Source organism: Carcharhinus amblyrhynchos, unplaced genomic scaffold (genome assembly GCF_965287045.1).
Source record: "Carcharhinus amblyrhynchos unplaced genomic scaffold, sCarAmb.v2.hapA chromosome_295, whole genome shotgun sequence".
Lineage (NCBI taxonomy): Eukaryota > Metazoa > Chordata > Chondrichthyes > Carcharhiniformes > Carcharhinidae > Carcharhinus > Carcharhinus amblyrhynchos.
Genome location: NW_027650035.1, coordinates 2,969 through 74,911, shown reverse-complemented (window position 1 = coordinate 74,911; position 71,943 = coordinate 2,969). Strand labels below are relative to the sequence as shown.

Below are 71,943 nucleotides of genomic sequence, written 5' to 3'. Positions count from 1 at the left end.
TATCTTGACGTTACCTGCAATATGTTTTCTTTGAAGATAGCCACTATCTTTTCTGCCAATATGTAACAACACTAGACTCAAATCCTTTCTCATCCCATCAAAGTTGTTTTTTTTTTCCCCAATTAGTTATCCCTGCTCTGGATTGTACTTGTTCTTTTCCAAGGCCAACTTCATAAGAACATAAGAAATAGGAGCAGGAGTAGGCCATCTAGCCCTTCGAGCCTGCCCTGCCATTCAATAAGATCATGGCTGATCTGTCGTGGCTCAGTTCCACATTCCTGCCCTCTCCCCATAACCCTTAATCCCCTTGCTTATCAAAAACCCATCCACCCGCGTCTTAAAAATATTTAGCGAGGTAGCCTCCACCACTTCAACGGGCAGAGAATTCCAGAGATTCACCACCCTTTGAGTGAAGAAGTTCCTCCTCAACTCCGTTCTAAACTGCCCCCCCCCTTATCTTGAGGCTGTGCCCCCTAGTCCTACTGTCCTTTCTGAGCGGGAAGAGTCTCTCCACCTCTATCCTATCCATTCCATTCATCATCTTATACGTCTCAATGAGATCTCCCCTCATTCTTCTAAACTCTAACGAGTACAAGCCTAGTTTATTCAGCCTCTCCTCATAGCTCAACCCCCTCAACTCCGGCATCAGCCTAGTAAACCTCCTCTGCACTCCCTCCAAGGCCAAAATATCCTTGCGTAAGTGCGGCGACCAAAACTGCACACAGTACTCCAGCTGCGGCCTCACCAATGCCCTATGCAGCCACAGCAAGACCTCCCTACTTTTATATTCAATCCCCCTCGCTATGAAGGCCAGCATCCCATTCGCCTTCCTGACCACCTGTTGCACCTGCAAGCTGGGTTTTTGCGACTCATGCACAAGGACCCCGAGGTCCCTCTGCACTGTCGCCTGCTGCAGTTTTTCGCCACCTAAGAAATAGTCCTTCCTACCATTATTCCTACCGAAGTGGACCACCTCGCACTTGCCAACATTAAATTCCATTTGCCAGTTCCTGGCCCATTCGCCCAGCCTATCTAGATCCTTCTGCAGACTCGCCACACCCTCCGCGCAATTTGCCATTCCCCCAATCTTTATAATACAATGGTCGCAGTTGCCTAAATGCTCTCCACTGATACTTGATCCACTCCAGAACCAGGTCCAACAGTGTCTGCCCTCTCGTTAGATCAGTAACATACTCCTGCAGAAAATGATCTTGAACATGTTCTAGAAACTCTCACCCCTCTTGTCCCTTTGCAGTATTCCTATCCCAGTTGACGTTTGGATAATTGAAGGCCCCTATTATAGTTACTCTATAATTCTTCCACCTTTGTAACTTCTTTGCAAATTTGTTTCTCTACATCCCTTCCACTAGTTGGTGGTCTGTACACTACACCGAGCATTATTATTGGGGGTGACATGATGGCACAGTTGGCAGCACTGCTGTCTCACAGCACCAGGGACTTGGGTTCGATTCCAGCCTCGGGTCACTGTCTGTGTGGAGTTTGCACATTCTCCCTGTGTCTGCTTGGGTTTCCTCTGAGTGTTCTGATTTTCTCCCACAGTCCAAAGATGTGCTGGTTAGTGGATTGGCCATGGTAAATACTCCCTTAGTGTCAGAGAGATTAGCAGGATATATACATGGAGTTACAGGGACGGGACGTGGCTTGGTTGGTGCAGGCCCGAATGGTGGTCTCCGGCACTGTAGGGATTCTATAATTGCATCTTTTTTCATTCCTTCCTCTAGCCAGAGAGATTCCATCCTTGACCCCTCTGGAACATCCCCACTCTCCAGTACTGTAATGCCATTTGTAGTTAATACTGCTGCTTGCTCTCTCCCAGCCCCAATTTCCTTTCCTGGCTCTCCTAAACCCTTGTGCCTAGGAGCATTTAATGCCCAGGTCTGTCCTCCTTTAAGCCAGGCCTCTGTTGTAGCAGTAATATCATAATTCCATTTGGTAACCTGTGCCTATAGTTCAACAGTCTTATTGATCACACTCTATGCATTCACATACAGGCACATTAACCTAGATTAAGGCTTTTTTACTTGCTCCCTCACACTGACTCATCTAATGACTTACTATTGCCTACTTAATTTTATGGAACTCTCCCAGTGTTCTATTTATTCTCTGACATATCCTCCTTCTCAGTTAATACCTACTTCCCACTGCCAGGTTTTCCCCTCTCCTCTCTGAATTTCCCCTCGAGTTTCCATCCCCCGGTAACCTAATTTTAAATCCTCCCCAATAGCTCCAGCAAACTTCCCCACGAGGGCATTCGTCCCAGTCTTGTTAAGGTGTAACCTATCCTTCTGTACAGTTCCCACCTGCCTCAGAATTGGTCTTAATGTCTCGGAAATCTAAAGCCTTCCCCCGTTCCATTTCTCCAGCATTTTCCTATTCTTCTGCTCCTCGGCACATGGCACTCACTGGGAGTAATCCTGAGATTACTGTTGTTGATGCCTGCTTTTTAATTCCCTTCCCATCTCCCTAAAATTTGCTTTCAGGACCTTATCCATTTTTCTATGGTTGTCATTGATCACAATGTGGACCACAACCTCTGGCTGTTCCCCTCCAAAAGAATGTGCTGCAGCTACTTTGACGTCCTTGACCCTGGCACCAGGAAGGCAATATGCTATCTTGGAGTTGCCTACAGCTGCAGAAGCACCTGTCTGCTCCTCGAGCTATGGATTCCCCAACAACTATGGCACTTCCACTGTTCTTCCTCCTTGCCTGAGCAACTGAAGCACTCATGGTGACACAAACTTGACCCTTGTTACGGTCCTCTGAGGAACCATCTTGCTCACCGTTATCCAAAATGGAAAAGCGATTTGAGAGCAAAATGGCCACCTGCCTGTTTCTCTCTCAATTATTCCTTTTCTGCCTGTGTATGACTTAGTGGCATGACCACCTCTATAAACCTGCTATCCACATAATGCTCAACATTGTGGAGGCACCTGAGTGAATCCAACCACCGCTTGAGTTCCAAAACCTGGAGTTGCAGTTTCTCCAACTGATGACACTCCTGCAGATATAGTCATCAGGGCATTCTACAGGACCCAGTTACACTGACAAAATTTAAAGTTTATAGAAATTGTTTACTATAGGTTGCTATAATAACCCACCCAGCACACTCAAATCATCTTCCTCCCCTCGAGGCCAGCGGTCCTCTCCCCACCCTGCCCCAGGGCTGAGGTCAGTAGTCTGCTGGAGAATCCAGAACAGGGTACGTTTTAGTTTGATTTTCAGGAGTGATGCCAGGAATTACTCCTTGTACGCAAAGGGTAGTTGAAATCTGGAGCTCTTTCTCTACTTCCACATTACTGCTTCATCCATCAAAAATCTATTGAGATTGAAGGTCTTTATTTCAAAACTAAGATTCATAGCTTCTGTTGGTTGGTGCATAAGAGTGGGAACCATGATGGGCCAAAGGTGTTAAGATGCAGATCAGCCATGATCTAATTGAATAGTGGAACTAACTTGAAACTGTGTGGCCTAATCCTGTTCCTATTGTAGTAATATTCACTTCTGATTTGGTTTGGATCTTGTGGTAAGTAATTTAGGAATCAGTGTGCTGAATTGAACGAACACAACGCAAAGCTTTTCATGTTTTCTATTGTGAACTTTTTATTATTAGTTCACATCATTCATTTTTCCCTTGTGCATTCAGGATGGTGAGACCGAGGCTAACCATTTATGTTTGTCAGGAGTTGCAGCAAGTTCGAGAGCAGCAACAGCAGAAACATGAAAATGGTGATTCTGTCAGTAGTTCTTTTTATGGTAAGTAAATCCATGTCCTTCACTGAAATTGGTTTCATTTGCTGTGCTGTCTTATCCAGCAGTTTGTTAGAAATGAGAAGAATTCATCCTTTTACCTTAACGTGCATGTACGATATGTATGATTATACACTAAGAAGCTGTAGAAAAGATCGCAAAATTTGCAAAACGCCAAATGTTATTCCCTGACATCTTAAAATTTACTGCTGCCATTTCATAAGTCACCAGTTAGGGGAAAGGAGAATTGATTGCTGTTGTTTACCTTGCCCTTGCTCTTTCACTCACTTGCCCTGCCTCTCGCTGGCGTACCCTGTTTCTGACTGGCAGTGACCCATATTATAATCCAGGTGTGTTATGAAGTCAGCCCAGACCATCCGTTTTGCGTGTTGATTTTGGCACAAGTGAGCATACGATGTTCGCTCCAGACTCCAGGTATGATTCAAGTGACCTTGTGATTCGAGGAGCTTTTATCAAACAAAGTTTATTTAAGAACACGGTTAACATATCAGAAAAATCAGCAATAATGTTTACCAATTTCAAAAACCCAACTTTAACATTATATAAATCATAACAGCCATGTTTACTGTTCCAAGCTAAACATCCACAAACATACACCCCATTCTGGCTTTGCACAGAAAGCAAATATGCTGACGTGATACTAGACCATGCAGTTTTCCAACCCCTGCTGAGGATTATTCCTTTGAGCGTTGAATTGAAAACATTAAGGCCTTCTCAGTCCTGGAACTTTTTGCCCACCTTGAGAGACACAGCGATACTGCGTGCCTATAGCTTCTCATTGCATCTCACAGACAGCAGAATTCCCAACACCAGAGAGAGACAAAAAAAAACACTTTTTAGCCTGCAGTCCAAACAGCTTCTGCCAAACTGAAACTAAAACCTTTGGATTTCTCCTATGGGGGAGAAGAAACTGTCCCAAGGTACCACCTGACCTATCATTCTTCACCCAACAATCCTAAAAGGGTGATAAAACTCCAGGACACGACATTAGGCCCGGATTAAGAATAAACAAGATGTCCATTATATTGCTTCAGCAACAATTAAAGAACACCGGCTCAGACAGTTTGGCAATAATACAAAAATAACCAGGCCTGCTGAAAAAACCTGCAGAGAAACATGATTAAAATACATTTCTAAAAGGCACAGTATTGTCATACCTAGAACACAATTCTTGAGTATTTCAGCTTTTTCTTGACGCTGTAAAAGATTCCATGTCAGCCATCTCAAACTGTTAGTGTGGGTAAACCCAACAACACAATCTAAAAGCTGACTGAGAGACTGAAGGTGGCAGAGGCAGGGCAGTTAGTACCACGTGAGGCCAATGTTGTTGCTCCCCTACCCAGTCTCTCAGAGGTGGTGATTTGCTGGCATTAGACAAGGCATGTTCTATTAATTTGACACACCACAAACACCAAGCGCTTGTGTTTAAAGCGAATGTATTGTTGTTTCACTTGGCAACAGTCTTGATCATGGGTGAGAATATTGTGTGTTAATGATGCAGTTCAGAATTAAGCACAGTTTTGGGCTGACACTCCAGTACAACATAGGAGTTTGCAACATTGCTGTGGTAATGTTGTTCCAATAAACTGAGGCCCCGTCTGCCTTTGCAAGCGGATGCTCAATATCCTATGACACTGATCTAAGATCTGCAAGTTCTCTCCACGCCATTGCCGACTTTCCTTTGTTTATCCGGACTAGTAGTCCAGAGGTCCAGGCTAATGCTGTAGGAACATGGGCTCAGATCCCACCATGGCAGCTGGTGGAATCAATAAATCTGGAATAAAAAGCTGCTGTCAGTAACCATGACCATGATCAATTCCATTTCTGAGCATGTCCCCCTTCAATAGGCAAATTAGGAATGTCACCATTGGTAATGGGGCCAGTGACTAAGTCACGTTGTAAATTAACCTAGTACAAGGGAGCGGATAAGTAACCTTCATCAATACCCTGCACTAACACTTTAGTAAGCAGGCAAATCAATTCAGCAAACTATCTAGAGAGAAATTTGTTCATCTGCACACTCATTGCTATCTTTTTTTAATTCATTCATGGGACATGGGCATCACTGGCTGGCCAAGGGCAGCCAACCACATTGCTGTAGGTCTGGAGCCACATGTAGGCCAGACTGGGTAAGGACAGCTGATTTCCTTCCCTAAAGGACATTGGTGAATCAGATGGGTTTTTCCGACAATGGTTTCATCAGTAGATTCTTAATTCCAGATTTGTTTTTTATTGAATACAAATTCCACTATCTGCAGTGGCAGAATTCGAACCCGGGTCCCCAGAAAATTAGCTGAGTTTCTGGATTAATATTCTAGTGATAATACTAGGCCCCTACGTAAACATATGTAGTTTGCAATGCGTACAATTGTACCACATTGTGGGCCGACCATCTTTAGTTGGAATCAAACTGCCTGGTTTAAATTTTACCATCAACTGGTGCCTTCTCCATGGCAGTGCCCCTACCAATCAGAGTCCACTTGCCTACCAACCAGCCCTTTCTTCTCCTATACTTAAAAGTTGTTGTTTCCCCTGACATTAATAGTCTTGTGATTGTCCTGATGAGTGCAAGATAAAAAAACTTCAACATGCAGTACTCAAGTTCCAAACATTCTATTAATTTTCCTAATGTCTTTATGTGCCTACAGCACTTGGAAGAAGTGCTGAGGGTGACAAGGGTACAGGATGTGCTCTGGATGGAGGCTTCAGTATCAAGAGTGGCTTGGTAGCTGGCTGGGTCCCCTAGGGCATCGCTGTAGCAGCTGGTGCGGGAACCTAGGAGGGAAAAACATGACCATCTACCAGTTCAATTGAATCTGTCCAAGAATGTATTAGTAGCAGTGACCACCGCACAGTCCTTGTGGAGTAGAAGTCCCAACTTCACGTTGGGGATGTTGTGTAGCGTTACCATCGTGCTAAATGGAATAGTTTTCAACAGATGTAGCCACTCAAAATGAGGCATCCATGAGGTTCTGTGGGCCACCTGCAGTAGCAGAATTGTACTCAACCTCAATCTGTAATCTCATGGCCCAACATATCCCCCACTCTACCCTTACCATCAACCCTGCTTCAATGGAGAGTGCAGGAGGGCATGTCAGGAGCAGCACCAGGCACACCTAAAAATGAGGTGTCAACCTGGTGAAGCTACAACACAGGACTACCTGTGTGTCAAACAGCGTAAGGACAAGTAACAGAACTCAGCAATCTCATAATCAGCGGATCAGATCTAACTCTGCAGTCCTGCCACATCCAGTCGTGAATGGTGGCGGATAATTAAACAACTCACTGAAGGAGGAGGCTCTGCAAATATCACCATCCGGAATGATGGAGGAGCCCAGCTCATCAGTGCAAAAAATAAGGCTGAAGTATTCACAACAATCTTCAGCCAGAAAGGCCGAGTGGATAAGATGCCAGTCTCCAGTCAATTTGATTCACTCCATGCAAGATCAAGAAACGGCTAAAGACACAATACTGCAAAGGCAATGGGCCCTCATAACATTCTGCCAATTGACAACTTCTTGCATGTGCAGAGGCAGTGCCTCCACCCCCTCCCCCCCATTCCTCTTCCCCCCCTGCCTTCAGGCCCCAAAGAAGCAGGGCTACAAGCAATGCAGAAAATTGCCCAGAAGCTCAGCACCATCCAAGACAGAGCAGCCTGCTTTATTGGCATGCCATCCACCACCTTCAGCATCCACTTTTCCACCATCAGTAGCAGCAGTGTGTACCATCTACAAGATGCACTGCAGCAACTCTTCAATACTACTTAGACAGCACCCTCTAAACATGGCCACTAGCATCTAGAAGGACAAGGGTAGTGAGCACATGAGGTCACCAACCCCTGGAAGTTTCCCTCCACCCTGAAGGACCTGATGGGATGAAGAGCAGGTGTTATAGTGCTATTTCATTATCAAGTGGATCATGCTGTAGTAAATGTTACAGCCCTGGCAGACCTACCTAGAAGAATAACCTGAAGGAAGAGGTGAAGTAACCTGACCTTTGTACCGTGGCCTTTAAACGTAGCTCCTTTTGGTAATGGATGAAAGTACAAATGCATTCAGTGTTGCTGCAGACACATTTATTGTCCCCTCAGGAACTCCTATTCCCCTCTGTAAATCTTGTAGCCTATTTGGAGTAGCCATCCTTGACACTTGTGTACACGTAATTGCCAGGAGCAATGGGCAATGTAATCATTGGAACCCCACAGTGCAGAAAGAGGCCATTTGGCCCATCGAGTCTATACCACCCACAATCCCACCCAGGCCCTACCCCCATATTCCTACATATTTTGTCCGCTAATCCTCTAACCTATGCATCTCGAGACACTAAGGGGCAATTTTAGCATGGTCAATCAACCTAACCCGCACATCTTTGGAGTGTGGGAGGAAACCGGAGCACCCCGAGGAAACCCACGCAGACACGAGGAGAATGTGCAAACTCCACACAGGCAGTGACCCGAGCTGGGAATCAAACCCAGGTCCCTGGAGCTGTGAGACAGCAGTGCTAACCACTGTGCTACTGTGCCACCCCAATATTGGCAAGAAAAAAAGTCCTAACCAGCCAATTATCCAACCAAAGCCAATAACAGATGAAGCAAAACGTAATTTGAAATGGGAAGATCTGCAGACTTGTACCATTAGCAGAAAACACACAGTCAGGCGGCTGATTGGCAGTGACTCGCGGAATTATTTATTTTGTATGGGAATGGTTTTACCATGGTGCAGTCCGAATCTGCCCAGTCACAGAAGTACTGCAGCCCCTGTTTTCTTGCTGCAATTTACCCAAAATCAGGCTTGAGGTCATTTTTGGCCTGCGCCCTTAATAGAGTCTTGGACTCTATTCAGATCGTCTGACCCCATCCCTTAATCTCGTAGCCGTTTATCAGCTGCCTTTCTCAACTCTCCACAGCCTTGAAAGCAACGCTTCAGTGAAGATATTTTACAGTAAATGGAATCATGCGATATGTTAATATTTTGTTTCAATCATGTCTTTTAGGTATTAGAAATTGAAGCTGGTGGGTAGGATGGATATTCTGGATTTGTTGTTGTAATAATTGTCATTGTTTTGCAGTTTTATAGCTACATTCTGAATTTTAGTTACGATGTGTCGGATTTTAATTCTGGTCGTTCAAAATGGCTGCTTAGTTCTGGAAAGCTGTAGTGGGTTGACTGGGGAAGAAATGAATTACGCAGGTGTCGGAGGGTGGGGATTGAATGCAGTTTTACAATATTTCTATTCTGTGAAGTCTCAAACTGGTAAGTAGGGGTTTACTGCAAGGAGCAGCTGAGAAACTGGAGATAAATTCACGAATATTGTGCATCGAGGCTGTACAACCCAAGGGAGTTTGGCCCACAGATGGGTTATAACATTGCAGGGCCGATGGGAAGTAGTCAGTGTTGTCTTTATTGATTTTAATTCATTTGCTGTTTATGGTGTGGTTAAGTGTAAATAAAAGATGAATATTGAAGTATTTTAGTAGCAAAAAGTTCATTTAAAACTGCAACTCTTGACTAGTGCATTCCTCTGTTCCAGTGTACCACGCCATTTATTTTGAAGAATTAACAGCAATTGAAATGACTGAGAAGATTGCTCAACTTTTCAATATTTCTCCTCGTCAAATCCATCAGATCTACAAACAGGGACCTACGGGTATTCATGTGCTTGTAAGCGATGAGGTAAGTACCTAATGGAATTGTGATGAAAATAATCTTGGTACCCACCGAGTGCTTAATCCTTCACGTACCATAAGAGTTTCACTTGAGCTGGATTTTAATCATGGGAAGCCATGTGCTTGAAGATGTGCTAACATTGAGAAGTCGAAGGAAATCAATTTGGGGACGATCAAGCTCATCTACCCAGCCAATCTCAGGATGGGTATTACCAAGAATGCTGAGGAACCAGCATGTGACCAGTATCATACATCAACTATTAGGCTGGATTTCCCACACAGGAAGAGACTGGAATCTAGGCAGCTACACGACAGGATAATCTAACCTTTCAACCAAAGATGGTAAAATCAATGCATGTAAAGCATTGATAGACAGTAACATACTGGTATACAGACAGTACTCCCCTAGCCTGTGTTAACAAGAAAGAGGATACTCGCTGGAGAAGCTTTGAGGGGATTCACTCTAGCCCTAATGCTCTATGCTCAACAGTTAGTTGGGATAGTCCCACAATTCACCCTCAGGAATGGAAAATCCATCATAAATAATTGAAGCAGTGCTCTGCGTATGTACGTACCAGGGGATGGACCTATTGGCTTCTCAAATTGAGCATCTGTTCACATTCTTTCTCAAGACTAGAGAATCCTTCTGGCAAGGGTATGAAGATTTATTGGCAAGTTTTCTTGTAGTTATCAAGAAAAATTGTACACTCAATCGGAGCAACAATGATGCTGGTAGGCCTGCTTTGTTGGCTTCACAAATGGCAGTTCCCTGATAGGATAATGGGGGAAGGGGTTCCAGTATCTGCCAGAAAAAGTTTCCTTATGGTTGAGAGAGCACTGGTGCGTTCGAAGCATTCGATTTGATGACCAAATTATGGAATGGCAATTGTTAGTTTGTGATCTCCTTCCCTGCTGGGAGATAATTTGATTGGTTCCTGCAGGGCATTAAACACTTTCAAAGTACTTCATTGGCTGAAAAGAGTTTGAGACATTTGGTCATGAAAGGTACAGTCTATTTGAGTCTTTTTTAATAGTTGTCCAGTCAGTTGGTCCTAACCTTTGCTGTCCTCTGTCGCAGAATGTCTCCAGCTTTTCTGACGTTCATTCTATTAAGGTTCAGGTTTACGTGATTTCATTATTCCATGAGCTAATTAAATAGGCTATCTGAGGATCGTAAGCTGGTGTCCTCCATTGTGTAAGCTATCTGTTCCATTATTCAAGCAAAGTAAATTTCTTCACATACCACACCTCTACTTTCAAAGCATTTTAATTGAATATTTATGCTGAAAAGAAATTTAGAATCTGAGCTTCTGAAAAAATTATTTACCCTTTCCTGTCTTGTTCTTTTCCTCAAACTCTACTTTGGCTTCCCGTCTGGCTTTGTGGTTCAAAGCAAGATCCCTAAAAACATCCTTGTTCACAATGGCCTTATCCAAGGGAATGTCAAGAGAGTATGTCTGGGATGCATGGGGTTCTTGATTTTGCTGGCTGCTTTTCCGAGGCAGCAGGAAGTGTCAGTGGATAGGAGGTTGATTTGAGTGATGGACTGGGCTACGTTTACGACCCTTGTAGTTTCTTGTGGTCTTGGTCAGAGCAGGAGCACACTCAGCTGTGATACATCTGGAACTTTGTGCATCTATAAAAGTTGTAATGGACGTGTTCTTGGAATGCTGCTGGGATAGTTTCCTTGAACAGTGTGTGTTGGAGCCGACGAGGGAGCGAGCTATCTTGGATCTGGTGCTATGTAATGAGGCGGGTAGAATTAGGGACCTTGTGGTGAAGGATCCTCTTGGGGAGAGTGATCATTGTATGGTGGAGTTTCTGGTGCAGATGGAGGAGGAGAAAGTGGGTTCTCGGACACGCGTCCTTTGTTTGAACAGAGGGGAGTACGGTAGGATGAGAGAAGAATTGGCGAATGTTGACTGGGGGAGCGCGTTGGAAGGTAGGTCTGCTGAGGAGCAGTGGAGGATCTTTAAGGAGATCTTGCTTGGTGCTCAGCAGAAATTTATTCCGATGGTCAAAAAGGACCGTAGGAGGAGAGGTAATAAGCCGTGGATAACGAAGGAGGTGAAGGAAAGTGTTAAATTAAAAGCGGAGGTGTTTAGAGTAGCTAAGAGTAGTGGGCGGGAAGAGGATTGGGAGAGGTTTAAATGTTGACAAAGAAGTTCATAAGGGTAGGAGAAACTATGAAGCTGGGCTAGCGCTTAATATAAAAAAGGATAGCAAGAGTTTTTACAAATATATAAAAAGGAAGAGGCTGGCTAGGGTGAACGTTGGACCCTTAGAGGATGAGAGGGGGGACTTAGTGGTAGGGGATGGGGAAATGGCTGAGGTCTTGAATAACTTTTTTGTTTCGGTCTTCACGGAGGAGGACGTGAATGATTTGCCGGGTGTTAGCGATGGAAAGGTGGTAGGACTGGAGGGTCTCAATGACATTATTGTTACTAGAGAGGCAGTGCTTGACAGACTGGAGGGACTGACTGTGGACAAGTCCCCAGGACCGGATGGAATGCATCTGAGGGTTCTGAAAGAAATGGCGGAGGTGATAGTGGATGCCTTGGTGGTTATTTTCCAAATGTCGCTGGATTCCGGGGAAGTGCCGGAAGATTGGAAAACGGCTAATGTTGTTTAAGAAGGATGGCAGGCAAAAGGCAGGGAATTATAGGCCAGTTAGTTTAACGTCTGTTGTTGGTAAAATGTTAGAATCCGTCATCAAGGAGGAAATAGCGAGTCACCTTGAGGGGAATTGCTTGATAGAGCAGACGCAGCACGGTTTCGTTAAGGGGAAGTCGTGTCTGACGAATTTATTGGCGTTCTATGAGGATGTGTCGAGGGCGGTGGCTGTGGTCTGTCTTGATTTTCAGAAGGCATTTGACAAGGTACCTCACAAGAGGTTATTGCAGAAGGTAAAGGGGGTAGGTTGTTAGCGTGGATAGAGGATTGGTTGTCAAATAGGAGGCAGAGAGTGGGCGTTAATGGGTGCTATTCGGATTGGCGGTTGGTGACTAGTGGAGTGCCCCAGGGGTCAGTGCTGGGGCCTCAGCTATTTACCATTTGTATAGACGATCTGGAGGAGGGAACCGAGTGTATGGTGTCGAAATTTGCTGATGACACCAAGATTGGTGGAACGGCAAATTGCGCGGAGAGTGTGGAGAGTCTACAGAAGGATCTAGATAGGCTGGGCGAATGGGCCAGGGACTGGCAAATGGAACTTAATGTTGGCAAGTGCGAGGTGGTCCACTTTGGTAGGAAGAGTGGTAGGAAGGACTATTACTTACGTGGTGAAAAACTGCAGCAGGCGACGGTGCAGAGGGACCTGGGGGTCCTTGTGCATGAGTCGCAAAAACCCAGCCTGCAGGTGCAGCAGGTGGTCAGGAAGGTGAATGGGATGCTGGCCTTCATAGCGAGGGGGATTGAATATAAAAGTAGGGAGGTCTTGCTGCGGCTGCATAGGGCATTGGTGAGGCCGCAGCTGGAGGACAGTGTGCGGTTTTGGTCGCCGCACTTGCGCAAGGATATTTTGGCCTTGGAGGGAGTGCAGAGGAGGTTTACTAGGCTGATACTGGAGTTGAGGGGGTTGAGCTATGAGGAGAGGCTGAATAAACTAGGCTTGTACTCGTTAGAGTTTAGAAGAATGAGGGGAGATCTCATTGAGACGTATAAGATGATGAATGGAATGGATAGGATAGAGGTGGAGAGACTCTTCCCGCTCAGAAAGGACAGTAGGACTAGGGGGCACAGCCTCAAGATAAAAGGGGGGGGGGGGGGGGGGGCAGTTTAGAACGGAGTTGAGGAGGAACTTCTTCACTCAAAGGGTGGTGAATCTCTGGAATTCTCTGCCCGTTGAAGTGGTGGAGGCTACCTCGCTAAATATTTTTAAGACGCGGGTGGATGGGCTTTTGATAAGAGAGGGGATTAAGGGTTATGGGGAGAGGGCGGGAATGTGGAACTGAGCCACGACAGATCAGCTATGATCTTATTGAATGGCAGGGCAGGCTCGAAGGGCTAGATGGCCTACTCCTGCTCCTATTTCTTATGTTCTTGTGTTATGCCAAGTTTCGTTAGCCTCCTGAGAAAGTAGAGGCGTTGGTAGCCTTTTTTAACAATAGTGTCGGCATGAGGGGACCTGTTCAGGTTGTTGGTGATCTGGACACCTAGAAACTTGAAGCTCTCGACCATTTGCACTTCGTCCCTGCTGATGTAGACAGGGACATATCCTCCTCTACGCTTCCTGAAGTTGATGACAATCTCCTTTGTTTTGTTGACATTGAGGGAGAGATTATTGTCATCGTACCAGTTCACCAAATTCTCTACATCATTCCTGTACTCTGTCTCCGTTGATGTTTATTGCGAGAGGAATGGAATATAAAAGTAGTGAGGCTTTACTGTAGATGTACAGGCTGTCAGTGAGACCACGTATAGTATATTGTGACAGTTTTGGTCCCTATTGAAAAAAGATATGTTTGCATTGGAAGCAGCTCAGAAGTTTCACTCGACCCATTCCTGGGATGAAGAGGTTGCCTTGTGAAGAAAGGTTGGAACATTTAAGAACCTGAGGGGACTTGATGAGGTGTTTTCCTGTTTTTGGTGTAACTAAAACTAGGGCTTAAAAATAAGAGTACTCCTCTTTGACAGAGAGATGAGCAGAAACGTTGGGGGCAATCTTACCAGCTCGTCACACTGGTCGATCGACGCGGTGAGCCGGTAAGATCGGGCGAGAGGCGCAAAATCAATGTTTCTTGCCTCTTGTGATGTTATTGGCCCCATTCTGCTAGTGAAACTGGTGCTAGGCTGATTTAAATATTCATTAATTAATTGAAATGTAATTAGTGAGTCCCAGATGCAATTGCCTATCTCCACCCACTCCCCCTGCTAGCGAGTATCACATTACCTCATTTTATTTTTCTGTATGATTGCCTCTGGGAGCTCGACCAAAAAATGGGTGCAATTCTCTCATTTTCACCCTCGTGGTACTTGGAATGTTTTTGGTAAGATCACTCCTGTTGTCTCCCAGAGGGTCATTGGTGTGTGGACTGCTCTTCTCCAGGGAGCAGTGGAGGCTGAATTTCTTCATGGTGGAATTGGATACATTTTTGAGAGAAAAGGGAGTTGAAAGTTATGGGGGAGAGATAGGGAAAGTGCAGTTAAGGCTGCAGAGAGATCAGCCATGATCTTACTGAATGGTGAAGTATGCTCAAGGGGCCGAGTGGCCTACTCCTCTGTTCACATGACTAGCTTTAGGTCACAATGAATTTGTGTGGTGATGATTCTCATCATGTGTGCATCAAGCTAGGCTATAGTAAAGGATTAGGAAAATGCAATTCATTCAGTTATGGGCATTCTTCCTATCACGTAGGAAATCTCTCATTGCTCATGTTATCTGTTAACTTGTTTTGTTTTTCAGATGATCCAAAATTTCCAGGATGAATCTTGTTTTGTGTTAGACACATTAAAAGGTAGGTAACCTCAGCACTGAAGATCTTTTCTAGTTCAACTCGTTCAGCACTCCTGAGCTTTATGGGATGGTGCAAAATAGTTGATCATTAAATCAAGAGCCAACTCTCTCGAACACATTGTGGGGTTGCTTGCCTGAACTGCTTCACTCACCTTGGAGTAAAATTATTTTTACTGATGTCCATACTCTCTTGAATAAGAAAATAATTGTAGCCAGTGTATATTGGTATTTTCCAATCATGGGTTGTGGAGCATCTCTCTCTTGTCAAGCCAGGAGATTCACCAGCCCTAATTTCCCTTAAGAAGGTGTTTGTGAGTTGCTTTCTTGAATACAGCTGAGTCATAGAGGTTTACAGCATGGAAACGGGCCCTTCGGCCCAACTTGTCCATGCCACCCACTTTTTAACCCCTAAGCTAGTTCCAATTGCCCACATTTGGCCCATATCCCTCTATACCCATCTTACCCATGTAACTGTCTAAATGCTTTTTAAAAGACAAAATTGTACCTGCCGCTATTACTACCTCTGGCAGCTTGTTCCAGACACACTCCACCTCCTGTGTGGAAAAATTGTCCCTCTGGACACTTTTGTATCTCTCCCCTCTCAGCTTAAACCTATGCCCTCTAGTTTTAGATTCCCCGATCTTTGGGAAAAGATATTGACTATCTAGCTGATCTCTGCCCTTCATTATTTTATAGACCTCTATAAGATCACCCCTCAGCCTCCTACGCGCCAGAGAAAAAAGACCCAGTCTATCCAGCCTCTCCTTACAAAGAACAAAGAAAATTACAGCATAGGAACAGGCCCTTCGGCCCTCCAGGCCTGCACCAATCATGCTGCCCAACTGAAGTAAAACCCCCTACCCTTCCGGGGACTATATCCCTCTATTCCCTTCCTAGTTATGTATTTGACAAGATGCCCCTTAAGTCACTACAGTATCTGCTTCCACCACCTCCCCCGGCAACGAGTTCTAGGCACCCACTACTCTATAAAAAATCTGCCATGTACATCTCCTTTAAACCTTGCCCCTTAAACCTGTGCCCCCTAGTAATTGACTCTTCCACCCTGGGAAAAAGCTTCTGACTATTCACTGTGTCCATGCCTCTCATAATCTTATTCCCCTCATAACCTTGTAGATTTCTATCAGGTCGCCCTTCAACCTCCGTCGTTCCAGTGAGAACAAACTAAGTTTCTCCAACCTCTCATAGCTAATGCCCTCCATGTCAGGTAACGCCCTGGTAAATTTTTTCTGTACCCCCTCCAAAGCCTCCATATCCCCCTGGTAGTGTGGCGACCAGAATTGAACACTATATTCCAAGTTGGGCCTAAATAAGATTTTATAAAGCTGCAACATGACTTGCCAGTTTTTAAACTCAGTGCCCCGGCCGATGAAGGCAAGCATGCCGTGTGCCTTCTTGACTGCCTTCTCCACCTGCATTGCCACTTTTCAGTGATCTGTGTACATCCAGATCCCGCTGCCTATCAATACTCTTAAGGGTTCTGCCATTTACTGTATATTTCCTATCTGTATTAGACCTTCCAAAATGCATTACTTCACATTCGTCCAGATTAAATTCCATCTGCCATTTCTCCAACCAATCTGTATCCTGCTGTATCCTCTGATGGTCCTCATCACTTCCTGCAAATTCACCAATCTTCGTGTCATCTGCAAACTTACTAATCAAGCCAGTTACATTTTCCTCCAAATCACTTGTATTTATATATTGCAAATAGCAAAGGTCGCAGTACTGATCCCTGAGGAACGCCACTTGTCACCGCCCTCCATTCAGAAACGCATCCTTCCGCTGCTACCCTCTGTCTTCCTTGACCGAGCCAGTTTTGTATCCACCCTGCCAGCTCACCTCTGATCCCATGCGACTTCATCTTCTTTACCAGTCTGCATGAGGGACCTTGTCAAAAGCCTTAAAGTCCATGTAGACAACATCCACTGCCCTACCCTCATCATTCATCTTCATCACTTCCTCGAAAAACTCTTATCAAGTTTGTGAGACACGACCTCCCCTTCACAAAACCATGTTGCCTCTCACTAATGCATCCACTTATTTCCAAGTGGGAATAAATCCTCTCCAATTGATTTCCTTATAACTCAAACCATGAAGTCCCTGTAGCATCCTAGTAAATCTTTTCTGCACTCTTTTTAGTTTAATAATATCCTTGCAATAATGGGGTGACCAGAACTGTACACAGTATTCCAAGTGTGCCTTTATCACACTTTTTAGTGGTTTGTGAGGGCCAGATTGCTATGGGTTTGGAGTTGCAACAGGTTAAACTAGGTCAAAATAGCAGATTTCCTTCCCTGAAGGGCATTAGTGAACTAGTTGGGCTTTTATGACAATCCAGTAGCTTGATCATTTCCGAGAATGGCTTTGCATTGCACAACAGTTGAATTTAAATCACCTAACTCCTGTGGTAGGATTTGAACTTGTATCTCCAGACCTCTGTGCTACTCATCCAGACATAACTGTTAAGCTACCATACAGAAGTTGTCGGCTATTCGAAAATACCAACATTTTTACCCACCTTTTAATTTCTTCAATAACAAAATCATATAAATCCAAATATGTAGCAAGATAACTTGGCTAATTGTTTGGTAGTTCCAATAGTTTCCCTCAGTGACTTGGCCTCTTCCTTCAGACAGCTCAGAAACTGGCACAGTCTTTATCCTGCTTATTTCTGTTGTTCCCCATTTCCCTCAGACGTTCAGTCGTGCCCAGTGTATTCTTTTTATTCATTTGTGGGACGTGGGCATCGCTCGCTGGCTGGCCAGCATTTATTGCCCATCCCTAGTTGCCCTTGGACAGCAGTTGAGAGTCAACCACATTGCTGTGACTCTGGAGTCGCACGTAGGCCAGACCGGGTAAGGACAGCAGATTTCCTTCCCTAAAGGACATTAGTGAACCAGATGGGTTTTTCTGACGATGGTCGTCAGTTGATTCTTAATTCCAAGTTTTTTTTTATTGAATTCAAATTCCACCACCTGCCGTGGCGGGATTCGAACACGAGTCCCCAGAACATTAGCTGAGTTTCTGGATTAATAGTCTACCGATAATACCACTAGGCTACCCCCTAATATATGTATGAATTGTGTATACTGATGTTTTTGATGCATCCAATTTGACAAGTAAAATAGCTTTATGACCACATCGCACTTTCATATTGTTTCTTGTTCGTCTGAAAATGGTTTACATAAGAACATAAGAAATAGGAGCAGGAGTAGGCCATCCAGCCCTTCGAGCCTGCCCCGCCATTCAATAAGATCATGGCTGATCTGTCGTGGCTCAGTTCCACATTCCCGCCCTCTCCCCATAACCCTTAATCCCCTTGCTTATCAAAAACCCATCAACCCGCGTCTTAAAAATATTTAGCGAGGCAGCCTCCACCACTTCAACGGGCAGAGAATTCCAGAGATTCACCACCCTTTGAGTGAAGAAGTTCCTCCTCAACTCCGTTCTAAATCGCCCCCCCTTTATCTTGAGGCTGTGCCCCCCAGTCCTACTGTCCTTTCTGAGCAGGAAGAGTCTCTCCACCTCTATCCTATCCATCCCATTCATCATCTTATACGTCTCAATGAGATCTCCCCTCATTCTTCTAAACTCTAACGAGTACAAGCCTAGTTTATTCAGCCTCTCCTCATAGCTCAACCCCCTCAACTCCGGAATCAGCCTAGTAAACCTCCTCTGCACTCCCTCCAAGGCCAAAATATCCTTGCGTAAGTGCGGCGACCAAAACTGCACACTGTACTCCAGCTGCGGCCTCACCAGTGCCCGATACAGCCGCAGCAAGACCTCCCTACTTTTATATTCAATCCCCCTTGCTATGAAGGCCAGCATCCCATTTGCCTTCCTGACCACCTGCTGCACCTGCAGGCTGGGTTTTTGCGACTCATGCACAAGGACCCCGAGGTCCCTCTGCACCGTCGCCTGCTGCAGTTTTTCGCCACGTAAGTAATAGTCCTTCCTACCATTCTTCCTACCAAAGTGGACCACCTCACACTTGCCAACATTAAATTCCATTTGCCAGTTCCTGGCCCATTCGCCCAGCCTATCTAGATCCTTCTGCAGACTCTCCACACCCTCCGCGCAATTTGCCGTTCCACCAATCTTGGTGTCATCAGTTTCCCTTAGAAAAAAAAGAATGATAAACCTAGTGTTTTGGGAGAGGAATGGATTGAGCTAATTTTGTTCTAATGTCTGTTTTCTTTCCCCTCCCCATTCCTTTCCTACAGCTGAGGGCAGTGACAGTTACCACATAATCCTCAAGTGAATTTCCACAGTGTCTTCAGCGAATGACTTTACCCCTAAGTTGTGGTTCCTACTCTCGGGAGAACGATGCTTACAGCCCCTTTAAAAACACACAGCAAGGACGTTGCTGCTTATCTTGGTCGGGCAGGAAGAACCACAGTGGGATTATATACATGTTCAACAGCCTGACACAAGTAACTGAAGTTTGTTGAAGCAGATTCTCGCTGGCAATCAGGGGCAAGGGAGTGATTGGGGGGTGGGGGGGGGGGGGGGGGGCGGCAGAGGGAGAGAAGAGAATATGCGAGCATGTTTCTGTGAGAAATTGAATTTTCTGTTGAGCTGTGCTAGAAAATTCTCCCTGTGACCATGTGTTAAAAGTGATTGGAGGTTTGAATGGACTGTTCAGAGCTTAACAAATCTACTGGTTATTCTTCATTCTTGATTTTACATCTTTTCTTCTTCAGGTACTTATTCGTACAGTCATGTACTGCACATTTTGGATCATCCTCAAACTTTCAGTCCATAGTTAGTGATCTGGCCCAAGCCTTTTCTACAATCCTGCTCTGAAATCCTTGTTGGGTACATTGCTTTCACTGAAATAGCTGACTAGGATCATAACTTATTTATCTTTCTTGGGTGGAGGTTGTGTGTCTCCAGCCATTTGCGGTGCATTTTCACCAAGTCTGTGAAAGGTCTGGCCTGTCTTGTAATATATGTGGCTGTAGTTGATCAGTCTTGCTCCATAAATGGTGATCACCTGAGATGCCATTGTTTTATATAATCCTCCCCTGCCAAGTGAAAATTGAAGAATAATGAGAATGCAATAAGCTAGTGAAACAGTTAAAATGACTTTTAAGGTATGTAAAATCTGACAGGTTTTCAATGATGCCAGTGATATTGAAACTTGCATATCAATGTACTTTTTAAATTTTAACACTTCAATATAGTTTGTCCATAAATTAGGTGCTCCTGTCAGTTAAGTGTTATCCTGTATCCTATCTTGCACATGGTTGCAAAAGTGTAGAAACTTGTGTCAGATGCACAGACCTAATGTATCCAGTGAAGCATTTACAGTGGAAAATCTGCTATCTTCGGGAGGACTTTGCCAGAGGTGGAAACCTTTTTACTCTACTTTTCCAACGATGTAAAGACTTGGAATGTTTTGGTCTCCTCTAAGGTCCACACTGATGATATAATTGGATGAGTGCTGAATTTTGCGTGTAGCAACTCAAGAGGAGCCATGCTAACAAGTACCTCAAATGGCCCAGTGAAACACTTGCAGAGAGCCTACAAATGTGAGAGCCCAGTATATCAAAAAGAGTGGCGATCAACAGTGGAACCATCTTCAGGAAAAGAATGTTTGATATTCCTTGCCCCTAAGAGCTGCCCAACTGCTAGATCAGCTCTAAGCTGTCTTATAAAGTAGATTTTTGATGACAAGTGACCACTCGGGCGTAGTGCCGTTTAGGATTGGGGAATATTGGGTGCAAACATCTGATGAGACGTATGTTAATGTTGTTCTGAAAACTTTGAAGTAATTTAAGGAAATAGATCAGAAAGGCAAATGCTAAGGGGCCCTAAAGGATTGCGTTGATGTTTCTTATTAACCTAAACTCCCCACTCGTGGAGTCAAACTCATGCAAAAACTTGCTGTTGCAGGGAGTGGCTAATGAGGGAACCCGTTTAATTCAGTAGCGATAGACTGCCTCCAGTTCCACACTTCAATTCATTTGCAGGTGTATTCTTTTTATTTAATCAAACCTTCAAAATGTTGATGTGTTTTTCCAAAATGATAGTTTTACCTCTGGCTGTGTGGAGTGTGGCAGGTTGTCTCAATATCATTGCTTATGTTGTGGATTGAACTTGAGAGGATCTTGTAGACCAGTTACAACAATGTAAAATTAATGCTTTGAAACAATGCCTTTCAGTAGTACCTACTGTACAGCAGCTTGTTTGGGCTGGCAGATTTAATTGGAGCTCTTTAACATGTAAAAAATTCCAGAGAGAATTGGGGAAGAAAGCAGTCTGGTGATGGCTAACGTCTTTTTTTATTAATGTGACATTTCATGTAATAATGTCACAGTAAAAATATATGTTGTGACAATTTTTAAAAATATTTTTCCTATGCAAATGGATTACAAAAAGTGCAAGAAAAGCTGAATGGAAGAAAACATTGGCGAGCTTGTTTATGTATTGTACAACTTAATGTTGTGATATGGTGATGTGTTGCCCATCACTACCTGTAACATCTTTTTTAAATATGTATAATCCACAAAATGTACAATTCAAAAGATGCTGAGCTAATAGTAAATGGTGATTTTAATTTTCTAGTTATCTCTGGTTTGTTACTGGTGGGGTTTGGTTTGGAGTTTGAGTAAATGAGGACAAAATTTTAATTCCCTTTAAACTGTTTAATTTGTACCATAATTCAAGAGTCTTGTAATCTGGGTCTGGTGTAAAGTTTTGTGTAGTCCATGCCCTATGCAAAGATAAAATTCAAGGATGTTCTTTTTTATTTGATTTCTAAAAATGAAACTTTTGAGATTGTTTTAAAACAAGGACAAGGAGTGAAAGATCAGCTGTGTATGGTAGTGTATTAGAATATTAGCAACCTCTGGGCAGATGGATCACAGTTTATTCATTTTAACTTGCTGAAGTTTTGATGTGAGTAATGTGTTCTGGTGCCCTTTGTGTGTGGACAGGGAACTTAGATGCATCATTCAGCTTCAGTTCAAGCACAGACTGGGTCTTTACATTTATTTGCAATACATCAATGCTGTCTTTCAACAGCTTGCATTCTCATTTTTTAAAAAAAGTGCATCTGAGAGTTCTATTTGAGCTGTAAGCTGTGCCCTTGCACACTACATATTGCCCACCATCAAAATAATACCAAACCAAAGCAAGAGTCCAATGCCCAACATCAGCATTTTGGACCCATCGTACAGCTAAAGTTGTCACTTGTTGGTTGTATCTGACCATGGGAATATACTGCCCTACTCAAAACATTCTGCTTTTCCTGTTGGGATGTAATGACCATTTTTACAGAGAAGTTGCAGCACAGTTTGTGGGTGCAATTGATGTATAATTTTTGGCCCAGCAATTTTTGTAAAGAAGATCTGAAGTAGCTCACTGATCACCCGGCATGGTGGCACAGTGGTTAGCAGTGCTGCCCCTCAGCGCCAGGGATCTGGGTTCAATTCCTGGCTTGGGTCACTGTCTGTGTGGAATTTGCACATTCTCCCCATGTCTGCGTGGGTTTCCTCCGGGTGCTCCAGTTTCTTCCCACAGACCGAAAGATGTGCAGGTTAGGTTGATTGGCCATGCTAAATTGACCCAGCGATTATCAGGGTAAATGAGGGTTGCAGGATTACGGCTTGGGTGGCATTGTTGTTGATACAGACTTGATGGGCCAAATGGCCTCCTGTACTGTAGGGATTCTATAATGCTATGACCCCCAGCTCAAATACCAGCAGCCTGAGGAGATACATTTGTGTGCACCAAGCCAACTTAAATTAAGATCATGGCCTGTCATGGGCAGTTGCTTCTGCCCACCCCTTGTCTAACCAGTGGAATTCAGGTTTGGATGAGGTTGAACTGAATACAGTGTGGATGTCTGCTCCTTTCTCTCTCTCTGAAATGGTATACAGAAATATCTGTCTCTCTCCAGGAGGGGATTTTTTAAAATTCCCTTTATCCACTGAAGCACCTTGTCCTTTCACTCACTGTAAGGAATACACTGGAGTTTCTTTAGTACCTGAAATATATGCAGATTAGACTGAGGAAGGTACCTGTCAATCAAGAGATGAAATCAGTTTATTGGAGGAGATTCATCTTGGAGTGGAAATCTTTTTAGTGAAGATGATGCAAATATGGAACCTGAGTGCTGCACTTGTATGCAAATGGAGAGGATGAACCCATCCTTAGGGAGAAACTGAAGCTGTTACACATTAATAACAGAGCCAATATTGTGATGGTGAATCATTTTTGAGCTGTAAAAGTGCATTGACATTTTATGAAGCTATAACGTATTTTTTTAATCTAATCTTTCACAGGATCTGGGTGTCATTGGTTAGACCAGCATTTATTGCCCATCCCTAATTGCCCCTTGAGAAGGTGGTGATGAGCTGCCACCTTGAACCTCTGCAATCCATGTCAGAGTCAGAGGTTTACAGCATGGAAACAGGTCCTTTGGCCCAACTTGTCCATGCTGTCCTTTTTTTAAAACCCCTAAGCTAGTCCCAAATGCTTGCATTTGGCCCATACCCATTGTACCCATGTAACTGTCTAAATGCTTTTTAAAAGACGAAATTGTACCCGCCTCTACTACTACCTCTGGCAGCTTGTTCTAGGCACTCTCCACCCTCTGTGTGGAAAAAATTTCCCCTCTGGACACTTCTGTATCTCTCCCCTCTCACCTTAAACCTATGCCCTCTAGTTTAAGACTCCCCTACCTTTGGGAAAAGATATTGACTTTCTCGCTGATCTATGCCCTCATTATTTGTCGTGTAGGTACACCCACAGTGCTGTTAGGGAGGGAGTTCCAGGATTATAAGAACATTAGAACTAGGAGCAGGAGTAGGCCATTTGGCTCCTGAAGCCTGCTCCGCCATTCAATAAGATCATGGCTCCACTTACCCACCCGCTCACCATAACCCTTAATTCCTTTACTGTTTAAAAATTTATCTATCCTTGCCTTAAAAACATTCAATGAGGGAGCCTCAACTGCTTCACTGCAGGGAATTCCACAGATTCACAAGCCATTGTGTGAAGAAGTTCCTCCTCAACTCAGTCCTAAATCTGCTCCCCCTTATTTTGAGGCCATGCCCCCTAGTTCTAGTTTCACCCGCCAGTGTAAACAACTTCCCTGCTTCTATCTTATCTATTCCCTTCACTATCTTAGATGTTTCATTCTTCTGAATTCCAATGAGTATATTCCCAGTCTACTCAGTCTCTCATCATAAGCCAACCCTCTCAACTCCAGAATCAGCCTAGTGAATCTTCTCTGCACCCCCTCCAGTGCCTGTATATCCTTTCTCAAGTAAGGAGACCAAAACTGTACACAGTACCCCAGGTGTGGCCTCACCAGCACCCTATACAGCTGCAACGTAACCTCGCTGTTTTTAAACTCCATCCCTGCAGAAATGAAGGACAAAATTCCATTTGCCTCCTTAATTACCTGCTGCACCTGCAAACCAACTCCTTGAGATTCCTGCACAAGGACACCCAGATCCCTCTGCACAGCAGCATACTGCAATTTTTTACCATTTAAATAATAGTCCATTTTGCTGTTATTCCTCCCAAAATGGATGACCTCACATTGACCAACATTGTACTCCATTTGCCAGACCCTCACCCACTCACTTAGACTATATCCCTTTGCAGACTTTCAGCATCCTCTGCATACTTTGTCTGACACTCATCTTAGTATCATCTGCAAATTTTGACACACTACACGTGATCCCCAACTCCAAACCATCTATGTAAATCATAAACAATTGCAGTCCCAACACTGACCCCTGAGGCACACCATTCGTCACTGATCGCCAACAAGAAAAACACCCATTTACCCCCACTCTTTGCTTTCTCTTAGTTAACCAATCTCTATCCATGCTAATACATTACCTGTAACACTGTGCACCTTTATCTTATGCAACAGTCTTTGGCGCAGTACCTTGTCAAATGCCTTCAGAAAATCCAGATACACCACATCCACAGGTTCCCCATTGTCCACTGCACATGTAATATCGTCAGAGAATTCCACCAAATTAGGCAAACATGACCTGCCCTTCATGAACCCATGCTGCGTCTTACCAATGGGACAATTTTTATCCAGACGTTTCGCTATTTCTTCCTTGATAGATTCAAGCATTTTCCCTACTACAGAAGTTGAGCTAACCAGCCTATAGTTACCTGCCTTTTGTCTACCTCCTTAAACAGTGGCGTCACATTTGTTGTTTTCCAATCTGCAGGAACCACAGAACAAAATCAGCCCGGGAAACAGGCCCTTCGGCCCAACGAGCCCGCGCCGCCACACCACCAGTCCCCCTCTCCCCCCACGACCCCTGTCTAATGTTTTATGGCCATCCGGATTGAGGGAAACTGATTTAGGGACAATTTATTCCCTAGAGTCCAGTGAATTTTGGCAAATTACCACTCATGCATTTTGCTGTTTTCCCCGCCATCTCTTTTAGTACCCTGGGATGCATTGCATCAGGGCCAGGAAGCTTGTCTACCTTTTGCCCCATTAACTTGCCTAACACTACCTCTTTCGTGATAGTAGTTTCTAGGTTCTTAACTGCCATAGCTTTCCTGTCATCAATTTTTGGCATATTATTTGTGTCTTCCACTGTGAAGACTGACACAAAATACCTGTTTGATGCCTCAGCCATTTTCTCATTTCTCATTATTACATTCCCCTTCTCGACCTCTAAAGCACCTTAGCCATGCCTCCCTCATCCCTTTGTAGTCTCCTTCGTTTAAGCACAAGACACTAGTATTGGATTTTACCACCTTGTGCTCCATCTATTTTAAATTCAACCATACTGTGATCGCTTCTTCCAAGAGGATCCCTGACTGCAAGATCATTAATTATTCCTGTCTCATTACACAGGATCAGATCTAGGATAGCTTGCTCCCTCGTAGGTTTCATTACATTCTATTCAAGGAAGCTATTGCGGATACGTTTTCTGAACTTCTCAAAGCTGCCTTGACCAACCTGGATTGTTATTGGACGTCAGTCAGTCCATGTGGTGTAGGTGCATCCACAGTGCTGTTAGGGAGGGAGTTCCAGGATTGTGATTGGACATCAGTCAGTCCACGTGGTGGAAGCATACCCATAGATACATAGACATAGAGCAGTACAGCACAGAACAGGCTCTTTGGCCCTTGATGTTGTGCCGAGCTTTGTCCAAAACCAAGATCAAGCTATCCCACTCCCTATCATTCTGGTGTGCTCCATGCGCCAATCCAATAACCGCTTGAAAGTGTCCGACTCCACTATCACAGCAGGCAGTCCATTCCACACCCCAACCACTCTCTGAGTAAAGAATCTACCTCGGACATCCCTCCTATATCTCCCACCATGAACCTTATAGTTATGCCCCCTAGTAACAGCTACATCCACCTGAGGAAATAGTCTCTGAACGTCCACTCTATCTATCCCCTTCATTATCTCATAAACCTCTATTAAGTCACCTCTCATCCTCCTCCGCTCTAAAGAGAAAAGCCAGGGCTCCCTCAACCTTTCCTCATAAGACCTACCCTCCAAACCAGGCAGCATCCTGGTAAATCTCCTCTGCACTCTCTCCAATGCTTCCACATCCTCCTTATAGTGAGGTCACCAGAACTGCACACAATATTCCAAATGTGGTCTCAGCATGGTCTGGTATAGTTGCAGCATAACCCCACAGCTCTTAAACTCAAACCCCCTGTTAATAAACGCTAACACACTATAAGCCTTCTTCATGGCTCTGTCCACTTGAGGGGCAAAAGTGCTGTGTTCGGGAGTTCCAGGATCTTGATCCAGCGACTGTGACGGAATGGCAATATATTTCCAAGTCAGGATGGTGAATGATTGGGAGGGGAACCTCCAGGTGGTGGTGTTCCCAGGTATCTGCTGCCCTTGTCCTTCTAGATCGTAGCAGTCATTGGGTTTGGAAGGTGCTGTCTAAGGAACCTTAGTGAGTTCCTGCATAGAATGTACAACTTCTGACCTGCTTTTGTCATATGAATTTATATTGCTAGGTCACATTCAGTTTGCATTCAGTGGGGACCCCCCCCCCCCCCCCCAGCAATGCAGGATGTTAATAGTGGGGGATTCAGCAATGGCAATGTCATTGAATATCAAGGGGTGATGGTTAGATTCTCTCTTGTTCGAGACAGTCATTGCCTGGCATTCGTGTGGTGTGAATGTTACTTGTTACTTGTCACTTGTCAGCCCAAGCCTGGATAGTGTCCAGGTCTTGCTGCATTTGGACATGGACTGCTTCAGTATCTGAGTCGTCGCTAATGGTGCTGAACATTGTGCAATCATCAGCGAACATTCCCACTTCTGACCTTATGGAGGGAAGGTCATTGGGAAGCAGTTGAAGATGGACGGTGAGGAACTCCTGCTGTGATGTCCTGGCACTGACCTCCAATCACCACAACCATCTCCCTTTGTGCCAAGTATACAAACAAATGAAACAGGAGCAGAAGTGGACCATTTTGCCCCTTGAGTCTGCCTCACCACGTGATAAGATCTTGGCCAATCTGTCCTACATTGTCACCTTCCTCCAATAACCATATATTTTCAGGTAAGGGAAATGATCTACCTCCACCTTAAAATTATTCACCACCTTCTGAGAGTTCCAAAGTTGCACAACTCCGAAGCAATTTCTTCTGTGACAATATTATGTCTTTAAGAAATGTATTTTAATGTTTCTCTAAATTTTTCAAGTAGCTCCTAGCATTTTATTGGTGCAATTGTTGTCTAACCGGTGTCCTCTTATTGTTACTGAGGCAGTATAATTGACATCATGCTGATTTTAATCTGGACTAATGCAGTGTTCTGTGGTTTAATGGTTCTTTGGGGATTGCTGAGTGGATCTTGATTTGCGGATGATTGTCAGGTCAGACGATATGACGAGACAGTTTTTTCTACAGAAAAGTCTAAATTTTAATTTGGGTTCAGTTGCTGTTAGAAGCTGGTGGAAAAAGGCAGTCTCTGTCTGTCTCTCTCTCTCTGCGCAGAAGCTTGTTGAATGTTCCAGGACTGGGAAGCCACAGAGATTTGATCCAACATTCAAAGGTGTAAAGAAGCTGCAAATCCAGCATCACGTGAGGCATACTTGCTTTCTGTGCCAAGTCTGAAGAAGGGTGTCAGTCTGTGGGATGGTGTTTGACTTGGAACAGAGGGGATTATAATCTGTTAAGGTTTAAACTGTCATGTATGAACCTTGTAATTGGTAAAAGTTATGCTAAATCTTATTCTGTGTTCTTAAATACACTTTGATAAAAGCTTCCTAGTGGGTCACTTGAATCATGTCCAGAGTGAAACACCTTCTGCTCACCCTAATGCCAAAAATCAAATATAAAATTTAGGGTCTAGGCTAACTTCACAAAACACCTTGCAGTTTCTGACCTGGGTCTTAACACCTTGCCTCCGTCAAGGGCAGCCCCTAATTTTAGAACAGTGCCCTTGGTTCTGGGCTCACCCACAAAAGAAAGGTCATCACCCACTTCTTATAGGGTGACTTTTACACCCTGTCCCATACAAACATATCTTCCCAGAGTTATGTACAATGCTTGGAGATTGTCACTATAACCCAGCTAGGGTGACATTAAGTTATTTTCTATAGAATCCCTACAATGCAGGAGGTGGCCATTTGGCCCATCAAGTACTAGTGGGATGGGTCTATCACTGTATAACACTGGGATATGGTACTGCTGGGGAGGGGTATTTCGCTGTATGACGCTGGGGTACGGTACCCGTGGGGACGGGTCTGTCACAGTATGATGCTGGGGTACAGTACTGGTGGGGACGGGTCTGTTGCTGTATGACGCTGGGGTACAGTACAGTACTAGGGATGGGTCTGTCGCTGTGCAACGCTGGAGTATGGTGCCGCTGGGGACAGGTCTGTCACTGTGGCACCTCCATTTTGAGCTTACCATGGCTGACAGTGTATTGAGAGAAGATTAAATTCTTTTGGCTAATATAACATTTTTTCTGCAGTTTGGTACAGAGTGTTAGATAATGCTGTGACAGTGCTGGCAAATTGTTTGCATAACATCACTTTTGTGTGAATAAACCTTGCAAGCAAATCACAAAGTGATGTAACCCCTGACAATCTTGCGTAAATGTGACAGTCTGTAAGGTAAACAGCATCTTCTTTTGTGTTTTTCTGACAACGGGGTTTACAAGCAACGCTTCGCTGTTTGAGAGGAAATGGCTTGCAGCACTTTGCTGAGCTCTCATTGCGTTCTGATGGTTGGACTGAAGTGTCCGCCTTCTGGAATCCAGGACTTGTTACCTGGAGACCATTAAATAGTCCCCTTACTGACCGCTGCCCAGTCACCTCATTCATTCTGCTTCTGAAGTTGATTTTTAAACATCTGGCTTTTTGAAAAACAGATCTTTGTTTTTACCAAAAAAAGCTGGTAAAAATAAACCCCTTTGTCTCATTTCTGTGGGATCTGGAAATGTATTTCTTCCGTGATCTCGTGCCCCCCCAGTCGCCTCAGTTGAGCTTTATTCTGGTGTGACTCCTGGTTTGGGCAAGGAGAGGGTTCGAGTGCTCTGCAATGCTACCTGTTTGATTGGTGTTCTAATGGCCATCTCACTCTGGTATTGCTTTGAGAAAGTTGCTTTTCCCATGCCACTGTTGTTAAGGTGGAATCCTTGTCTCCTATTGCCATATTGGACATTCCTGTTTGCAATGTGAGGGGATTGTCGGGAGCAAGAACAACACCGGATGTTTGGGGAGTGTTCGAGACAAGATTTGGTACCAAAGGTGGATGCTCTTCGTCATCCAGAATTTCTTGAAAAGTGATTTCAGTTTGTTCAAGATCCAAAGAGTTGATGGAATGAGACATGTGATCGGTTGCTGGGTAAATGGTTGAGTCTAGCTTCATGGGATCCATGCAAGGCAGCAGTTGGTGAATTGCACCATGCGCTTGTGGTCGATCTGTGGTTTTGTTCACCTGCTTTCTGCATTTCCACATTCCTTGTGTTTGGCCAGAGAAAAACAAGCCTCCATCATCTTGGTGGCATGGCATTGTTGGGGGATGTGTTGGCCCCTCTGGTTTATAATGGGGGCTGCTGTGGCAGGGCCCTAAGGTGTACTCTTGGTGAGGTGCCAAGCTGGTGTGTCTGTTCGGCAGCTTTATAGTTGGAGGAGGGTGAGGCATGATCCTGGGACTGAAAGATTGACCACCTGAACTTGGTGAAGTCTTTGGCTGGATTTGACCTTCCTGAGAAGGTGAAGTTGATATATTTGCTGAACTTTGGCAGTTCATACAACTTGGAGGCATGTATGGCAGACTTTGGGTTCTGAAGCTGTTCAGAGAGGAGCTGTGTGTGGCTCTGGATAGACTGCTCTCTCTGCTGTCGGTGTTAATTGCCATTGATGTTTCATTCTTTTGTGCTTGACTGCACATGAGGGCCTGCTGAGACTGGATATAGTTCCTCACCATCATCTCCTTGACTTGCATCATTGGCATAAGGTCTCCAGTCCACCTATCTCCGCCCAGTGGGGGCCTGAGCACATTGGAGTCCATGCTTGCATTGCTGGAGTGCTGCAAGCTGTCTGTGTTATCCCAGGAGTCACAGCTCTGGCCATAGTGCCCAGTCCACATGTGTTTGGATTGGTTGAAATGTTGCTGGGCTGTCATTGGGTGCCTCGTGTTGTGGAATGGTGCTGATTGGTAGAACTGATGCTGAGATTTGCTTTGCTTCTGCAGATTGGCTCCAGGCCTCTGGTCGCTGCTGGAGAACGTGTTCTCTTGACCCATCTTCTCCTGATGGCTGAAGCCCAGTGGCTGATGGGAGGGCTGCAGGCTCTGGGGGAGCTGTTTCAGGCACTGCCTTAGCTGAGATGGGCTTTGCTGGGTGGGAATCTCAATGGGAGGAACATTCATGCTTCTGAAACTTGCTTCATTCCACTGAGTGGGAATATTGTCTGCATCGGTGTATAGCTGGCTTTGGAATGGAATCGTATGAGAGATGTTGCAGTGTTGTCTAATATTGCTGTCCTGTTGGATAGTGTTGATCTGTGGGGGTCCCAGATTTGTACTGGCATTGCCATAGAGATTCTGATGGTGTATGTCCATGTAACCGTGCACCCCTTGTATTTGCTTGTTGCATGCTTGAGTATTTAAAGTTTCCTGATGGTCGGTGTACAATGGGAGCTCTTCAGCCAGGCCCGTACTGGCTTGATTGGATGTTTCCATGGCCACAGTCTCCATGAGGACATTGCCAGTAATGATTGGTGGTTGTGGAGAGTAGATGCACGTGGAGAGGTTAGATTCAGGAGTTGCAGCTTGCTGCAGCTTTCTGTTCCTCACGGACATTGTGGCAGCATAGATGCTGCTGATACTCTTAAACTGCTGCGTTTCAGGGACTGATCGGGTGCCTGTACATACAGGGTCACTAGCCCTTCTTGTGTTCGGAACAGGGATGTGTTGGACTTGGGAGACATGGGTCCCACGTGGTGACAGACCGTGAGGTGGGAAAGCATGACTGGGCCTGACATTGCTGCCCATCCGCTCCATGTTTGCGAACAGCATTGTGGGTGCTCCTTCTGTGGCTTTCAATCGCTGATGTTGTGCTGGAGAGAGGTCGGGTAGACATGGAGCACGCTGGCCCATCTGACTGCATTGCTGCAATAGGCCAGGAGAGGCAGCCTTGGATGCTGCGGCCAGACTGTCTTCACTCGGGCCAGTGACAAATACTGTTTCACTGGATAGCTGACTAGTCGGGTGAAAGCAACTGCTGAGTGAGCTTGCGCTCAAAGCGTAGGCTGAGCTGCTGCACTGTTCCATCGGAAACCTCATCACTGTGCCTTTTCTGCTTAATTCCTGGAGTTTCTGCCCACGTGGAACTGACATTCCAGAACTGCTAAATTCTCCGAGAGAACCTACAATCAAAGGGGAAGATATTTAAAATGTTTCCTTCAGTAATCACGATGACACACATTACCCACAGGATAACTGCAAATGCCACTGATTATCATTTGCTGCAACCTCACTCATTCAAATTGAAATGGTCTTTTCCTCCTCATTTCTTTCTCCCGAATGGAAGAAGGGGCAAGTTGCTCTACAATTCCCGTAAACAAGCCTGGTCAGGACTGCTTAAAGGGCAAAAACATGCAGTAACAGCAAGGTTAACAGACTGTGTGTGTCACTCACTGGCATGTGGTTGAGGCAGATTGGGAATGGAAGTGCTGTTTGCAGGTGTTTCCAGGGCTCTGAATGAATGGAGAGGGAGTTGCACTGAGGGGAATGTTGTGGTCAGAATTTTCCCTGGAGCAGTTGTTTGATTTGGATTTATTTTGCCTGTTGGTTTCAGTGGGTGGGAAGTTTTCATTGGTTAGTACAGAAGTGAAACATACCAAACCAGCTGTCTACTGGGTGTACGAATCAAAGGTGGTTTTACCGAATGGATTCCATTGGCCCAGTGCCACTACGGTACACTTACTCACCATGGCCTTGTATGGAAGGAAGTTTCAGCATTTGTGATGGTGGTGTGGCCTTTCTGATTTTCAAGCTATTCACTCGCTGGAGAACTGGCACATTCTGCCATTGTCCAACATCCGCTCTCCCTGAACGAGCTGTCGAATCTACAGAGGCAATGTCTTCAAAGCTGCACCCACCATTTGTCTTCTCCACCCCACTATCATTGTTGTTAGTGTTTCCCTGGAGTGAACCTTCACTACTGCTGGCTGAGTCACCTCGGGGACTGCTCTGCAACTTCTAAAATAACAACAGAAAGAAGATAGTGCTTTATTTCTCCAAATCCTCCATCTCATCATCTCTGTAAAGTTGACATGGCCACAACCACTCAATGTAGCAAAGACCTTATCAATCTACATTACTCAATGGCTGCTGTGCCTCAACCAGCACAAACCCCTCTCAGCTACAGTGGGAGAGTGTGACCCAGGATGCCACCCTGTCCACCTGGCAGCTCCCTCAGACATTATAATACTGTCTGAGAGTGTGGTGGGAACAGATTCACACAGCGAGTGGTTAGAACCTGGAATGTACTGTCTGTTCCCAATGCTGAGTTGCCACCTAGTGGTTTTGTCATGTTCCTCCCTTGCAGTGGAGACAGGAACTGTGAATCAGCATGGACAATTGGCTAGATTAATCATGTACGACTGATGTCATTCCTCAGTGGCTACTTCAAGGCAATAGTGCTGTTAGCGGTAGGTATGCCTGGATCAGGTGAGTTGCTCTCAACTCAACTCAACCCAACCCAATCCCTCTGCAGTAACTGGACCCAACAGAAACCAGCGTTGGCATTTGTGTGGTCCTGAGGGAGTGTTATATCAGCTGTCAGATTCCACATGCAGCTAGGGCCCTGTCTGTCCACTCATGGCCATTCCACCTAACCTGCACAGGGCAATGCTAAATTACCCCTTAGTGTCCAAAGATGTGTAGGTTAGGTGGATTGGCTATGCTAAATTGCCTAGTGGTCTCTCGCCACTGGTCAGCTTGTGTTGAAACCTGAGCTTAGAGAGCAGTGATAGAAATGAATCAACCAGTTTCCTTACCCTGCTTGTGTTGGGCTCCATCAACCTGCCCTGCATGAAGTATTCCATTTTTGTATTAGCCGTGTTGCCCCCTTCCTCATGGTGAATGTCTCCAACTGGTCCTGTCACTGACCTCACTCCGTCTTGTGTTGAGGAAGCCCTCACACTGCGTTGCTTTTTGGTTATGTGTGCCTCAGGACCATGGACAGTCTTCACATGTTTCCTTAACGAGCTGGGATCAGTGTATCGTTTTGTGCAGCACGGAATCTTACAAAGATAGGGTTTCTGTCGATGAACGAACAATGTGATTAGCGTTCAATCAGGAGAAGGTCAAGGATCCAGAGAATCCCCATCTTGTAAACATTTGCCATTTTAGGGAAGCTATTTTGCCCCATCAATCTATTCCCTTTGAGAAGCAGCTGCCATTAAGGTTTACAGAGGGGAAACAGGCCCTTCAGCCCAACTTGTCCATATCACCCTTTTTTTTTTTAAATGCCAACTGCCTGCATTTGGCCCCTATCCCTCTCTACCCATTGTACCCACCTCTACTACCACCTCTGGCAGCTTGTTCCAGACACTCACCACCCTCTGTGAAAGAAATGTCCCCCTGGACAATTTTGTATCTCTCCCCTCTCACCTTAAACCTACACCCTCTAGTTTTAGACTCCCCTACCTTTGGGAAAAGATATTGACTATCTAGCTGATCTGTGCCCCTCATTATTTTATAGACCTCTATAAGTTCACCCCTAAGCTCCTACCCACCAGAGAAAAAAGTTCCAGTCTACCCAGCCTCTCCTTATAACTTAAACCATCAAGTCCCAGTCGCATCCTAGTAAATCTTTTCTGCACTCTTTGTATTCTGCCATGTGTCAGCCCACTGGCCCAATTGATCAAGATCCTATTGCAATCCTAGATACACTTCACTATCTACTATGCAGATGACACCAATCTTGGTGGCAAACTTACTAAGCATGCTTCCAAAAATTCTTATCCAAATCATTGATATAAATGACAACTAACAGTGGTCCCAGCACTGATCCCTGAGGCACACTACTGGTGACAGGCCTCCAGTTTTAAAACCAACCCTCCACAACCATCCTCCGGCTTCTGTTATAGAACATAGAACATTACAGCGCAGAACAGGCCCTTCGGCCCACGATGTTGCGCCGACCAGTTTTTTTTTAAAAAAAACACTGACCCACTAATCTAAACCAATCCCTTTTCGTCCATAAACCTATCCACAGATCTCTTAAACGCCCCCAAACTAGGCGCATTTACAACCGCAGCAGGCAGGGCATTCCAATCCCTCACCACCCTCTGGGTAAAGAACCTACCCCTGACATCCGTCCTATAACTACCACCCCTTAATTTAAAGCCATGCCCCCTCGTGCTAGCTTTCTCCATCCGAGGAAAAAGGCTATCACTATCCACCCTATCTAAACCTCTAATCATCTTATATGTTTCAATAAGATCCCCTCTTAGCCTCCTTCTTTCCAGCGAAAACAACCCCAAATCCCTCAGTCTCTCCTCATATGACCTCCCCTCCATACCAGGCAACATCCTGGTAAACCTCCTCTGCACCCTCTCCAAAGCCTCCACGTCCTTCCTGTAATGTGGGGACCAGAACTGCACACAGTACTCCAAGTGCGGCCGCACCAGAGTTGTGTACAGTTGCAACATGACGCTGCGACTCCTAAATTCAATCCCCCTACCAATAAACGCCAAGACACCGTATGCCTTCTTAACAACCCTATCTACTTGATTCCCAACTTTCAGGGATCTATGTACACATACACCTAGATCCCTCTGCTCCTCCACACTATTCAAAGTCCTCCCGTTAGCCCTATACTCAACACATCTGTTACTCCTACCGAAATGAATTACCTCACACTTCTCCGCATTAAACTCCATCCGCCACCTCGTGGCCCAGCTCTGCAACCTGTCTAAGTCACCCTGCAAACTATGACACCCTTCCTCACAATCTACCACACCACCGACTTTGGTGTTATCAGCAAACTTACTAATCCACCCAACTATACCCTCATCCAGATCATTAATAAAAATTACAAACAGCAGTGGCCCCAAAACAGATCCCTGAGGCACACCACTCGTAACCGAACTCCATGACAAATATTTACCATCAACCACCACCCTCTGTCTCCTATCTGCTAGCCAATTCCTGATCCAAGTACCTAGATTACCCCCAATCCCATACATCTGCATTTTCTGCAGAAGCCCACCATGGTGAACCTTATCAAATGCCTCACTAAAATCCATATATACCACGTCAACTGCCTTACCCCCATCCACCTCTTTGGTCACTTTCTCAAAGTTATCATCAATTTTGTATCCGTTTACCTACCTCACCCTGGATCCCTTGAGATTTGATGTTATGAAACAACTTACCATGTGGTACCTTGACAAAGGCCTTGCTAAAGTCTATGTAGAGAACATCAACTGCACTGTCCTCACTACCTTCTTGGTTACCCCTTCAAAAAACTCAATCAAGTTTGTGAGACATGATTTTCCACACTCAAAGCCAGTTAGAAGGCTTTTCAATGAGCTGTTGTCAGCAGCAAAGCAACCTGTTTTTTATGCTCTATCCTGTTCCATGTTGGATGCCTCTGTACTGCCCCATGCCACCCTTTTCACGGGCTATGCTACCTTTGACCCTGTCCCATTCTATCCACTGCCATCTACCCTGCAAAATGCTACCCTGTGCAACCTATTGCCTGACCTGATGCCACCCTCTTCCTACTAGATGGTATCCCCGTCTGCCCTTAGTAACTCCATTTTACCAATGCTACATCTACCTGATTAGCACTGGCCACAAGGCAAGGAACAGAAATACTTGTATGTTTATAGGTAAATGACTAACTGTGGGGCCTGTACCTCATTGGAATGGGTCCTGTTCTGGTGTTTTGCTCTGTCTGAAGCGTTGGAGAATGCCTTGTTGCAGCCTTCGTAGTCACAGATGTACGGTTTCTCTCCTGTGTGAGATCGCAAGTGCGTTTTCAGATTCTCCAGCCTGGAATAAGCTTTATTGCAAGTTTCAAACTGGAAATGTACATACAAACACCAAGATTTTCAATGCACGCTTCCTAAATGAACTTGGAATTAAACTAATCTGTCTCTACCATGTGGCACTTACTGTACACTTGTGTGGCTTCTGCCCAGTATGTCGTCTCATATGGACCACCAGCATGTACTGGGCCTTAAACGCACGCAGTTCCCTTGAACACTCTCTCCAATGGCACACAAACTCCTTCTTCTCACCGTGAATGTGCTCATTATTAATATGCTGCAAACGGGAGAAAGTCAAAGAGAAACACACACTCAAAGCCCAACCCATCACTAATTGAGGTCTGACAGAGGTTCAAAGTATACAATATTTTTCACGCAGTTGTTATTGTTTCTGTTCTTCACTGCCTTGGAAATGGTTCCCCAGGATCTGAGGGCACCTCTGAATGCCTAGTGGTCCATCCTTAATGTTGAAACTTTTAACAGTGAGTGGCTGCAGCATATTCAACTGTGGGAACTCTCACAGCTCTATGCTGGAGTCACTGGCTGGTTCTGTTTGTGCTCAGCACAAATATACACAATCAGTGAATTCAATACACCACAGTTCAGAGTTGAACTCAAAGCTGACAATCTTTGGTATCACTTCACACAGTTCAGTTCAACCACCATCGCAGTTTGAAAATTAAAAGGTTTCTAAACACCAACTAAGATGGTCCTTACTGATCCCAGTGGACATATTTGAATCCTGCATGGAATTGGTTAGCGTATGCTTTCTTCCTTAGCAACATATTCATGAGCAATATGCTCTTTGTAGGAACATTGGAATTAGGAACAGAAGTCAGCAAATTCAGCCCTTTGAGCCTGCTCCGCCACTCAATCAGATCATGGCTGATCTCTACCTCCACCTCCCTACCTATTCATATCCCTTTCCTCCTCCTCGAAACCATTCAACGATTCAGATTCCACCGTGCTATGGAGCAGCGAGTTCCACAAATTCACCACTCTCTGCGAGAAGTAGTTCCTCCTTAGCTCAGTATTAAATCTACCGCCTCTCACCTGTACCTGTGATCTCTTGTTCAAGATTGCCCCACAGAGGAAACATTTGGTCCACATTTATTTCACCGATCCCATATCCCTCAATCAGATCCCCCTCTCACCCTTCTAAATTCCAGCGAGGACAAGCCCCAAACTATTTAATCTCTCCTCAAACACCAATCCTTTCATCCCCGGAAACAATCTGGTGAACCTCCTCTGAACTGCCTCCAATCCCACCACATCCTTCCTCAACTAAGGAGACCAAAACTGGACACAACACTCCAGCTGTGGGCTCACCAATACCCTGTACAATTGTAACATCGAGTTTGTCATTATCAGAGTGAAGGACACTGTTTTTTTTTCCCCCCCATTTTCCAATATTTTGATGACAAATAAAGCAAAAATGTTCAAAGGAAATTGAAAAACAGAATGGCTTGCAGAATGGCACTGCGATTTTCAGTATCTGGAGAACCTTTACAGCCTGGAGATTTCAGAATACATGGTAACTTACATCCTACACAGAAATTCAAAAATCCGTTGCCATTTCAATGAGGCCACGATATCATTCCCCAGTTACTCACTTGCACAAGTTGATCTTGCGTATCAAACTCTTTACTGCAGCCTTCCCAGTGACAGTTAGTCTCATAGATGCACTCCGGTTCCTGTCTTCCGTCATCCTTATCTCCGTCACTTCTTCCATTCATCATTCCCAGTAAATGATCCTGTTCCAAATGATGGCTGAATGAGTATGGAGGGATTGGTGGGTAAATACATGGGGTTACAGGATAAGCCTGAATAAGAGGTGATGTAGATGCGATGGACCAAATCGTCATCTCCTACACGGTTGGGATTTCTATAAGATCTGTTGTGGTTTGACACACCAGCAGCTTCTTTCCACCACCACCCTCGCCTTGTTTGGACCTTGAGCCCTAATGGTCGAGAGTTTCAGGTTTCCAGGTGTCCAGATCACCAACAACCTGTCCTGGTCCTTCCATGCCTCTACTTTCTTAGGACACTAAGGAAATTTGGCATGTCTGCTATGGCTCTCACCAACTTTTACAGATACATCATAGAAAGCATTCTTTCTGATTGTATCACAGCTTGGTATGGGCTCCTGCTCTGCCCAAGACTGCAAAAAACTACAAAGGGTTGTGAATGAAGCCTAATCCATCACACAAACCAACCTCCCATCCATTGACTGTCTACACTCCCATGCTTCGGAAAAGCAGCCAACATAATTAAGGACCCCACGCACCCCGGACATTCTCTCTTCCACCTTCCGTCAGTGAAAAAAAGTACAAAAGTCTGAGGTCACATACCAACTGACTCAAGAACAGCTTCTTCTCTGTTGCCATCAGACTTATGAATGGTCCTATCACAAGCTGATCTTTCTCTACATCCTAGTTAAGACTAATACTACATTCTGCACCCTCCTTTCCTTCTCCCCTATGTACTTTATGAATGGTATGCTTTGTCTGTATAGTATGCAAGAAACAATACTTTTCACTGTATCCCAAAACATGAGACAATAATAAATCAAACCATAAAGCCATGAGTGAATGAGCACAATGTAAATAGGATCAGAGAGTTGACTGCGTGTCTCCAGGACTGGTTTGGGAGAAATTGGGTTTCAATCCATGGGATACTGACATCAGCACTGGGGAAAGAGGGAGCTGTTCTACTGGGTCCATTTCACCTGAACCATTCTGGGACCAACGTCCTGCTGAATTGTACAACTTGAGTTGTAGACACGGCTTCAAACTCAATAATGGAGGGTAGAGATCAAGTGAGGGAAGATAATGATAAACTTAATAGAGAAGACAATGTAGGAATAAGGGAAATGCTGATCAGAGTGCACAAATCTAAGAATGCACCAGAAAATATGGCTAGAAGTTACAAAAAAAGTAAAAAGACACAATTAAAAGGTCCTGTTTCTGAATGTATGTCACATACATAACAAAGCAGAGGAACTGTCAGCACAAAGAGAAAGGAATATGCGTGATCTGAGAGCCATTACAGAGTAAGAAGTCTGACAACACCAGGTTTAAGTCCAACCGATTTATTTGATAGTAAACTCACAAGCTTTCAAGGTTTACCTTTTCATCAGGTGATGAAGAGGTAAACCTTGAAAGCTTGAGAGTTTACTATCAAATAAATCGGTTGGACTTAAACCTGGTGTTGTCAAACTTCTTACTGTGTTTACCCCAGTCCAACGCCGGCACATCCACATCATAGCCATTACAGAGACATGGGTGTAGGACTGCGACCTGATTATTGGAGGGTACATGATATTTAGGAAGGACAGGAAGCTGGGGAAAAGGTAGAAGGGTCACTCTGCTAATTTCGGATGACATTGGTACAATAGAGAGACGATCTTAGTTCTGTAGATCAAGATAGAATCAGTTTAGATAGAGATGAGAAATAGTAAAGTAAGAAGTCACTTGTGGGAGTGGTTTATAAACCCACTAACAGTAACCATGTCAACGTACTACTAATCACAGTGTATGGCAATTACCTTGATGAAAGAATTGCTAATTACCCATGTGACACTGATAGCCTGGAGGCCCGTGACCAGTGGTGTGCCTGAGGGATCAGTGCTGGGTCCACTGTTATTTGTCATTTATATTAATGATTTGGATGAGAATATAGGAGGCATGGTTAGTAAGTATGCAGATGACACCAAGATTGGTGGCATAATTGGTGGACAGTGAAGAAGGTTATCTAGGATTGCAACAGGATCTTGATCAATTGGGCCAGTGGGCTGATCAATGGCATTTGGAGTTTAATTTAGATAAGTGCAAGGTGATGCATTTTGGTCAATTGAACCAGGGCAGGACTTGCTCAGTTAATGGTAGGGTGTTGGGTGGAGTTACAGAACAAAGAGATCTAGGGGTACAAGTTCATAGCTCCTTGAAAGTGGAGTCACAGGTGGACAGAGTGGTGAAGAAGGCATTCAGCATGCTTGGTTTCATTGGTCAGAACATTGAATACAGGAGTTGGGACGTCTTATTGAAGTTGTACAAGACATTGGAATATTGTGTACAGTTCTGGTCACTCTATTATAGAAAAGGATATTATTAAACAAGAAAGAATGCAGAACAGATTTACTAGGATGCTACCGGGACTTGATGGTTTGAGTTATGAGAGGCTGGATAGACTGGGAATTTTTTCTCTGGAGCGTAGGAGGCTGAGGGCTGACCTTATAGAGGTCTATAAAATAATGAGGGGCACAGATCAGCTAGATAGTCAATATCTTTTTCTAAAGGTAGGGGAGTCTAAAACTAGAGGACATAGGTTTAAGGTGAGAGGGGAGAGATACAAGTGTCCAGAGGGGCAATTTTTTCACAGAGTGGTGAGTGTCTGGAATGAGCTGCCAGAGGTAGTAATAGAGGCAGGTACAATTCTGTCCTTTAAAAAACATTTAGACAGTTACATGGGTAAGATGGCAATAGAGGGATATGGGCCAAATGCGGGCAATTGGAATTAGATTAGGGGTTAAAAAAAAAGGACGGCATGGACAAGTTGGGCCGAAGAGCCTGTTTCCATGCTGTAAACCTCTGATTCTATGACTCTATATTGAAGGTGTCTCTTAGTAGCAGTGAGCATAGCATGAATGAATTTTACATTCAGTTTGAGGAAGAGAAGAGTTGGTCTAAGACTAATGTTTTAACTTAAATAAGGGCAATCACAAGGACTTGAAGACAATTGGCTGACTAGTGAACTGTGATGAGTGAAAGTGAATTGGCAAATTTGTGTAAGGGTTGGGAGGTGCAACGGCAGACATTTAAGGAGATATTTCCAAATACTCCATTATTCTCTCACTGGAATGTATCTTTTCAAAAAGGATACACTAGCTGTAGCTAACTAAGGAAGTTAAAGTTAGCATTGATTTAAAAGAAAATGTGTATAATTCTACAAAAATTAGTGGCAGGTCATAATAAATATGAAAAAGCAGCAAAGTAACAAAGAACAATCAGGAGGGAGAAATTGGAGCTAGCTAGAAATATAAAAACAGATGGCAAGAGTTTCTCAGGTATTTATAAAGGAAAAGAGTAAGCTGAGCTAGGGTCCTCTAGATGGACAAATAAGGAAATGGTGGATGAACTAAGCAGATATTTTACTGAGGAAATAAGTGTGAATCAAAAGGTGAAAGGGAGGGAGGAACGTGAAATAAATGACATTCTGAAAAGGTCCCATCAAATGGAAAATAGCGAATGTGACTTATCAAGAAAGGACTGAGACAGAAATCAGGAAACTACAGGCCAATTAGCTTCACATCTGTTGTAGGGCAGCAAGGTGGCACAGTGGTTAACACTGCTGCCTCACCACGCCTGGGACCCAGGGTTGATTCCCAGTTTGGGTGACTGTGTGTGGAGTCTGCACATTCTCCCTGTGTCTGTGTGGGTTTCCTTCAGGTGCTCTAGTTTCCTTCGACAGTCCGGAAGACGTGCTGGCTAGATAGATTGGCCGTGCTAAATTCTCCCTCAGCGTATCCAAACAGGAGTGTGGCGACTGGGGGATTTTCACAGTAACTTCATTGCTGTGTTAATGTAAGCCCACTTGTGACACTAATACTTCAACTTAAAATGCTGGTACCTATTATTAAGGAGGTTATGGCAGGATAATTAGAAAATTTCATTGTAATCAGGCAGAGTCAACATGGTTTTGTGACTGGGAATTAGTTTGACTAATTTGTTCCTCGAGAAAGTAACTAGCAACGTGGATAAGGGAGAACCTGTAGATGTACATCTTGGATGGAGACAGTGCCCAGAAGGTTTTTGAGAAAATGCCACAAGTGTTTACTACACTGCTCATGGTGCAGTGGGAAACACATTCACTAGCTAACAGCAAAGCGAGTAAGCATAAATGGGTCATTTTGGGTTGGCATGATGCCACCGGTGGAGCAGTGCTGGGGCCTCAACTATTTACAATCTATATCAATGATTTGGGTGCAGGGATCCAGTATCTATTGTTTCATTTGCTGATGATGCAAAGATAGGTAGGAAAGTCAGTTATGAAGAGGACATAGGGACTTACAAAAGGTTATAGGTAGGTAAGTGAGTTAGCAGAGGGAGTGTAATGTGAATTGTCCACTTTGCAGGAATAACAGAAAAGCAGCATGTTATTTAAATAGAGATTGCAGAGCTCCAAGATGCAGTGGGATCTGGGCTTCCTGGTATGCAAATCACAAAAGGTTAGCATGCAGGTACAGCGAGTGATTAGGAAGGCAAATGGAATGTTGGTGTTTATTGCAAGGACAATGGAATATAAAAGTAGAGAAGTTTTACTGCAGCTATACAGGGTGTCAGTGAGATCACCTCTGGAGTAGTTACTTAAGAAAGAATATAAATGCATTGGAAACCAGTTTAGAGAAGATTCACTCAACTGATACCTGAGACAAGTTATCTTCTGAGGAAAGATTGAACAGTTTGGGCTGATACCCATTGGGGTTTAGAAGAATGAGAGGTGATCTTATCAAAACATATCAGATTCTGAGAGAGCTTGACAGGGTGGGTGTTCCCCCTCGCGTGGAGGGATGTGGAACTAGGAGATAACGTTTAAAAACAAAGGGGTCTCCCATTAAAGATGAAGATGGGGAGAAATTTCTTCTGAGCGTTCTGGGTTTTTGGAACTCTTCCTCAGAGAGCAGTAGTGGTCAAGGAATATTTTGAAGGCAGAGGTGCGTAGATTCTTGACTAACAAGGGGGTGAAAGGTTATCAGGGGTTGGCCAGAATGTTGGGTTGGGGTTACAATCGGCCTAATGGAATGGTGGAGCAGGTTCGAGGGGCCGAATGGCCTACTTCTATTTGGATGTTCAACTAAGGGTGACAGAATAGTGTAAAGTAACCCTATTTGGTAAGGTCAGTTATTGGGTTATCAGTAAACCTTTTCCAGCAATAGGTATGTGTTCAGTTTGCGTCCGCACTGCCCTTCAAGTCACACCTTTGCCTGCTCTGCTGTAACTATGTGGTGGTGTGGGATGGCGGTCAGTGCAGTGTGGAATTTGACACTGGGCATAGCATGGGCTGAGGTGGAAATGCTGCAGTGAACAATCACATCTTTCGGTTGGCTATAGAATCTTGGGCAGCAATTTCTTTACCCAATGATATCCAACTCTGGGGAAACGCAAGGGTATTTACTCAATAAGATGAATCTTCTGGGAGACACCAGCTTCGAACCCCACCCTACTGTTGGTCAGTATGTTGGAGAGCTAAGCGAATGAGAAGAAGACATAAGCAGTGGTTTACCTGAGTGCCTGCACTGGGCATGTCTCCCTCTGATCTCTCTCCCAGACACTTGCCATAGAGTGGATCCAGTGACCTGCTGCTCAATGATTCCGTTTTCATCTGTATTCAAGCATTGAAATAAGATGTCAGAGCCAGTGTTCGATATATAAAGTGTCAATATTCTACCTGCTGGGTGACCATCACATTAAGCTTTCCAAAGACATCAGATTTGCAATGGCTGAGCATTAACAGGCCAACTAGAGTGCTGAAGGTGGAGAGAATCAAAGATTTCAAAAGGAAACTGGATTGGCACTGTAAGGAAATGAACTAGCAGGGTTAAGGGGAGATAGAGCAGGGAAACGGAACTGAGTGGATTAGTCTACAGGGAGCCAGCATGGACTCAATGGGCTGAATAGCCTCCTAGTGTGCTAGAAATGACTTGAGGGATGGAATTGTCCACTCTGCCAACAGCGGACATCATGGCGGGCATGAGGCCAAAACTCAGTTGCCCAAAGACGTAAATACATTTACTTCCTTCTTAAGGAGACCAAATCTATACACAGTATTCAAGATGTGGTCTCACCAATGCCCAGTATAACTGAAGCATAACCTCCTTATGGTTAAGATAGCATTCCATTAACCGTCTCAGTTACCTGCTGTACCTGCAGAGTGACATTTTTGTGACCTATGCACGAGAATGCCCAGATCCCTCTGCACCTCGGAATTCTGCAGCCATTCTCCATTTAAGTAATGCTCTAGTTTTTAATTCTTGCTAAAGTGGTGAACTTCACATTTTCTTACATTATTCTCCATCTGCCAGATTCTTGCCCGCTCACTCTATCTCTCGATATCTGTCTGCAACCTCCTTATGTCCTCGACACAGCAGACTTTCCCACCTATCACTGTGTCCTCCGCAAATTTAGCTGCCATCCCTTCATCTAAGTCATTGACGGCAACTGTTAAAAGTTGAGGCCTCAGCACCGACCCCCACGGGACTCATCACAGCCTGTCAATCAGAAAAAGACCCTTTAATGCATACTCTATTTGTTACAAGCCAGCCAACCTCAACTCCAGGCTAACACAATGAACCTCTGGAAATCCAAGGACAGTACATCTACAAGCTCCCCTTTATCCACAGTTCATGTGACCCCTTCAAAGAACTCTAATAAATTGGTTAGACATGATTTCCCTTTCTGACTCTTACTTCAGTAATGGTCATTCATTATCTCCCTATACTGCTCAGCAGACTTTTACTGGACCTGGTGGGCCTTAACCACCCGGGGCCTCTCCCTCCTCCACCATGGGGCCACCTCTGCCTCCACCTCCTCCATCCCAGAGCCACCTCCTCCTCCTCCACCCCAGGGCCTCCTTCCTCCTCCTCTGAGTGGCCTGGAGGAGAGTCTCGAGTGGAGGGATATTGCTGAAGCATTGGGCTAGAGGTTGCTGTTGTTTCCGGGGCTAGTCTGGAGTGCCGGAGCTGGCCAGTGAACGGCTGTCCAGAGGTTACTGCTATCGCCGCGCCTGGCATCCCCACCTATTGGGATGCAGGATGGAGACAAGCAATATGCTGATTGGTTCTCCCGTCCTCTCAGCTCGTTTACATACCTGGAAAGATTTGGCGCTCTCGTGCACTTGGCAATGAGCCAGTGGCTGGCTTCGACAGGGCTGCTGCTGCCAGGAGCTCGTGGGCAGTGAGGGGTGACTGAGGGGCTGGCTGTGTCCAGATGCAGTGGTCAGGCCACACGGCTGATCAGGGAAGTGTTGATGTTTGGCAGAGGTTGTTGTTGATGTTGAACTGGAATTAGAAATCAGTGACAGTTAACCCAGCACACACTGCACCTCCAACACTTGATGCAGCAATCACTCTCTCTGACTGGATAGGACAATGTCCACCCAGACATCGAGTCAGTCTAACCCCTCACACACACAAACACTCTCTCTCTCTCTCCCCCCATTCCCTCTCACACACACACTCCTCCTCCACCCTCCACCCTCCACCTCCACCCCCCCCCCCCCCCCCCCAGCAGTGCCGGTTTGTGCCCCCTACCACTGCCCAAGTGGCACCTTGGCACTGCACACCAGGCATCAGCCAGTGTCAAGGGGGCGCAATCAGCAGGGATAGACAATTGGGGCAGGCCTGCCTGCCTCCCTCCCATGTGGGAGGAGCGGGGGGGGGGCTGGAAATTGCGGTCTTCCAGGACGGAACAGGGGTGTCAGAGCTGGCCCTGGAATTGTTATGGGGGCCGCAGTCGGGCCACGGGAGGGGTTGGAGGGGCAGTACTGCAGGGGTCCCAAGCTGGCCAGCAAATGGGGAGACTGACAGATCAGGGCCACTGCATATGCACAGAGTTGCAGAACTGTCAAACTCCGATGTGAATAGGCCCCCACCCCCAATGGGTTTTTAATGACATTCATGATTGTGACCTCTGCAGTGCACAGAGTGCGGAGATTCAGGTGAGAAGCTGAACTGACAAAACAGTCAGGCTCTCAAAACAGTTTTCTCATTAATTATGGATTTAGAATTTTTTTGAGAGAGATTTGGGTCCACACACACTTTCTCACACACTCTCTCCCTCACGTAAACAGATAAACGTGCACTGTGTGTTTGATGTGAATGTGAGGGTGTGTGCGAGAGGTGTGCGTGTGTGTATTCTGTCCAGTGAGTCAGACTGACAGTGCAACTGTACTGGACTAGGTGTCCCTGTCAATCACAGCTGCATGGGGAAATGTACCAACATCAGCACTTCCGTCCAAAGCAAAGGCTTCAGAAAGTTCAACTCCCCTTTGGCAAGAGGGGAGTTGAAGATGTGGCTAAAGCTTTGTGCTTTATGATAGGGATTGACAAAGCTGATATCGGAAAATATGTCCTTGTAATCAAAGATTGCTATCCAAGTTCAGCACTTGGTGCTTTCTGTTTCTGCAGAGATTGGATTGGAGAGGCTGGATGAGTCGGGGTTGAGATGATTTCAATCTAATGCACATGTTGCCCTTTCCCCATTCTGGAAGATTGGAACATTTCGGTCTAGTGTGGTGGTGGAGGATTTATTTTTAATTTGAAGGCCTGACCTGATGCCCATGATGGAGAGATGTCCGTATGAGCCACTTGTCAATGAGCCACAGTGGGAGCTGTTGCTGAAGGCAGGCAGTGAATTTGGCGACGTTCTTATCATGGTCTGTAGGTTGACACTGGTGTCAGAGAGCGCAGAGCCGGACGTGCTGCATTTCTGAATTCTCTCTGTCGTGCTCCCAGGGGTCATGAATCGGGAACTGAAACCTGGAGGCAGAAAAGAAATCCAAAGGTGATCACAGCAATCACGAAATGGCCGCACTCCAGACTCAAACATCACAGAATTGTTACAGCATTGAATGAGGCCATTTAGCCTATTGTGTATGCACCAGAGGGGTTACAGAGATAGGGAGGAGGTGTAGGGGGCTGGGGGAGGTTACAGAGATAGGGAGGTGGTGTAGGGGATTGGATTTGATTTAGTATTGTCACGTGTATTAGTATGCAGTGAAAAGTATTGTTTCTTGCACGCTATATAAAGCATACTGTTCACAGAGAAGGAAAGAAGAAAGTACAGAATGTAGTGTTACGGTCATAGCTAGGGTGTAGAGAAAGATCAACTTAATGCAAGGCAAGCCCATTCAAAAGTTTGATAGCAGCAGGGAAGAAGCTGTTCTTGAGTTGGTTGGTATGTGTTTTCAGACTTTTGTATCATTTCCTGACGGAAGAAGGTGGAAGAGAGAATGTCCAGGGTGCGTGGGGTCCTTAATTATGTTGGCTGCTTTTCCAAGGCAGTGGAAAGTGTAGACAGAGTCAATGGATTGGGAGGCTGGTTTGTGTGATGGATTGGGCTATGTTCACCACCCTTTTGTAGTTCTTGCAGTCTTGGTCAGAGCAGGAGCCCATACCAAGCTGTGATACAACCAGAATGTTTTCTATGGTGCATCTGGAGAGAGTCGTAGCTGACATACCAAATTTTCTTTGTCTCCTGAGAAAGTAGAAGCTTTGGTGGGCTTTATTAACTACAGTATCGGCATAGAGAGCCCAGGACAGGTTGTTGGTGATCTGGACAACTAGAAATTTGAAGCCCTTGACCATTTCTACTTCGTCCCCGTTGATGTAGACAGGGGCACGTTCTCATTTCTGCTTCCTAAAGTTGATGACAATCTCCTTTGTTTTGTTGCCATTGAGGGAGAGATATTTTGGCCTTGGAGGGAGTGCAGAGGAGGTTTACTAGGCTGATACCGGAGTTGAGGGGGTTGAGCTATGAGGAGAGGCTGAATAAACTGGGCTTGTACTCGTTAGAGTTTAGAAGAATGAGAGGAGATCTCATTGAGACGTATAAGATGATGAATGGGATGGATAGGATAGAGGTGGAGAGGCTCTTCCCGCTCAGAAAGGACAGTAGGACTAGGGGGCACAGCCTCAAGATAAAAGGGGGGCGGTTTAGAACGGAGTTGAGGAGGAACTTCTTCACTCAAAGGGTGGTGAATCTCTGGAATTCTCTGCCCGTTGAAGTGGTGGAGGCTGCCTCGCTAAATATTTTTAAGACGCGGGTTGATGGGTTTTTGATAAGCGAGGGGATTAAGGGTTATGGGGAGAGGGCGGGAATGTGGAACTGAGACACGACAGATCAGCCATGATCTTATTGAATGGCGGGGCAGGCTCGAAGGGCTAGATGGCCTACTCCTGCTCCTATTTCTTATGTTCTTATGAGAGATTATTGTTGCCACACCAGTTCACCAGATTCTCTATCTCATTCCTGTACTCTATTGCGTCATTATTTGAGATCCAACCCACGACAGTGGTGTTGTCAGCAAACCTGAAAATCACAGAGATAGGGAGGTTGTGGGGTTGGGGAAGTTTACAGAAATAGGTGGGTTTTAGGGGTTGCAGTAGGTTACGGAGATAGGGAGGCATAAAGGGGCTGGAGGAGGTTACAGAAACAGAGGGGTGTAGGGGCTGCGGGGGCGGGGGGGGGGGGGAGGGGGGGAGTGAAAATTTTAAAATCAAGATGATGGTGAATTTAACAAATCACTCACCATCCTGACTTGGAAATATATCATTGTTCCTTCACTGTCACTGAGTCAAAATCCTAGAACTCCCTCCTTAACAGCACTGTGGGTGTACCTACACCACATGGACTGACTGATGTCCAATAACAATCCTGGAACTCCCTCCCTAACAGCACTGTGGGTGTACCTACACCACATGGACTGACTGATGGCCAATAACAATCCTGGAACTCCCTCCCTAACAGCACTGTGGGTGTACCTACACCACATGGACTGACTGATGTCCAATAACAATCCTGGAACTCCCTCCCTAACAGCACTGTGGGTGTACCTACACCACACGGACTGACTGATGTCCAATAACAATCCTGGAACTCCCTCCCTAACAGCACTGTGGGTGTACCTACACCACACGGACTGACTGATGTTCAATAACAATCCCGGAACTCCCCCCCCCCTAACAGCACTGTGGGTGTACCTACAGCACACGGATTGCAGCGGGGTTGAGAAGGCCGCTCACCACCACCTTCTGAAGGGTCAATTAGGGATGGGCAATAAATACTGGGCTTGCCAGCGAATAAAAGGAAATCAAGGCAATGTTGTCATAAACACACAAGAACAAAAGAACAGAAGCAGGAGAGGGCCATTTGGCCCTTCAAGCCTGCCCCGTCATTCAATACGATCGTGGTTGATCTACGCCGGTCTCAGCTCCCTTTCTGTGCCATTTCCCCATCGTCCTCTATTCCTCGATCTATCAAATATTCATCCAACTCCAATTTAAATACTCCGAATGATCCAGCCTCCACCACCCTTTGGGGCAGAAAATTCCAGAGATTCACCACCCTCTGTAAGAAGACATTTCTACAGAGATCAGTTATAAATGACTGGCTCTTTATCATGTAGCTGTGATCCCTTGTTCCAGACTCTACCGCTAGTGAAAATATCTCTCCATCTACCCTGTTAAACCCCCTTAGAATCTTATATGTTTGAATAAGGCCATCCCGCCACTCTGCTAAATTCCAGGAATGTAGAATCACCATATCCTCATCACAACCTGTCCTTCCACCTATCTTTGTATCATCGGCAAATTTGGAAACCTTACTTTGTTCCTTCCTCCAGCTCATTAATATAAATGGTGAACAATTGCGGCCAAGAACTGATCCCTGTGCTACTCCACTAGTTACATCTTTCCACTCTGAAAAGGCCCCATTTATTCCAACACTCTGTTTTCTATGTGACAGCCAGTTTTCAATCCATGCTAACACATTTCCTCCAATTCCACAGGCTTTTACTTTATGCACCAGCCTCTTTTGCAGCACCTTGTCAAATACCTTTTAGAAATCCAAATACATTACATTTACAGATTTCCCTCTATATTCTCACTGTTACATCCTCAAAGAATTTGAGCAAATTTGTCAATGATTTATTTTTCATAAAATCATGTTGAAGGTTTAATTATATTCAGCTTTCCTCAATGATTAACTATTTCCTCCAGCATCTTACCAGTAATAATGTTAAACTAACTGGCCTATAGTTCCCTGCCTTCTGTCTTTCTCCCTTTATGAACAAGAGCGTCATATTGGCTGTTTTCCAATCTTCTGGTACCCTCCTGAAATTAAGTGATTTACGAAAAATTTCAACCAATGGGTTCCCCATCTCTGCATGCACTTGCATTAAAACCCTAGCATGCAGTTCATCAGGTCCTGGTGACATTTCCCCTTTAGCACTTTGAGTTTCTCTAATACTCTTTGTGATTGGGAGTTTTTGAAGTTCTACGCTGTGATTTGAATTCGCCCATCTTTCAATATCTTGAAGACAATGCAAAAAATTGATTGAGCATTTCTGCCATTTCTTTGTATTTATCTCTGCTTCCTATTGATATAACCACAGAAACTGTGACAACTTGTTTTTATGCTGCATGTAAAATTTCCTTCAAAATTCATTTTCTTCCTCATGAGCTTTTTCTCCCCTTTTTGTTGCTGGATCCTGAAAGCTTCTCAGTCTCTGGTTTACCACCATCCCTTGCCATTTTGTATATCCTGCTTTTCAATTTAACATTATCCTTGACCTCCTGTGTTAACCATGGATTCTGTCTCTTTCTCCTAGAATCCCTCTTTTTGATTGGGATAAAATCCTGCTGAGCATTTTGGACCAGCTGTTTCAATATCGGCCACTGCTCATCTACCGATCTGTATCTTAGTTTGTTTACCCAGTTCACCTTAGACAACTCCTCCCTCATACCATTAGAACTGCCCTTATTTAAGCTGAAGGCATTGGATGTGGGCCTATGGCATTCATCCTGAAACTGTAGGAATTCTATCATATTGTGGTCACTACCCTCGGGAGGTCTGCAGATAACTGTTCAGATACACTGAGGGAGAATTTAGCACAGCCGACGCATCTAACCTGCACATCTTTTGGACTTTGGGAGGAAACTGGAGCATCCAGAGGAAACCCACGCAGACACGGGGAGAATGTGCAGACTCCGCATGGACAGTGACCCAAGCTGGGAATCAAACCCGGATCCCTGATGCAGCAATGCTAACCACTGTGCTACCACGTAGCTCAAAGATGCTGTCAGACCTGCTGAGATTTTCCAGTAATTTCTGTTTTAGTTTCCAATTCCAGCATCCGCAGTATTTTGCTTTTATGGAAATATTGCAACATCAGAGTGCTGTTCATTACTCCTCCAACAGATGGCAGTAATCTCCAAAAGAAGAGCTACATTCTCAGTGTAAAACAACCCCTTTTTATTTCCATCATTGGGTTGACATGTCTTTTGGTTTGGCTATTAATTCCCAGAGGCTGATGGATATTCTTTGTCAAGCTTCCAATTGGGAAGAGGAATGGCATCCAACACCAGACGTTGCCCGCCAAGGGCATCACAGACAAGAGGGTGTGGCAGACAGCAAGTTGCCTCCACCTCCGCTGTGGATGTTGGGGATTGCAGCAAGATGTGGCAGCAGGTTTAGAAAGGTTAAGAAGCTCCAGTTGCACAGTGTGGGCACAGGTGTTAAGCACTTGGGGATAGCAACCACCTCTGAATAAGCTCTCATTAATTGCGCCCTTTCTATGACTCTCTGTTCTGGTGAGCTGCGTTCTTGTATTCCCGACCTGAAAACTTGATACCTGTTCCAGAGAAAGGCTGTGTGCTCAGTCCAAAGTTTCCTCCATGTGCTTCCTGCAAGGCTGTCAGCACATTAATGATGTCCCCTCACAGTGAGTGAACACATCAGTGAAGCCTGTTTCTCATCGGGTATGAGGACATCTCCCACAGTGTACTGGGCTACCATCACTCATCCCAGTCATTGTCAGTGTGTGTGCTCTCTGCAAGCCCCCTCCCACCCTCTCTCACCCCCATCCCAACTCCTTCAACCTCCAGTGACAGTGAACCTCAAGGGCACAGATCAGCAAGGATATCGTCAGATCAGGAGATGTGAAACTCTGCGTGACATCGCTATGATACATTTAGTTTTACTTAGTTTATTGATTAGTGTCACGAGTAGGCTGACATTAACACTGCAATGAAGTTACTGTGAAAATCCCCTAGTCGCCATACTCTAGCACCTGTTCGGGTACACTGAGGGAGAACATAGCATGGCCAATGCACCCTAACCAGCACATCTTTGGACTGTGGGAGGAAATCGGAGCACCTGGAGGAAACCCACGCAGACACGGGGAGAACGTGCAAACAGTGACCCAAGCCAGGAATCGAACCCAGGTCCCTGGGCACCCGAGGTAGCAGTGCTAACCACTGTGCCACCGTACCGCCCAATGATTCTGGTCATTGAGAGTAAGCAAGCTGCCATCAGCCAGAAGGATTCAAAATTCACAGAAGCCCGGTGAGGACTTATGCACGGTCCCCACTGTAAGTTGTCGTCATGCTCCTGGAATGTGGGGCTATGGGCAACTGTTCCCTCCCCATGACATGAGCCTTATCAGTGAGAGTGCACTGCCATCAGTCAGACAGGAGGGCAATGCTCACAGAAGCCATGTGACGTTGACAGTGGGATGTCCTCGACAGTTTCCTCATCATCCTCCATGAATCTAGTGGCAATGAACCCATCCCGAGTTTGCTCTCTCTGGCCATCGTCACTGCCTCATGGCCAACATCCTCTCCCTCCTGGACTGCCTCTTTCTCGTCTACTTCAACATCTTCCTTGTCTGAGGAAACCTGTCGCTCCTCTGTGTCCCCCTCAGACAGTTTCTCTGTATATTGAAGCACCAGGTTGTGAAGGACACAGCAGATGACAACGATGCGTGGACTGTACTGCAGGACTCCAGCAGCCCAGTCCACACACTGGAACCACATTTCCAGCATCCCAATGGTGTGATCCACCAAAGTGTGAGTTACAGTATGAGCCTCATTGTATCGAGTCTCTGCTGCATTCTGGTCTCTACACAGGCATTGCCAGCCTCTCCTCAGTGAGTATCTCCTGCCCCAAGGAGCCAACCCTGTAGCTGCTGTAAACCCTCAGACATGGTGGGGATCTGAGAACAACTGGGGACGTACACTGCTCGGGAGCCCAGCTGACACCTGGAGGGTGTGCTTCATATCGTCTTACAGCAGCTGAGCATTCCAGGAGCGGAAGTGGCTCGAGAACTCCATTCCTTGATGCCCAGGGATCGGAGGGCCACGTGAATGCAGTCAGTGGCACCCTATAGAAAGCCAGGTATCTACAAGAATCAGAGAAACCATAGCAGTCGTAGAATAGAGAAGTCAGCGTGTAATGAGCAATCAGTGGCACTCATACACATCAGTGGTGAGTTAGTGGGCATGATTGGCTGAGCTGTGAGACAGAAAGAACATGAACTGATGAGTGGATAGATGATCTCAGCCAGAAAGCAATGTTCAATGTTCATCGCTGCTCAAGTTCACACAGTCAGGAATGATGTCGCAGGCAATTCAACAACCCCCGATCCCAACACTCCTCTTTTGCCCCACCACTCCCCAACCCAGTCACCGCGCCGAGTAGATCCCTCAGCTCCTGGTAAATGTCCAGCCAGTCACCACACTATAGCCCAGGCTTCCCTTCACTGGCTCAGGGCCCTCCAGGAAGTCAATGGGCCAGCAGCAGAAGGATGCTTCCTCAGGAAGGGTCACTTTAAGACTTGGCAGCCTTCGCCTTCTGGCACTGTGTTCCCGCCCCATTCCGGGTCCATCTCCTCCCCCTTTTTGACACCGGGCTGTTGCCCCTCTCCCTCTGCCTCTGTGCCAACAAACCTGAACCCTCAGTATCCAGGCTCAGTACATTGGTCCTTATGCTGCCAGTGCCTATCTCTTTCCCCCATGCCTGTTGGCCCCTTCACCTCGAGCCCAGTCTCCATTAAACACTCCCAGGACAGGGACAGCACGGGGTTAGATACAGAGTAAAGCTCCCCCTACACTGTCCCCCCATCAAACACTCCTAGGACAGGTACAGCACGGGGTTAGATACAGAGTAAAGCTCCCCCTACACTGTCCCCCCATCAAACACTCCCAGGACAGGTACAGCACGGGGTTAGATACAGAGTAAAGCTCCCTCTACATTGTCCCCATCAAACACTCCCAGGACAGGTACAGCACGGGGTTAGATACAGAGTAAAGCTCCCTCTACATTGTCCCCATCAAACACTCCCAGGACAGGTACAGCACGGGGTTAGATACAGAGTAAAGCTCCCTCTACATTGTCCCCATCAAACACTCCCAGGACAGGTACAGCACGGGGTTAGATATAGAGTAAAGCTCCCTCTACACTGTCCCCCCATCAAACACTCCCAGGACAGGTACAGCACGGGGTTAGATACAGAGTAAAGCTCCCTCTACACTGTCCCCCATCAAACACTCCCAGAACAGGTACAGCACGGGGTTAGATACAGAGTAAAGCTCCCTCTGCACTGTCCCCATCAAACACTCCCAGGACAGGTACAGCACGGGGTTAGATACAGAGTAAAGCTCCCTCTACACTGTCCCCCATCAAACACTCCCAGGACAGGTACAGCACGGGGTTAGATACAGAGTAAAGCTCCCTCTACACTGTCCCCCCCATCAAACACTCCCAGGACAGGTACAGCACGGGGTTAGATACAGAGTAAAGCTCCCTCTACACTGTCCCCATCAAACACTCCCAGGACAGGTACAGCACGGGGTTAGATACAGAGTAAAGCTCCCTCTACACTGTCCCCCCCATCAAACACTCCCAGGACAGGTACAGCACGGGGTTAGATACAGAGTTAAACTTAGAATTTACTTAAGTTTAAGGCTTACATTAACACTGTAATGAAGTTACTGTGAAAATCCCCTAGTCACCACACTCTGACGCCTTTTCGGGTACACTGAGGGAGAATTTAGCACGGCCAAAGCACCTAACCAGCACATCTTTCAGACTGTGGGAGGAAACTGGAGCACCCGGAGGAAACCCATGCAGACACGGGGAGAACGTGCAGACTCCACACAGACAGTGACCCAAGCTGGGAATTGAACCCTGGTCCCTGGCGCTGTGAGGCAGCAGTGCCAACCACTGTGCCACCCATGAGGCAGCACCATAATGTCAGGACTGAGGACAAGTGCATATGGGTGGGTGGAGTGTGTACTGACCCTGTCCTGCTGTCAATCCACAGGGCACTGATTTAGAGGGGCAGTGCCCTCCCTCTAGATTGAGGCACCGGTTTATCTTCTGGAGGAGTTGCATGGCATGGCACACAGGCGGGCTATCTGTGACGTGGCTCCGAGCAGGATACATGCTGAAGTGGGACACATCTGTGAAAGCAGGACTTTCTGAGGGAATAAATCTGATCAAAGGAATAACAGAATGATTAAAACAAAGACCCAAAGCACACTGTACAAGTTAGGAAGGTTTACTTTGCTGCATGCGTTGGTGAGAATGCACACCAATCAAACCTTGTTCAGCAGTCAATTTGCGCCTTTTGCGTTAATGGCCGTTTGTTCGCTGTCCATTATTCCCATGATGCACCTTGTTGCACAGACGGTGGTTTTCGGGGGCTGCGTTTGCTGCTTTTCTATTGGTTAAAGGCCTTTTTGAAAATAAACTTGCTTGCCTGCTGTCCTATCCGCGCACTTGCGCTAATTTTCCCACTTTGAAACAAGCGTCAACACAGCAAAAGCGGCTGAGAGGGAGGCTGAGCGGAGGAAGAGGCCACCGAGGAACAGGCCAGAATGGAACTTTCCGGTAATGTCAGAGTCGTTGGGGGGGGGGGGGGGGTGGTGGCGGGCGTCTGTTTGCTGGATGTGCAGAAGTTTAAGTTTATTTTATTTCTTAGTGTCACAAGTACAAAGAACAAAGAAAATTACAGCACAGGAACAGGCCCTTCGACCCTCCAAACCTGCACCGACCATGCTGAACTAAAACTCCCTACCCTTCCAGGGACCATATCCCTCTATTCCCATCCTATTCATGGATTTGTCCAGTCGCCCCTTAAAAGTCACTATCATATCCGCTTCCACTACCTCCCCCGGCAACAAGTTCCAGGCACCCACCTGCGTAAAAACACTTGCCTCATACATCTCCTTCAAACCTTGCCCCTCGCCCCTTAAACCTGTGCCCCCTAGTAATTCTCTCTTCCACCCTGAGGAAAAGCTTCTGACTATTCACTCTGTCCATGCCTCTCATAATCTTGTAGATTTCTATCAGGTCTCCCCTCAACCTCCATCGTTCCAGTGAGAACAAACCAAGTTTCTCCAACCTCTCCTCATAGCTAATGCCCTCCATACCAGGTAACATCCTGGTAAATCTTTTCTGTATCCTTTCCAAAGCCTCCACATCCTTCTGGTAGTGTGGCGACCAGAATTGAACACTATATTCCAAGTGCGGCCTTACTAAGGTTCTATAAAGCTGCAACATGACTTGCCAATTTTTAAACTCAGTGCCCCGGCTGAAGGCAAGCATGCCGTATGCCTTCTTGACTACCTTCTGCACGTGCATTGCCACGTTCAGTGACCTGTGTACCTGTACACCCAGATCCCTTTGCCTATCAATACTCTTAAGGGTTCTGCCATTTACTGTACATCTCCTATCTGTATTAAACCTTCCAAAATGCATTACCTCACATTTGTCCGGATTAAACTCCATCTGCCATTTCTCGGCCCAATTCTCCAACCGATCTATATCCTGCTGTATCCTCTGATGGTCCTCATCGCTATCTGCAAATCCACCAACCGTTGTGTCGTCTGCAAACTTACTAATCAATCCAGTTACATTTTCCTCCAAATCATTCATATGTATTACAAACAGTCTTAAATTAACACTGCAATGAAGTTACTGTGAAAACTGGGGTTATGGGAATAGGGATTGGGTGGGACTGTTTTCATTGCAGACTCGATAGGCCAAATGACCTGCGCTGTAGGGATTCTGGTGGCTGTTCGGGTACACAGAGCAAGAATTTAGCGTGGCCAAATGCACCTAACCAGCACATCCTTTGGACTGTGGGAGGAAAAACTTGAATAAGGCACTCAGAGTGTTAAAATGAGCGGCGTGGGTTTTGTAGGGCCGAAGGGCCTGTTTCCAGGGCTGTGCTGTTCTTTGAAACCAGAATACCCGGAGGAAACCCACGCAGACACGGGTAGAATGTGCAAGCTCCACACAGACAATCACACAATCCGGGAATTGAGAGGGGGGGCAGGAGGGGGGTGCGGGCACTGTCGGCGACAGTCACATTCCCAGGTGAAACAACACGTGAGAGTGTGAAGTGAGTGGGAAATGGGAAGACATGATCCAAAATCCATCAGTCACACACCCTGCCAATCCTGTCTGCCCAGGATTAAGCATGTACCAGGAGATGAGGGGCATCCATGAAGCTAAATCCAGTACAACCCAGCACCTTCAGGAGGGGGGAACCTCTTTCACCACTAGCACTCCTTCCCCCTCCCCTGTGACTTACCCCTGCACAGCTTGTGGGATGCTGCAACCATCGTGTGAACTGTCTTTGTGGTGAAGTAAATCAGCTGGCATTGAGAGTTGTGAGGCTGCATCGTGATGGTGAGAATCTGAGGAGGAGGATAAAGAAAAGACATACATGAGCACAAGACTGGACTGATGCGTGCGTTACTGAATGACAGCAATCTCTCAGACCCTGCAGCTCAGTGCTGGAAAGAGAGCTCTTGACAAAATGAACAAATTCATCTCCTGTACCCTACGTTGACAGACTAACTATGTACCATCCCTAATTACCCCTTGAGAAGGTGGCAGTGAGCTGCCTTCTTGAACTGCTGCAGTTTCTGAGGTGTAGGTACACCCACAGTGCTGTTAGGGAGGGAGTTCCAGGATTGTTATTGGACATCAGTCAGTCCGTGTGGTGTAGGTACACCCACAGTGCTGTTAGGGAGGGAGTTCCAGGATTGTTATTGGACATCAGTCAGTCCATGTGGTGTAGGTACACCCACAGTGCTGTTAGGGAGGGAGTTCCAGGATTGTTATTGGACATCAGTCAGTCTGTGTGGCGTAAGTGCACCCACACTGCTGTTAGGGAGGGAGTTCCAGGATTTTGACAGTGAAGGAACGGCCGATATATTTCCAAGTTGGGATGGTGAGTGACTTGGAGGGGAACCTCCAGGTGGGGGTGTTCCCAGGTACCTGCTGCCCTTTGTCCTTCTAGATGGTAGAGGTTGTGTGTTTGGAAGGTGCTGTCTAAGGAGCCTTGGTGAGTTGCTGCAGTGCATCTTGTAGATGGTAAACACAGCTATTACTGAGCATCGGTGGTGAAGGGAGTTTTTTTTATTCATCCCTGGGCACGCTGGCTGGCCAGCATTTATTATCCCCAGACACCCTTGAACTGAGTGTCTTGCTTGGCTATTTCAGAGGACTGTTGAGAGTCAACCACATTGCTGTGTCACACGTAAGTCAGACCAAGTAAAGACAGCAGATTTCCTTCCCTAAAGGACATTAGTGAACAAGATGGGTTTTTCCCACAACCGACAATGGTTTCATGGTCATCACTAGATTCTTAATTCCAGATGTTTTTAATATATCACGTGGAGTGAATCAAATTGGCTGGAGACTGATATCTGAGATGCTGGGGAGCACTGGAGGAGGCTGAGATGGATCATCCACTTGGCACTTCTGGCTGAAGATTGCTGTGAATACTTCAGCCTTATCTTTTGCACTGATGAGCTGGGCTCCTCCATCACTGAGGGTGGGGATATTTGTGAAGCCGCCTCCTCCAGTGAGTTGTTTAATTATCCACTACCATTCATTGCTGGACGTGGCAGGACTACAGAGCTCAGATCTGATCGCTTAGTTCTGCCTATTGCATACATGTAGTCCTGTGTTACAGTTGGATTTAGAGATGCCCAACTACCTCATCTTTGCTGTTGGATTCTCTCTCAGACTGGAATCTCTCCGAATGGAAAGGTGCTGCAGAAATGAAAGGTCATCCCTTTATTGCCACAATGATCTGAAGGTGCCAATTACTCAGCAGGGATTGGGAAAACATACTGTTTAACACGAGATGCAGGTGACCTGATCTGTCGGGTGGAAATCAGTTACAGAGCTGTGCGTGCTGCGCTCCGAGGCAAAAGTGAAACCAAGACTAGATCACATGACACACTTCCTTCTTGGTGATGTCATGCTGCTGTCCCTTAAAGACACATGACAACATTTGTCACTTTCCCGAGGCGGCAGTCACAAACAGAAGATTTGTTTCTGTTGTATCTTTCACAACTTAAAAATCCCAACCTTCCATGTTTAGTGGCGAAAAACTGCAGCAGGTGACGGTGCAGAGGGACTTCGGGGTCCTTGTGCATGAGTCGCAAAAACCCAGCTTGCAGGTGCAGCAGGTGGTCAGAAAGGCGAATGGGATGCTGGCCTTCATAGCGAGGGGGATTGAATATAAAAGTAGGGAGGTCTTGCTGCAGCTGTATAGGGCATTGGTGAGGCCGCAGCTGGAGTACTGTGTGCAGTTTTGGGCGCCGCACCTGCGCAAGGATATTTTGGCCCTGGAGGGAGTGCAGAGGAGGTTTACTAGGCTGATACCGGAGTTGAGGGGGTTGAGCTATGAGGAGAGGCTGAATAAACTAGGCTTGTACTCGCTAGAGTTTAGAAGAATGAGGGGAGATCTCATTGAGACGTATAAGATGATGAATGGGATGGATAGGATAGAGGTGGAGAGACTCTTCCCGCTCAAAAAAGACAGTAGGACTAGAGGGCACAGCCTCAAGATAAAGGGGAGGCGGTTTAGAACGGAGTTGAGGAGGAACTTCTTCACTCAAAGGGTGGTGAATCTCTGGAATTCTCTGCCCGTTGAAGTGGTGGAGGCTGCCTCGCTAAATATTTTTAAGAAGCGGGTTGATGGGTTTTTGATAAGAGAGGGGATTAAGGGTTATGGGGAGAGGGCGGGAAAGTGGAACTGAGACACGACAGATCAGCCATGATCTTATTGAATGGCGGGGCAGGCTCGAAGGGCTAGATGGCCTACTCCTGCTCCTATTTCTTATGTTCTTATGTTCTTATGTCACTGTCAGAGAGTTACTGTATGAAATGCAAATGTCCTTTGATGCAACTGTTCATTGTGAGAGACATTTGGATTGCCCCACCCGTGGTGGCTGCATCTTGCCTCAGCCCCAGGCTCTTCATTCCATTCCCACCTTCAACCCCAAGAGTCAGTTCAAATTCTAGAAACATTGACAGTAATTTGGTGTCTCACCTCACAACCTAATCTTCACCCGGGAGTTTGAACAGTCAGATATCAGCTTCAACTGTACCCCAGTGAGCGTCAGCACCTTCAGGAGAGAGAGAGAGAGAGAGAGAGAGACCGACTGTACCCCAGTGAGAGTCAGCACATTCGGGGGGGGAGAGAGAGAGACCAACTGTACCCCAGTGAGAGTCAGCACCTTCAGGAGAGAGAGAGAGAGACCAACTGTACCCCAGTGAGAGTCAGCACCTTCAGGGGAGAGAGAGAGAGAGAGAGACCAACTGTACCCCAGTGAGAGTCAGCACCTTCAGGAGAGAGAGAGAGAGACCAACTGTACCCCAGTGAGAGTCAGCACCTTCAGGGGAGAGAGAGAGAGAGAGAGAGAGAGAGAGAGAGACCAACTGTACCCCAGTGAGAGTCAGCACCTTCAGGAGAGAGAGAGAGAGAGACCAACTGTAACCCAGTGAGAGTCAACACCTTCAGGGGAGAGAGAGAGAGAGAGAGACCAACTGCACCCCAGTGAGAGTCAGCACCTTCAGGAGAGAGAGAGAGACCAACTGTACCCCAGTGAGAGTCAGCACCTTCAGGAGAGAGAGAGAGAGAGAGAGACCAACTGTACCCCAGTGAGAGTCAGCACCTTCAGGAGAGAGAGAGAGAGAGACCAACTGTACCCCAGTGAGAGTCAGCACCTTCAGGGGGGAGAGAGAGAGAGAGAGAGAGACCAACTGTACCCCAGTGAGAGTCAGAACCTTCAGGAGAGAGAGAGAGAGAGAGAGAGAGAGAGACCAACTGTACCCCAGTGAGAGTCAGCACCTTCAGGAGAGAGAGAGAGAGAGAGAGAGAGACCAACTGTACCCCAGTGAGAGTCAGCACCTTCAGGGGAGAGAGAGAGAGAGAGAGACCAACTGTACCCCAGTGAGAGTCAGCACCTTCAGGGGAGAGAGAGAGAGAGAGACCAACTGTACCCCAGTGAGAGTCAGCACCTTCAGGGGAGACAGAGAGAGAGAGAGAGACCAACTGTACCCCAGTGAGAGTCAGCACCTTCAGGAGAGAGAGAGAGAGAGAGAGAGACCAACTGTACCCCAGTGAGAGTCAGCACCTTCAGGAGAGAGAGAGAGAGAGAGACCAACTGTACCCCAGTGAGAGTCAGCACCTTCAGGAGAGAGAGAGAGAGAGAGAGACCAACTGTACCCCAGTGAGAGTCAGCACCTTCAGGAGAGAGAGCCAGAGAAAGAGAGAGACCAACTGTACTCCAGTGAGAGTCAGCACCTTCAGGGGAGAGAGAGAGAGAGAGAGAGAGAGAGAGAGACCAACTGTACCCCAGTGAGAGTCAGCACCTTCAGGAGAGAGAGCCAGAGAAAGAGAGAGACCAACTGTACTCCAGTGAGAGTCAGCACCTTCAGGGGAGAGAGAGACCAGCTGTAACCCAGTGAGAGTCAGCACCTTCAGGGGAGAGAGAGAGAGAGAGAGAGAGAGAGAGACCAACTGTACCCCAGTGAGAGTCAGCACCTTCAGGAGAGAGAGAGAGAGAGAGACCAACTGTACCCCAGTGAGAGTCAGCACCTTCAGGGGAGAGAGAGAGAGAGAGAGAGAGAGACCGACTGTACCCCAGTGAGAGTCAGCACCTTCAGGGGAGAGAGAGAGAGAGACCAACTGTACCCCAGTGAGAGTCAGCACCTTCAGGAGAGAGAGAGAGACCAACTGTACCCCAGTGAGAGTCAGCACCTTCAGGAGAGAGAGAGAGAGAGAGACCAACTGTACCCCAGTGAGAGTCAGCACCTTCAGGAGAGAGAGAGAGAGAGAGAGAGAGACCAACTGTACCCCAGTGAGAGTCAGCACCTTCAGGAGAGAGAGAGAGAGAGAGAGAGACCAACTGTACCCCAGTGAGAGTCAACACCTTCAGGAGAGAGAGAGAGAGAGAGAGAGACCAACTGTACCCCAGTGAGAGTCAACACCTTCAGGGGAGAGAGAGAGAGAGAGAGAGAGAGAGACCAACTGTACCCCAGTGAGAGTCAGCACCTTGAGGAGAGAGAGAGAGAGAGAGAGAGAGACCAACTGTACCCCAGTGAGAGTCAGCACCTTCAGGGGAGAGAGAGAGAGAGAGAGACCAACTGTACCCCAGTGAGAGTCAGCACCTTCAGGGGAGAGAGAGAGAGAGAGAAACCAACTGTACCCCAGTGAGAGTCAGCACCTTCAGGAGAGAGAGAGAGACCAACTGTACCCCAGTGAGAGTCAGCACCTTCAGGAGAGAGAGAGAGACCAACTGTACCCCAGTGAGAGTCAGCACCTTCAGTATTTCCGCTGCGTTAGTGTTGTCTACTGTGGCTGTAACAGTTCACGGCATACTGGTGGAATGTGGAAGTTTGATTTTTTCTGTTCTGAAGCATAATGAATTGGTTGTGAACAATGTGTGTAATTCTAGCATTGCCCTGGATTGGGGATCCTCAGTGCACAGTTTGTAACACTCAGTGTGTCAGCATTGTTCTGCATCTCTGCTCTCTGCATATCTGATTGTCCCTGGAGCCAGCTCTGAGCTGGGAGCCCTGCACACAGTCCTGCTGCAACACTGAATGTGTCATTGCTGGTCCTGCCTCTGAGAAACTGAGTTATTTTTTAAACAGTCATCTTCAGACACTCTGAAATAACAAGATTTTTACAAGGCAAAGTTCCCACATGGCCAGAGATCAGATCAGAAGTGGGACATGGTTCAAAACTTGCTGGCGATTAGAAAGCATTACTGCAGAAATAAATGTGTTCAAAGAGCCAGACTAGGTGGGTGGTCTCTTCCTGAGCTGTTTCTGTGAGGATTGACATTCATAGACTCCGTTTTGTAAAGAGATTTCTCTCATAGCCTGTGGGTTTACACCAATAGGTGCTGTTATATCCTGGCAACAAGTTTATATCATTTTTGACAGCTAACTGCGGAATCTCATTACTGTTTCATTCACTAAATCATCTGTGTAACTTTGCTGGGAAATTTAAATCAGAAACTCAGATTTCAGTCTTACTTGTGCCTGGGCCTTTGATGCTTGTGGCAACTTCCCACAACTTTCCAATGAATGGCTGGTTTCAAATTAGAACAGGTTTCTCTCTTCGTAAAATCATACAATCCCTACAGTGCAGAAGGAGACCGTTCAGCCCATCAAGTTTGTACTGACTCTCTGACAGAGCATCTTACTGAGGCCTTATCCCCGTAACCCCACATATTTAATACACTGATCTCCTTCACCTCCACATCTTTGGACACTAAGGGACAATTTAGCATGGCCACTCCACCTAACCTACACATCTTTGGACACTAAGGGACAATTTAGCATGGCCAATCCACCCTAACCTGCACATCTTTGGACTGAGAGGGGAAAGCAGAGCACCCAGTGGAAACCCACACAGACATGGGGAGAATGTGCAATCTCTACAGAGACAGTGACCCAAGCTGGAATTGAACTTGGGTCCCTAACGCTAACCACTGTGCTACCATGCTGCAATGGAACCCTGCTCCCTGCGCTGTGAAGTTTGTCCAAGGTTTCCCCACACCTTCCATGTGCTTTGAAAATAAGCTGTCCATAATGTTCTCAAGAGAGCTGGCAAAGTAAATGCAAAGAAACCCTGAGCAACAAGATGCAGCGCACTGTCAACCATAGAACAACCCCTCACAAGCTCTTAAGCTGATCTTTCTCCACACCCTATCTGTAACTGTAACACTACATTCTGCACCCTCTCCTTTCCTTGTCCCCCATGTACTCTATGAACGGTATGCTTTGTCTGTATAGTGTGCAAGAAACAATACTTATCACTGTATCCCAACACGTGATAATAATAAATCAACTATTAAGCTGATCTTTCTCTACACCCTATCTGTAACACTACATTCTGCACCCTCTCCTTTCCTTCTCCCCTATGTACTCTATGAACAGTATGCTTTGTCTGTATAGTGCACAAGAAATGATACTTTTCACTGTATCTCAATAAATGGGACAATCATAAATCAAATCAAATCGATAGCAACATGGCACTGATGGGCTCAATGGCCTCTCTCTGTTTCTATGGCGCCTGAAGCGCTTCATTATCCCATACCCCTTGGTACCATTAAAATCTAAAGAAAAGATCGATGCCTATCTTGAATACAATCAGTGACATGGCATCTGTGGTAGAGAATTCCACAGGTTCACCACCCTGACTGATGAAATCTTTCCTCATCTCAGTTCTAAATGGTCTGCCCCATATCCTGAGACTGTGTCCCCTTGTTCTAGATTCTCCGACCAGGGAAATCATCCTCCCTGCATCTCGTCAGTCCAGCCCTGTTAGAATTTTATACATTTCACTCAGATCTCCTTTCATTCATCTAACTCCCAGCGAGCGCAGGCCCAATCAAACCAATCTCTCCTCATAGGACAGTTCCACCAACCCCAGTATCATCCAAGTGAATCTTTGCTGCACTCCCTCTGTGGCAAGTATATCCTTTCTTAGGTAGGGATCCCAAAACTGCCCACACTGCTCCAGGTGTGGTCTCACCAAGGTCCTGTACAGCTGCAGTAAGATATTTCTACTTCTGAATTCAAAGCCTCTTGCACCGAAGGCCAACATACCTTCCTAATTGCTTGCTGCATCTGCCTCTCCACTTTCATTGACTGGTGTACGAGGACACATGGATTCCTCTGTACATCCACTTCCTAATACAGCACCACTTAAATAATACTACTCCTTTCTGTTTTCCACGTTGAAGTGTGTGAGTTCACATTTAGCCGCGTTCTGCTGCATCTGCCATGTATTTGCCCACTCACTCAACTTGTCTAAACCACTTCCTCACAATTAACAGTCCTGCCTAGTTTACTGTCATCCCACCCAGAAAAGTTTGAGTCTGGAAGGACCACTGAAGACTTTGAGCAGAGGCCCTCACTGAGGAGTTGGCTCAACACTGGCACAGCCTTCTTACCTACCCTCTGCCCATTGGAAAGCTCTGCTTGGCACGCTTCTGTTAACAGGTTTGTCACCTGCCTGGTGTGTACTCGATGGAGTTCGGAAGGATGGGGGGGGGGGGGGGGGGGTGGAATCTCATTGAAACTCTCAGAGTACTGAAAGACCTAGAAAGAGTGGACGTGGGGAAGATGTTTCCATTAGAGGGAGAGACTAGGCTCTGAGGGCACAACCTCAGGATAAAGGGATGACCCTTTAGAACTAAGATGAGGAGGAATTTCTTCAGCCAGAGGCTGGAGAATCTGTGGAATTCCTTGCCACAGAGGGGGCCAGGTCACTGAGTGTATTTAAGACAGAGGTAGATAGGTTCTTGATTGGTGAGAGGAACACAGGTTATGGGGACAAAGTGGGAGAATGGGATTGAGAAACTTATCAGCTGTGACAGAGCAGACTCAATGGGCCAAATGGCCCAATTCTACTCCTATATCTTATGGGCTTACGGATTGGAAGCGCACTGTCGCGCTCCTGTCAAGGGACAACTTTTGCTCACCATTTCTGCTCCTTCTCATCCAATTGAAGAGTTCACAGGATCACAAATCCAGCGTGTTGAGTTGAGCTATCAGTACGGGAAGTGGCCAAGTCTGTGGCTGGCCGCCTGTCAGTGCAGCTGAACAGGCCACGCTCTCTGTCAACATCGTAAGTCAGGATTACAAACGCAGCGCATTTGCAATACAAGGGCCTCAGAGAGTGGATCATGTTTGAGCTGGAAGCGACGCTGACAACCTTCAGAGAGAAGTGGTCAAGAGAGGATGTGGTTAAGAAGGCGTATGGTGTACTGGCCTTCATTAATCGAGGGATTGAGTTTAGGAGTCGGGAGGTAATGCTGCAACTTTATAAGACCCTTGTCAGACCTCACTTGGAGTACTGTGCTCAGTTCTGGTCGCCTCACTACAAGAAGGATGTGGAAGCTATTGAGAGGGTGCAGAGGAGATTTACAAGGATGTTGCCTGGATTGGGTGGCATGCCTTATGAAGTTAGGTTGAGGGAGCTAGGTCTCTTCTCCCTGGAGAGACGAAGGATGAGAGGTGACCTGATAGAGGTTTATAAGATGTTGAGAGGAATAGATAGGGTGGATTCTCAGAGGCTATTTCCCAGGGCTGAAATGGTCACTACGAGAGGACACAGGATTAAGGTGCTGGGGAGTAGGTACAGAGGAGATGTCGGGGGTAAGTTTTTCATTCAGAGGGTGGTGAGTGAGTGGAATCGGCTGCTGTCGGTGGTGGTGGAGGCGAACTCGTTAGGGTCTTTTAAGAGACCTCTGGATGAGTACATGGGATTTAATGGGATTGAGGGTTATAGATAGGCCTGGCAGGTAGGGATATGATCGGCGCAACTTGTGGGCCAAAGGGCCTGTTTGTGCTGTAGTTTTCTATGTTCTATGTAAGTCCCATGTTTACAGTGCAGTAACAATGCAAAGGCTGTGACACCCAACCTTCCAACCTACACTCAACACCGTGCAGCCAGCATCCAGCTAATGCAAATACTTCAAATCAAAAACACTGGTTATCACTGCAGGCTAGCAGATAGGAGACAGAGGGTGGTGGTTGATGGTAAATATTCGTCATGGAGTTCGGTTACGAGTGGTGTGCCTCAGGGATCTGTTTTGGGGCCACTGCTGTTTGTAATTTTTATTAATGATCTGGATGAGGGTATAGTTGGGTGGATTAGTAAATTTGCTGATGACACCAAAGTCGGAGGTGTGGTAGATTGTGAGGAAGGGTGTCATAGTTTGCAGGGAGACTTAGACAGGTTGCAGAGCTGGGCCGAGAGGTGGCGGATGGAGTTTAATGCGGAGAAGTGTGAGGTAATTCACTTTGGTAGGAATAACAGATGTGTCGAGTACAGGGCTAACAGGAGGACTTTGAATAGTGTGGATGAACAGAGGGATCTAGGTGTATGTGTACATAGATCCCTGAAAGTTGGGAATCAAGTAGATAAGGTTGTTAAGAAGGCATACGGTGTCTTGGCGTTTATTGGTAGGGGGATTGAATTTAGGAGTCGCAGCGTCATGTTGCAACTGTACACAACTCTGGTGCGGCCGCACTTGGAGTATTGTGTGCAGTTCTGCTCCCCACATTACAGGAAGGATGTGGAGGCATTGGAAAGGGTGCAGAGGAGGTTTACCAGGATGTTGCCTGGTATGGAGGGGAGGTCCTATGAGGAGAGACTGAGGGATTTGGGGTTGTTTTCGCTAGAAAGAAGGCGGCTAAGAGGGGATCTTATTGAAACATATAAGATGATTAGAGGTTTAGATAGGGTGGATAGTGATAGCCTTTTTCCTCGGATGGAGAAAGCTAGCACGAGGGGGCATGGCTTTAAATTAAGGGGGGGTAGTTATAGGACGGATGTCAGGGGCAGGTTCTTTACCCAGAGGGTGGTGAGGGATTGGAATGCCCTGCCTGCTGCAGTTGTGGATGCGCCTAGTTTGGGGGCGTTTAAGAGATCCGTGGATAGGTTTATGGACGAAAAGGGATTGGTTTAGGTTAGTGGGTCATTGTTGTTTAACTGGTCGGCGCAACATCGTGGGCCGAAGGGCCTGTTCTGCGCTGTAATGTTCTATGTTCATTAGCCAACTAGAAAGTTGCCCTTTGATGGACTGAATGGTCTTCCCTTTTCTCCCTGTTACCTCAGTGCTACTGTTTTCACAAGCAAATCAGAAACCCCAACTCTATTCAATACGCAAACTCCCCTAATACTTTAATTTAAGGGTGGCACAGTGGTTAGCGCTGCTGCCTCACAGTGCCAGGGACCCAGGTTGCTTTCCCAGCTTAGGTCACTGTCTGTGTGGAGTCTGCACATTCTCCTTGTGTGTGCATGGGTTTCCTCCAGGTGCCCAGTTTCCTCCCACAGTCCAAAGATGTGTAGGTTAGGCCATGGTAAATTGTCCCTTAGTGTCCAAAGATGTGTAGGTTAGTGGGGGGGAAGGGGATTAGCGTGATAAATATGTGGAGTTATGGGATTAAAGCCTGGGTAAGATAAAAAAAAAATGGGTTGGGGCAGGCTCAACGGGCCAAATGGCCTCCTTCTGCACTATAGGGATTCTACCAAAAGCATCTGTGACATCCTGGATTCAGCATTCCCGGATTGCGGAGAAGATTCCCCCTCCTCCCATCCCCACCGGCTCCTCACCCCGTCAGCAGAGTTAGAAGTTTTATTCCTTACCACAGCTGGACTGAAGCATTGTCTGGTCCCTCCAGCTGTTGGGTTTGTCCCAAGGATTCCCCTCAGTAATTGGCACAACGTGAGGCATGGCTTCCATGTTCCATCCAGCAGCAAGCTGAAACACACACACACACACAGTTAGAGAAAGATAACAAGTCCTGCATTTCCATAATGCCTATCCCCACAAGGCTTCACAGCCAGCGGAACACTATCTGAGGTTGTAAAGTGCCAAACAGAGCGGACAATGCACACACAGCAAGATTCCACAATATGATACGGAATAAATCATCTGCTTTTGAGAGAATGACTAAACCATAAATATTAACCAGGAGACAGAGGAGATCATCAGAGTGTGTCCCGGGAGTTTAACCTTCTTCAAACAGACACTCCCTCGGCGCTGACCCTCCATACCTCTATAACCTCCTCCAGCCCCCTACACTCCTCCATATCTCTATAACCTCCTCCAGCCCCCTTACACCCCCTCCCTATTTCTGCAACCTCCTCCAGTCCCCTACACCCCCTCCCTATCTCTGTAACTTCCTCCAGGCCCTACACCCTTCCCTATCTCTGCAACCTCCTCCAGCCCCCTACACCACCCTCCCTATCTCTGTAACCCCCTCCAGCCCCCTACACCCCTCCCTATAAACTCCTCCTCATCCATAGTTAACGAGGAAAATCAGTGATAGTGTTAAAGACAAAGAGAAGGCATATAAATTTGGCCCAAAAAAGCAGCAAACCTGAGGACAGGGAGAAATTTAAAATCCAGCAGAACAGGACAACAGGTTTAATTCGGAAGGAGAAAAGAGAATGCGAGAGTAAACTTGCAGAAAAATTAAAAACCTGATTGCAAAGGTTTCTACAGACATGTGAAGAGGAAAAGACTGGTGAAGACAAGTGTAGGTCCCTTCCAGTTAGAATCAGTATCATGAACAGATACTTTGGATCTGTCTTCACTAAGGAGGACACAAATAACCTTCCAGAAATACCAGGGGGCACAGGGTCTAGGAGGAACTGAAGGAAATCCTCATCAGTCAGGAAATTGTACTGGGCAAGTTGCTGGGATTAAAACCTGGTAAATCCCCAGGGTCTGATGCTCTGCATCCCAGAGTTCTCAAGGAAATGGCCCTGGAAACAGTGGACGTGTTGGTGAACATTTTCCCGTATTCTATAGACTCTGGAAGAGTTCCAGTGGATTGGAGGGTCGCTAATGTAACCCCACTTTTTAAAAGAGGAGGGAGAAAGAATAGACTGGTGAACCTGACATCGGTGATGGAGTCAATGATTAAGGATGTAATTGAGCATCTGGAAAGCGGTGACAGGATTAGTCTGAATCAGCACAGATTCACTAAAGGGAAATCATGCTTGACAAATCTGGGATTTTTGAGGATGTGACCAGTAGAATGGACAAGGGTGAACCAGTGGATGTTGTGTATTTGGACTTTTCAAAAGGCTTTTGATGAGGTCCCACACAAGAGATTACTGAGCAAAATTAAAGCTCGTGGTATTGGGGTAACGTATCGATGTGGATAGAGAACTGGTGGGCAAACAGAGAATGGGAATAAACGGGTCCTTTTCAGAGCGGCAGGCAGTGACTAACAGGGTACTGCAGGATTCAGTGCTGGGACCCCAGCTATTCACAATATATATCAATGATTTGGACGAAGGAATCCAATGCAATATCTCCAAATTTGCAGATGATACTAAGCTGGGTAGCAGCGTGTGCTATGAGGAGGCTGCAGAGTGACTTGGACAGGCTTGCTAAGTGGGCAAATGCAACATAATGTGGATAAATGGGAGGCTATCCACTTTGGTAGCAAATAGAGAAAGGCAGATTATCCTCCAAATGGTAGCAGTTTAGGAAAAGGGGAAGTGCAATGTGACCTGGGAGTCACGGTTGAACAGTCGCTGAAGGTTGGGATACAGGGACAGCAGGGGGTGAGGAAAGCTAAGAACAGGCTGGCCTTCTTAGCCAGGGTATCGGAGTCTTGCTGCAGTTATACAGGGCCTTGGAGAGGCCACATCTCGAGGACCATGTGCGGTTTTGGTCTCCTAATCTGTGGAAGGAGATTCTTGCTATTGAGGGAGTCCAGCAAAGGTTCACCAGACTGATCCCTGGAATGGCAGGTGAAGAGAGACTGGGCTTGTACTCACTGGAATTGTGAAGAGTGAGAGGGGATCTCAGAGAAACGTAAAATCCTGATGGGACTGGACAGGTTAGATACGGGAAGAATGTTCCTGGGAAGTCCAGAACTAGGGGTCTAAGAATAACGGGTAAACCATTCAGCACTGAGATGGGGAAGAACTTCTTCACTCAGAGTTGTGAACCTGTGGAATTCTCTCCCACAGAAAGCTGAGTTTGTTAGATATGTTCAAAAGGGAGCTGGACGTGACCCTTGTGGCTAAAGGGATCAAGGGGTATGAAGAGAAAATGAAGGGCTGAATGGCCTACTCCTGCACCTATTTTCTATGCTTTGATGTAAGCATCCATTTCTCTAATCTCCTCCAGCCCCTACAACCCTCCTTATCTCGATAATCTCCTATAACCTTGCTTACGTATGTAACCTCCTCCAGTACCCACAACTCTCCTTCTGTAATCTCCTCCAGCCCTTAAACCCCTCCCTATCTCTGTAACCTCCTCCAGCCCCCTACACCCCCTCCCTATCTCTGTAACCTCCTCCAGCCTCTAGTCTCCTCCCTATCTCTAACATACTCCAGCCAATACAACCCTCCAAGGCTCTGCAATCCTCCAATTCTGGCTTCTCGTGGACATCCCCGATTTTAAATTGCTCCACCTCTTGCAGCCATGCCTTCAGCTGTCTGAACTCCAAGCTCTGGAACTCCCTCCCTAAACCCCTCCGTCTCTCTGGACCTCACTTTTCCCCTTTATAGACACTCCTTAAAACCCACCTCAAGTTAAGGGGCTGCAGAGATACAAGTTTCAGTTGCTCTCCTGAGGTGCAAAGCTGTGCTTCACCCTGCCCGCTGCACATTATTGTTCTTGATGCTCTCCCTGGTTTCGTAGTACAGGGTGGGTGCTGGCTTATTGGGTGGCACTGCCCACAGTGGTAGAGACACGCTGTTCCAATTAGAAACCTCTGATTGAAGTGGTTGGAGTGCGTCACCCATAGCTGCAAACATTGCGGAGCGTTACACTGGACTGCTTTTGTTTGAAAGGGAATGAGAGCCTGGTAATGATTTTCGAGTGCTTGTCTTCCTGATGGCATTTTTTCTGTAGTTTATCTTGGGTTTGAGCCAACCACATACTCCACAAGTAGCAGCACTCCCTCCGGTTCAGATATCCGAGCTTTAACTCCACGTGTGGTCCAGCCCGCACTGAAGCGGTGGTGGCCTGTTTTATTTCCAAACTTCCCCAGGCCAAAACATGGAAATTGTACAAAGTCACGCCAGGCCCCAAGCTTTGCCGAGTGGCATTTTTCAGGCACTGAATGGGCACCAGAGCCCCCAACCTTCACCCAGCAGGA

General features: G+C 46.2%; 2 protein-coding genes across 2 annotated transcripts in view; one reads left to right on the top strand and one right to left on the bottom strand.

The window, feature by feature from the left end:
* The window catches only part of tfcp2 (transcription factor CP2), a 105,557-nt gene extending 86,139 nt beyond the window's left edge, over positions 1-19,418 (top strand). Inside the window, exons 13-16 of the mRNA XM_080183469.1 lie at positions 3,665-3,774; positions 9,319-9,461; positions 14,859-14,910; positions 19,154-19,418. Of these exons, the coding sequence (XP_080039595.1) occupies positions 3,665-3,774; positions 9,319-9,461; positions 14,859-14,910; positions 19,154-19,191 (343 nt within the window). The 3' untranslated portion in view covers positions 19,192-19,418. The remainder of the gene's footprint in view (positions 1-3,664; positions 3,775-9,318; positions 9,462-14,858; positions 14,911-19,153) is intronic.
* Positions 19,419-28,707: 9,289 nt separating this feature from the next.
* On the bottom strand, positions 28,708-68,530 carry LOC145339043 (zinc finger protein GLI1-like). The gene is made up of 11 exons (XM_080183468.1): positions 68,462-68,530; positions 57,578-57,683; positions 46,748-46,955; positions 45,287-45,476; positions 43,703-43,801; positions 38,035-38,175; positions 36,549-36,698; positions 36,290-36,454; positions 33,419-33,682; positions 32,348-32,618; positions 28,708-31,783 (listed from the first exon to the last, which is right to left on the bottom strand). Exons 2-11 carry the CDS (start codon positions 57,666-57,668, stop codon positions 29,454-29,456), a joined length of 3,909 nt encoding a protein of 1,302 aa, XP_080039594.1. The 5' UTR covers positions 57,669-57,683; positions 68,462-68,530; the 3' UTR covers positions 28,708-29,453.
* Positions 68,531-71,943: the final 3,413 nt, after the last annotated feature.

What these genes read in the sequence shown, in the direction of transcription:
- LOC145339043 (XM_080183468.1), bottom strand. Translation starts at nt 57,668, where the DNA reads ATGCAGCCTCACAACTCTCAATGCCAGCTGATTTACTTCACCACAAAG. An exon ending in ATCCCACAAGCTGTGCAGGG is followed by an intron (nt 46,956 to 57,577) that starts GTAAGTCACAGG and finishes TTCTGCCTCCAG; the next exon opens with GTTTCAGTTCCCGATTCATG. An exon ending in CTCTCCATCATGGGCATCAG is followed by an intron (nt 45,477 to 46,747) that starts GTCAGGCCTTCA and finishes TTCTAATTCCAG; the next exon opens with TTCAACATCAACAACAACCT.